Here is a 72,089-nt window from a genome sequence, read left to right as displayed (position 1 = left end):
ATATTGCTCTATCTTCAGTATCGTGTCTTTGTTATATTTCTCATTATGGTACATGGGTTTAGAAGAAGCGTGAGCAAGCCTTTTTAGATGAGTTCATTATGCGTCTTGCGTTTCTGCATTTTGAAAAGCCTATGTGGAAAATAATAAAGATGCACGTCCGTGGGTGTGTCCGTCGCCTACGTCATAGCACTGAGTATGTTCTTCGTGTGGATTGGTGTGGGAGTGTCCGGTGTGTATGTTTGCACGAGTGTGCTGACCGTTGGCTAGGTCGTCATGGCATCTCTAACGATGTGCTGATTTAGTGCTGGATGGTTTAGTCGAGTCCATCCATGCCGCAGGTGTCGGCATGTGCAGGGCAGGCTGGTGGGCAGGCGGGTAGGCACGCGAGTGGGCACATCCGTATGTTCTTGTACATGGGTATTTGGTCGTCTGGGAGATGGGCAAACTCCTCTCATGGTGGGTGTCTGGGCCGTGATCCTCTAGGCCAGGGTTGAGAGGGGATTGGTGGGAGACTTTTGTTCACTTTTCCCACTTCAGGAGGGTGTCCAGAAAGAGGGAGGGAAGGAGGAAGCAAGGGTCCCAATGAAAAGGATGTCAGTATTACTGGCATTAAGACAGAGATTGTTAGTTGTACACCAAGCCAGAATAGCATTCAAACAGTCAGGAATGAGAGAGGAGGTAGATGAGATAGAGGAGGGAAGCTTGAAGGAGAGCTGAGTGTCATCTGCATAACACTGGAAATAAGTAGAAAAGGAGGAAATCAAGTGGGCCAAAGGGGAAAGGTAGATGTTGAAAAGCCATGGCAATAGGATAGAACCCTGGGGACACCACTTGTGGAGATTGAGGTGGAGAAGAGGAAAGGGCACTGTTGCACCTGGGAGGAGCAATTGGAAAGTAAGGAGGTCAACCAGTCGTGAGCCTAGCCTGTGATACCAAGGGTATCATGGAGTCGTTTAATGAGGGAAGCATGATTGACCATGTCAAAGTCAGAGGACTGTCGGAATCGAAATAATATTATACTTCTTATCGCATTGTTTGAATGTGTGTTGGCCTACGCCAAGTTGTCTAAAACATTGTGTAAATAGATTCCGCGGCAAGGTCTTGACCTTAATGTACTGTGTAAATCGCCATCTTGGATTTAGCCGCCATTTTAGGTTCTCTTGCAATGTGGAAGTCACCCTGAACACCAAAATGGAGGCCGAATGACATTTCGAGTAGGATTCTGGCCGTTGTGACCTCCACACACATGAATAAATAATATGCCTGCAGGCCACTTGTTGGGGTCGCGAACTGAGACCTTGTCCTATCCCTGACCTATGTGTAAATGAACAACTGTATCAGCGAAACTGATCAATGCATACATTAGGGGATTGACCTGGCGAGGAACCCTAGGCCTGGTCCTAAGAATGGTTAACCCGCAAGGGGGTTGGCCAGAGCTGGATAAAAAAGTATAAAAGCATGAGTATCCCAATGTACGGTCTCTCACACTAACACAGTGAACTCTTGTTGAAAGTTTGTTCTGTTACTCTAAGAGCCGAATAGCTATCCGTTTTTCAATTGACTTCTTGGTAATTGTTGTAGCTTTTGAATAAAGCACTTTGTATGTTCTTTGTAACCTGTGTTGGTGTGTTTCCTTTGGGCTTCCCGGCCTCATATCAATTTCTTTGTTTTCACAGTTGGCGCCCGAATAGGGACCCTCAAGATTGATGCCGGATCATTGAAGGTTGACGCAGAATATCGAACCGGGATCGAATGGTGTGATTCTGCGGGCCCGACCGATCGAGACGCGATACCTCGGCAGCGCTGCACGATCTGATCCTTGGACGATAGTCGTGTGGTCTGACACGGCATCTTGACGAGGGTCCAAATTTTGAGGCGGGCAGATTTGCCGAAACCACCAAACACAAGGTAAAATTCTTTAGGTAAGTTCTTTGATAAACCGTACGGTCCTCCTTAGGTTTGGTCAGGTGCAGTCGTGACCCGGCTCTTAATTTAACCCTGACAATTTGAATTTGGCGTATTGTATCTGCAGACAAAATTATTGACCAGGTAACACCAATTTTTTGTGAAATGCCTGGGAAATTGTCTAGCTGCTTTAGGGCTCTGTTCCGCAGCGATCGACAATCCTTGGAATTTAGCCGCCCGGCACCACAGGAGGGGTCGCCGGCGTGTACTATGTACTGTAAGTATGGCATTGGAAGTATAGTATTTAATGATATTTGGCACAGACAGACCAGACATGCCTCCGAATTTCAGTGGCCAATCAACGGTAGTTTTGAGATCCCTCGTATTGAATACTTAGAATCGATCTTGTTAAAGAAAAAGGCCAGACCAGCAGCCTTTGATGTGTTACAGAATTGGAAAAAAGAAGTATTACGGCATCTTAAAAGTAGGGATAAACATGCACGTCATCATAAAACAAACACCGAAAAAGCATTATTATATGATAAAAAAAAGCGTTCAGAATCAGTTAAAAATATGGATAGAGCTTTTTCACTCGGGATCCAGAAAATTTACCCCTCTAAAGATTTCCATGTTTCCGAGGAATTTATCGAGAAGTTATTAAACGAACGCCGGCCTGATGCCTCAGCGCCACCTCCGTATGCTCCTATTTTGGGCGCTCTGCCCATTCCTGTTGTCGCTCCTGTTGTTATTCCTGTTCCCCCTGCACAACCTATTGTTCCTAGTCCTTTGGTTGTTGTTCCTCCACCTATCGCACCGCCCCTTCCTTCTGCACTGGTAGTTGCACCTTTATTAAATTTACCTATACCTCCGCTCCCGAGTGGCCCCGTATTGACTGAAGTCGATCCAGGTGCAGGATCGAAGATTGTCACTCGTAGTACTGTTTTTGCAGATAAGAAACAGGAATTGTTTGCATGGGCTAAGCATTGCATGGAAAAAGGTGATCAAGTTAATGTTTTTTCCACATTATCTAATTTGAATAGTTTTCCCGAGAAAAATGTTTTTATCAAAGGTTTGGGGACTCATTTGTGTGTGATGTGGGGTAGATTACAAAATTCAGATCTTCCACAAGGGGTGAGAGATCTGAATGCTTTGGCACTTTCGAGGGACACAGAGCAGAAAGTATATGGGCATGTTGAAAAATTGTTTGAGTTTAGGAAAGACTTTGAAAAGTCACGAGATGAGGACGACGAAGACGATAGAATATATGTACAAACACGGTTCCTTCCGCGCCGTAGATCGGCACCTGAGGAAGTACGAATTTGTACTAAAGATGCGGTTCGATGGATCTCGGATTCATCGATTCCACTAGATGAAGTATATGACACGTATAGTCAGTATACAGTAGAAATGCAAAGAAAGGTATTTCAGGTGATCGTACAGCACCTGCAAGAGGAATGTGTAAGGAAGAGGGTTAGTTGCCCCATAGAATTATTGGGGGTTTGTAAAAGGGCTTTCTCGCCCGATACTCCTACAGCTGCCTTAGCGCTCGACCTGGCCCTGTTGCTTAGTAAGCGGCCGGAGGTACCTATATCTCGGTTGCCTATGAGAGGGGTTCCTCCGACCTTTGTCCCAAAAGTTGAGATCCCCGCCAACGCTGGGACTGGTGCCCCCGCTGTGGATATCCCTGCACATTATGTATCGCAATTTGTTCACGTCCCGTTTTCACGACAGGAAGTGAACACAATTAGACAATCAGTTCCCGATAACAGGAAAAACCCGACAGGGTTTTACAAAGAAATAGAGTCTGTTTTGTTTTGCAGTCCTCTGTGTTCACCTTGAGTGACATTGACTTGTTATTCCCTGTACTCCTACCCGTAGATGTATGGAAACAGGTTCGGACAATAGACGATGTGCCGGGGTTGGGAGATACGTGGGCTAATATGATTAGAATTGATGGGGAAAGACCAGCTGGTGAGAAACCTCCACAGGTAATACTTACTTTGCCTGATAGAATTGTCGATAAACTAAAAACTATAATTCCAGAGAAAAGAATTATTTGGAACAAGCTTACGGCCTGTGTCCAAGGGAAAACTGAAGGCACCACCGAATTTTTTAATAGATTCGAGCAGGTATTTTCTGACTTCAGTGGACAGGATTTAGGTACAGAGTCGGGGAAAAGGTTGTTCGTGGACAAATTTGTACGTGGATTGTTACCTGACATCCAGTCACAGATTATGTCCTCTGAGAGCGCTTGGCAGGCAAAATCTCAATCTGAGGTTTTGCACATGGCTCAGTATTATGAGGACCGCGTTAATAATGAGAAGGAAAAAATTGAAAAGAGAAAGGGAGATTTGAAAACCAAAGTATTATTACAGCAAATTGTTAGAAACACCAGAGGAGGCACGACACAGACTAGAGGTCAGTATGTCCCAAAAGGAAATGCTCCTTTGGGTCTTGTGAATATTAATCAATGTGCTTATTGCCGCCAGGAAGGTCATTGGCGAGAACAGTGCCCTGTCCTTCTCCAGAGGTCAAACAGTGTGTTTGGGGATATGGGTAGACGACCTAGGGCCCGCCCTGGAGCAGGGGGCCCTGATAGAGGTCAGTTTTTACAAGATCCCCAGCAACCTTTTTCACGGGAAAATCAGACCTCGAGTATGGACTCGAGGAACATATTTGATCACCCTTCTGCTGCCTACCTTTCTGAAGAGCTTCCTTTCGACGATTCTCTATTTCATTAGGATTGCCCGAAGCAGGGTTTGGAACCTTCACCTATTCCCGTTAATCAGAAAGGCCCCTACGTTGAATTATTAGTAGGGAATAGGAAACACCAGTTTTTGATTGACACTGGAGCACAGAAGTGCTCAATTGATCATTCTCGGGTTCCAAACATCCCACTGTCAGGGCAAACAAATGTTTCCGTAGGGTTTTCTGGTATACCAACTGTCTGTCCGGTTTCTGCACCGGTATCCATTTCTTTGGGTCCCTATACGGACCATTGTCCTTTTCTTCTCACTTCGAACTGTGGAGAGAATTTGCTGGGGTTGAATTTGTTAAAGAAATTGAACGCAGTAATTCATTGTTCTTCGGATGGAGTACGGCTGACGGTTTCACCACAGCAACTTCCTAATTCTCAGTTCTTGATTCGACCTTTACCTCCCGAGATTAGCATTGTCCAGGAATGTTTGTGGGCGGTGGACGACAATGATGTCGGAGTGTTACAGATTGAGCCCGTTAAAATAGTACTGAAACATGGAGTGAAACTGCCACGCATTCCGCAGTATAAAATATCAGTCGAGGGCGAACGTGCTTTGAAATGCATTGTCTCCGATTTTGTGCATCGTGGGGTGATCGAGGAGATTACAGGTAGTTTGTGTAATAGTCCGATCTTGCCCGTATATAAGAAAGGCGACAATGCAATTCCATAGCGGTTCATAATTGATCTTCGTGCTATTAACAGAGTGGTCGCCCCACAATTTCCTATTGTGCCCGATGTGACGACGATATTGACAATGATCCCTGCTACGGCTACGCACTTCAGCATTGTGGATTTAGAAAACGCTTTCTTTAGTATTCCTATACATAAAGAAAGCAGATATCTGTTTGCGTTCACCTTGGGGGGACGCTCATTCACATTTACAAGGGCACCTCAAGGGTATACTGAAAGTCCCAGCATTTATAGTAGAGCTTTGAAAGAGCAGCTCAACACCCTTGAATTGCCACCTACTTGCACGCTGCTTCAATATGTTAACGATTTGCTTTTGGCTGCAGACTCTGAGAGTGCTTGTAAAGAAGGCACTGTACTGTTGCTTGTTCATCTAGCTAAAAATGGTCACAAAGCTTTGCTTAAAAAAATTCAATATTGTTGTCAGGAGGTTGCCTATTTAGGCTACCTCCTGTCAAAGGAGGGGAGAAGATTGACACCTGAAAGAATAAAACACATTTCTGGCATGTCTGTTCCAAATACACAGAAGGAAGTCAGAGCCCTGATAGGTATGGCTTCTTACTGTAGGTGGTGGATCCCGAACTTCTCACTAGTGATAAAACCGATGTTGGCTCTGGCGAAGAAGGGCATTTCTCTGCCACTGCCATGGGAATCGGAACATCAACAATCATTTGAGCTTCTCAAAACTGCGCTATGTTCTGCACCGGTTCTGGGTACTCCAAATTATGACAAGGCCTTTGTGTTGTTTGTGCATGAATGTGATGGATGTGCTTTGGCTGTGTTAACACAGGAACACGGAGGGAAGAATAGGCCGTGCGGCTACTACTCCTCCGCCCTTGATCCTGTCACATGTGCTTTGCCAAGATGTTTGCGCGCTGTCGCTGCTGCTGCCGCGTCGGTAAAACAGAGTGAGGGAATGGTCCTAGGCCATGATTTGATTTTGATGGTACCTCACTCTGTTGATATTCTATTGAACAAAACCCAAACGCAACACCTCACCTCTGCGTGGTTAACAAGGTATGAACTAATTCTGTTTGCCCCTCATATTCAAATTAAGAGGTGTTGTGTTCTTAATCCGGCTGAACTCTTACCTTTCCCGCAAAACACTGTTTGCGGTGACGAAGAATTACATGATTGCCTGTATACCACTGAACAAGAAACGAAGGGCAGGATAGATCTCATATATACTTCTTAGGATAATGTAGAAGGGGAACTGTTTTTTGATGGCTCCTGCTTCAAACTTTAAGATGGTACATCTACAGCTGCTTATGCAGTTACTACATTGAGCAAAGTTGTCGGAACTAAGAGAATTTCGCATAACTCCGCGCAGGCCGCAGAGATTATAGCGTTGACCCGAGCTTGTGAACTTTCCCAAGGGCGTAGAGTAAATATATATACTGATAGTCAGTACGCATTTGGGGTGGCTCACAACTTTGGAAAGCTCTGGTCGGAAAGATGGTTCCTGACCTCACATGGGACCAAGATCCAGCCTGGCCCCTTGATAGTGCACTTACTCTCCGCACTCTCACTCCCTAAACAGTTAGCGATCATGAAATGTGCAGCACATCGGAAGGTCATAGATGATGTGGGCAAAGGGAACGCTTTTGCGGATTTAATAGCCAGACAAATGGCCACAGACCTTAGCACGGACATGTATGCCTCGAGGGAAATGAGAGATGCATGCATAATGGATGAAGGTATTGGGTCCGTGCGAGATATTCAAACTGATGCCACAATAGAAGAATCTAAAAGGTGGGCTGAAGGAATGGGGAAACTGGATGATGAAGGGTGTTGGGTGGATACATCCGAAGGGAAATGTTTGCTCCCTGATTCATATGTATTGGCAATGGTTACGATGGCGCACGGTCCTACGCATGTGTGTGCCCAGCAGATCACAAAAATGTTAGAACAAGTTTGGGTAAATGACAAGATTCTGGAGACTGCGAAGAGGCAAGTCCAGAACTGTATGATCTGCCTGCAGCACAATGTGGGTAAGGGGACAGTGACTCCAAGGGGAAGTTTTGGGCCCCCTTCTGTTCCCTTCGAGGTCATTCACTTTGATTTTATTGAGATGGAACGATGTAAAAATCTAAAATATGTTCTTGTAATTATTTGTGCCTTCAGCAAATGGGTCGAGGCTTTCCCCGTCAAAGATGCTACCGCCATGACCACTGCAAAGATTATGGTAAAAGAATTCTTTCCTCGATTTGGGCTCCCGAGGATGATCTGGTCGGATAATGGCCCTCACTTTATTGCAGCAGTAATTTTGCAGATATGTACAGCCCTATGTATTGAGAAACGATTTCACTCAGCTAGACATCCTCAAAGCGCTGGGTTGGTGGAAAGACACAACGGTATTTTAAAGAATAAACTTGCAAAAACATGTGCTGATACCAAACTAAAATGGCCAGATGCCTTACCTATTGTGTTATTAGCTATGCGTACCACACCTCAGACTAAAACTGGGCTTTCTCCATTTGAAGTAGTGATGGGTAGACCTGCTAACATTTGGGGTCTCCCAAAACCTAAAGCCCTGAGATAGGTGGAAAATGTATTGCTTGTAGACTACTGTAACCAGTTAACTAAAAACCTGTATTTAATTTATCACCAGGTATACTCAGCTTTACCTGTACGGTTCACGGGCCCAGGACACGATATACAGCCTGGAAGTTAGGTCCTAGTGAAGGCCTACGAGAGGTCTTCCTGTCTCGCGCCTCGCTGGCGGGGACCCCACCAGGTGTTATTGGTCACCAGGACAGCAGTGCGGGTGGCTTGAAAGAAGAACTGGATTCACGCGACGCACGTCAAGAAACTTCCTCACCCGACGCCACACGTTACAGAAGAAGCAGAACCCCTCGCTGATGCTACAGTCTCTGATCTTGGAGTAGCAAACAGCGCTGTGAGTGCGTCAGAGAAGTTCTCTGAGCCTGAGGAGCTTGGGGAACAGTCCATTTCGTCTCCGCACTCTCTTGAAAAATCACTTCCGGAAAACACTGTTTCGAGCTCTGCGACTTCCGTCGCCTCTGACACGTCGCTTCCCTCAGGAAGTGACGACACTTTACTTCCGGACCAGACAATTTTGGGTACCACCAGGTACAACCTTCGATGAAGGAAATAGAACTACGGCACGAGTTTTGCGTGCATTCGGAAAAAGGAAGTGATTGGAAATCCTCTTGTTAGGAGAAAGTTTTGTTGAACAAAAGGGATTCTGCTGGCTAGGGTTGGGAAGGACTAAGAAATCGCGCGACCGTAGCGTCGCCAGCAACGAACATTGGGGTCGTCGATTGAGGAACTACGATGCCTGCCACCTCCGCTACTGCCCCCCGCATTGGACTTGTGAATAAGGGGGTGACCAAATTGGACAATGAACAATGTGCCTGGGCCCCGAAAACGTACTGCTGTGTGTTGATAATGATAATTGTTATTTTTGCAACTACTGCTGTAGGACTTTGGTATTTCGAAGAAATCTATCCTCTGAAACCTTTATTACCGACCGAGATTGTACCAACTGTTTTGACTCCCTCTGTACACCTTCACACTCTGTCCCCTAGAGACTCCCAATATAGACAAAAGTATCATAATAACACTCTGATGATAGTAATGAATGCTACTCATGCCATTTTTAATAAGAGTAATTGTTGGATTTGCGCTCATTTACCGCAACATGGGAACAAGGGACTGGGATGTTATATACATCCTCTACCTTTAACGACTGCTTGCTATGCCTCTCTTAGAGCACTATTTTTTGGCTGATGGAATGATAACATCTCAGGGAACTTTGATGGAACTAATCTGAATGATTTCGAGAAACGTGAATTGATTCCCCTGGGATGCTCGCTTTTCGCAAATAGAAGTAAACCTAACCTCGCTTCTATTAGGCCGTCTGATAAACTATCTCTTCCTTTTCAAACTCTGATTTCCTTTAAAATGGCTCCGATAGGCAATAAGGACGCTGTACCTCCTTCTTATTCTATAAATCATAGTCCTGACTCGGTTCCCTTCTGTGTACAAAGAAATGGCACTAGGCCAATGGGAGATTTTGAAGCTTGTAAAAACATTGTAAATTTGACTGGGGAAAACAGGCCTCTGTATGTAGGGGGTCCTGTTTATTTTGTTTGTGGTAGTTTAGCATTTCCCTGGTTGCCCAAGGATTGTCAGGGAACCTGTTATTTAGGAATATTGTTACCCGGGGTATTTGTAGCAAGTACATTAGAGATTTCGACGGCTCGCCCGCGGCGAGACGAGAACGGAGATACCCCTGGGCAAGTATTGGGAGACATAGCGAAATCAGTTGTGCCCTTTTGGGGACAAATAACAAACTCAGAGAACATTAGGGGATTAGCAAGGGTACTGGAGAGAACGATCAACCGGACCACGGACATACTCTACAATATGACATTAGAGCAAAAAGCAATAAGATTGGTAGCACTCCAAAATCGAATGGCATTAGATGTCATTTTGGCAGAACGAGGTGGAGCATGCAAATTAGTGGGGTCCGCTTGCTGTGTTTTCGTACCAGACTCCTCGCCAACAATTTTTAAAGCAATACAGAACTTGCATACTCTTAGTTCTGAAGTACATATCCCTGTAGGAGACTGGAACCTTATCACTTGGTTCTGGGATTCTTTACGATCTTGGGGTTGGAAGGTGCTTTCCGTTATTCTGGTTATTTTGGGGATCCTGTTATTCCTTTGTTGCTGTTTTCAATGCCTCCCAGGTATATGTGGAATGTTAGGAGGATGTTGTGCCCAAGCAGTGAGCGCAATAGGGCATAAAATATATGCCCCAGATACAGCATCTAAAGAATTCATGTTACAAGAGGTTTTTATGAACGACCTCATGGCTATAGACATTACAGACAATGATGCGGAATCTATGGATGATAGCACATGGAGTTATTTTCAAAAGTATTAGGAATGATGTTTAGCACTTGGCATAGGCCAAAAGGAGGGTCTGTCGAAATCGAAATAATATAATACCTCTTATCTCATTGTTTGAATGTGTGTTGGCCTACGTCAAGTTGTCTAAAACATCGTGTAAATAGATTCCGCAGCAAGGTCTTGACCTTAATGTACTGTGTAAATCGCCATCTTGGATTTAGCCGCCATTTTAGGTTCTCTTGCAACGTGGAAGTCACCCTGAACACCAAAATGGAGGCTGAATGACATTTCGAGTAGGATTCTGGCCATTGTGACCTCCGCACACATGAGTAAATAATATGCCTGCAGGCCACTTGTTGGGGTCGCGAACTGAGACCTTGTCCTATCCCTGACCTATGTGTAAATGAACAACTGTATCAGCGAAACTGATCGAAATGCATACATTAGGGGATTGACCTGGTGAGGAACCCTAGGCCTGGTCCTAAGAATGGTTAACCCGCGAGGGGGTTGGCCAGAGCTGGATAAAAAAATATAAAAGCATGAGTATCCCAATGTACGGTCTCTCACACTAACGCAGTGAACTCTCGTTGAAAGTTTGTTCTGTTACTCTGAGAGCCGAATAGCTATCCGTTTGTCAATTGACTTCTTGGTAATTGTTGTAGCTTTTGAATAAAGCACTTTGTATGTTCTTTGTAACCTGTGTTGGTGTGTTTCCTTTGGGCTTCCCGGCCTCATATCAATTTCTTTGTTTTCACGGGACAAGTCGAGAAGGATGAGAACAGAGGGAGAATTGGAGTCAAGGTTAGAGAGCAGGTCTTCACAGATGTTCAGGAGAGCAGTTTCTGTGCTTCTAGCTGCTCTGAATCCAGTCTAGTGGTTAGTTTCAGGAGGATACCTCAGGGGCACCACACTTGCCTTGGAAGCAAGACGACACAGAGCAACACAGGTTTGATCCCCTGCTCTGTGCTTAGAAACCGCTGGGCATTAAGCATGTTATGAATAACCAATCATGTGTTTATGTATAAACGTGTGAGCAGGAGGAGGAGTAGGGAGGGGGGAGGAGGAGAGAGATGCCAGGATGTCCTCGGTTCTGATTGTGAAGTGGGAGGCAAGTGTGGTGCATAGGGCATGGGATGGAAGAGAAGAGGTGGAAGCTGCAGCAGGATTGCCAAGTTCCTTGCAGATTTTGAAAGTTCAGCCATAGGTGGATCCAGCGATGTTGGTTGGATATGTGCCCACTTCTTGGAGTGGATGGAGAGATGGTATTGTCTTTGCAGCAGGCAACAGGCCAGTTTGTCAGCGGATGTGTTTGATGCCTGCCACTTTTGTTCAGCAACTCTGCACTTGTGTTTCTGAGATGCTAGGTCAGAATCATACCAGCTGTTACGTTTGGAGGAAGGCTTCATACGGATCCTCATGACAGGGGCAAGGATTTCAAGGGTGTTGGGGATGGAGAGGTGAAGGTTAGCGAGGGCTGTGTCGGGGGAGAGTCAGAGGCCGTGGGAGTGAGGTAGTGGCAAAAGCAGCAACTGACACTCACTTTACCAGTAGAATGACGGAGAAGGAGACTGGCAGTGGTGGCAGAGGCCTAGCCAGGGAGTCCAAGAGCTCCAGGTTAGAGGAGAGAGGGCATGGTCAGGCCAGGAGAGAGGAATGGTGAGGGGGTTAGAGATAGGGATGTTTGATGAGATGATTGCATCCAAGGTATGTCCAGCTGAGTGGGTCATGGAAGAATACAGTGGTAGCATCATAAGAGTCAAGATGAATGTTGGAATCTCTGAGGAGGAGAAGCTAGGCGTTAGACGTCAGGAGAGAATAGGTGAGGTTAGCCTATTCAGAAAGGAAGAGGGAGACCAGGCAAGGGCACCTGAAGATAGTGATGTGAGTAAGGGAAAGGGTAGGGAAGACACCAAGCTGCAGACAAGGCATTCAAAGGAGGAATAGGGTTGAGTGGGTATGATGGTAGCAGGGACCCGTTCAGGGATGCTTAAGGACACACCACCTCCTGACTGGTTGGGCCTGGGCTTGGAGAGGATCTTGTAGTCCTCATGGAGGAGGGGGTCAAAAGCAGTGACAGAGCTAGCATTGACCCACGTATCAGTAAGAGCAAGAACACCTAAGTGAAAGTCTTCAAGCAGGAGACAGATGTCATAGGAGTGTGCCATGGTGGAACGAGCATTGAGAGTGGCTAAGTAAAGCTGGTTGACCCCTTTGAAGGATTTCCAAGGAGGGGTACAGAGGGATGGTACTCCCGTCGGTGATGGCATATGGGCTTAGGGGGTGGCAGAAGCAGGAAAGGCTGGATTTGATGAGGGCTGGAAGGCGCCTATCAAGAAGGAGGATGTTGGGAGGAGAGCCCTGGGCCACGACAGTGCCATTATGATATACATTAATGATAAACCTAGAAGATGAGAAGCCTGCCAAGAGTACTTTCCATGTCCTGCCACCATTAATGGGCGAAGGAAAGTAAAGGGAGAGGGTAGTGACCATATGGGGAGTCCTTTGCTCAAGAGATGTGGTGATAAGGAGGATGTCAGTGATAGTCTGCATGGTCGAAGCATTGACGTAGGTGTCAGCGATGGGTAGGCTTGGGTTGGAGACCAGGATTGTTTTCTTAAACTTCTTCCTTCCAGGTTTCGAGAGAGCAATAGGATAGGTGATAGAAAAGCAGTTGGAGTAGATAAGTCAGATGAAGAGAACCATGGTGTTAGGAGGGGGGCGGGGCGGTAACTGCCAGAGGGACTGACTGCACAGTGCATGAAGAAAGCACTAGGTGGCCTACCAACAAAACAACAAAAGAAATAGAGGAACAGTTAAAACGATTATCAGGAGGGGAGCATAGGTTAAAAAACAGTAGAAGGCACGGTACCAGGGTAGCAGGAAGTGAGATAAGACACAGATGGAAATCCTAGAAGGTGACCAGTATTTGCAAGCACATAGCAGATGTCAGTGACCAAGTGAGGGTGGGAGCGAATAAGAAGGCACATCCTTTGGAATTAGAAGAGTCAAAGTAGGCATTCAGAGTAGGGGTACAAGGATTAGCAAATAGCCACAATTTAAGAAGGCAACTGATTTGGTTTCCTAAAATAAGGTAAAGGCACAACATTTAACCAATCAAGGAGCTGCAGGTCAACTAGATTTAAATTTCAGGAATAGGGGTCAAAAGCAAGAATTCAATGCAGATCACCTAGATTAGATTACAGGACCCCGGAATTTACTTTACAAAAAAGGAGAGGAAACAGTCTAACAGTAACATGAACACAGGCACACAAAGTTCGAAATAAATGCTGGCCTTAATATCCATAGCAAGATATCAGCTAGTGAAACAGGTAGGAGCAGTTCATAGACGGCAGTCCAGTCACAGAAACGTCTAGGGTAGAAAGTCAGGGGCCCCACCCATGCCTGAACCGGCCCAGACAGGGCTTAAATATGGCCCTTATAAGTGTCCCTTAGAAAGGGCCTGGGGTTGCCTGCCAGCTCCCAGGCCCAGTAACAACATGAGCTGCTTCCTGGCCAATCAGGCGATCCTTCTGGGCACAGAGGGTGCTGTGCCTTGAATGGGAAACTCGGCGGCCATGCTCCACAGCCATTGCTTTCTAGCTGTTTAGTGCACTAGATCCCCTGGATATAAACCTGTCTGTCATTAGTTGAGAATCTCGGTTTCTTTAAAATGCCTCACTGCAGTTTCTATGGACTTGAATAAGTTCACTGGTAGGGATGTTCTGAATATTGGATTTTCAGTGACAGGGCCTTACATGCAAACTCAAATTAACTATAATTCTACTTCGATAAATCTTAGTAGTTAGCTCATTATTCTTGATATAAATACTTAGGTGCAAAAAAGGAATGTGGGACCTTATGTGGTGTTCACGGAGTTGAATTCCAAATAAGTTGGTATTCAACTGCAGTGTGTATTCCTCTTATTCTTCCTACTTCTTCCCAAAAAAACAGAATAGCATCTATATACCTGAAAGGGGGGGTAAGAGCACCGGGAAAAGGTGCGTATTAGCAGCCTGTTGTAAGAAGCCAATGGGGCAGTGCTTAGTGCTCAAGGCGAGGAGTTACAGGATGGATGTGGGATTCTTACAATATTGGCGCTGCGCACATAGTTCATATGCAGTCTTGAATAGATTTGTGGTTGGTTTGTTAGGTGGCAAGTCAATAAAAATGGGAGCCTGTTGGTTCCATTAGTGCCATTGGGTCTTTAATGTTTCAGTAACAGTAACATTAACGACCCAATGGAACTAGCGCTAATATCGTAAGAATCCTACATCCATCCTCATCTGTATAACTGTTCCACTAAATAGCATGATGGTTAACTTCATCCACCAAAGTGACATGTGTGATGTCATAGTGTCCTATGAACAGATTCGCCAGTCAGGGTGCAAGATATGTACCCAAGGCAACTCCTGAAATTTGTTGATCGCACCCATTGTCGAAAATGAAGATGTTATTCTATTGAGTGAAGCTTAGCATCTCCTTGATCATGGTTGATGAACCCCATGTATGTTGCAGATTGTTTCTAGGGCTTCAAAGCCAAGTAACATCTGATAGACGTCTACAGTGATGTGGCATCAAAGCCAACCAAAATATAGTCCTTGTACCAGGATAGTTGTTTCACTTCATGCCTAATATGCATGGTGCCCCCAATATAGTATAATTCTAATGTATTAACCTCCAATTATAAATAATGGTCAATAAAATGCCACTGACTGGTGTTCTAAATTGGGGCACATTTCCATATTCTTTATGTACCTTCGGTACAAAAACAAATTGTCGATATAATAGAACAGTTGGATATTGTTAAGTAACAGTGCAACGTATTAAATTTGTTCTTGGTCAGTGTAGTGTAATCTGTCTTATTAAGAATCACCCCTTGACCTCTGGGTCTGCTTCCTTGATGATTATACAGTTGCAATGTATCAATTTGGCCAAAGTTCTACATTCATTTGGGTGGAGATGCTGGTTATTCCTATATGCTCCATATTTCATGTGTTTGACTTCTTTGGATGCAACTCTAGCGTGACTGCTTTCTAAAGGCTCTCGGCGATATACACATGATGGTATATATTGGCAAGAATGATATGTGGGTTTAAGATGAGAGGATATCAAACTGTCTGGTAATATCCATACATCTTGTAGTCCATCTAAATCAGAAGGTTGTATGCCTTCTTCCAATTATAGTGATAATCTACTCTCCCCTATATCTTGCAGGGTTAGGGTGTGTATCGGTGCCTCTGGCATACTAATTTTATTGGATGGCTACTCCTAGCATAGCCCAGGTGTCAATAATCCTTGTTAGTGCTGGGGCTTGGTGAACCCTACTGATTGTAGCTTAGGCGCATACTGTAGTGGGCCTTTCCTAATATGCTGACTCCCTCTGGGCCTTCTAACTCACCTTTCTCTAACCCCTCTTAGTGAACTATAAGGAGTTAGGGATTGATACCATGCACCTGCCCTGGTGGAATCACCCACCAGTCACCCCCAATCTAAGGTCACCCTTCTGCTGTCCTCCTATCCCTTCTAACGTGCTGTCCAACCGATCTTTCTATCTACCTTCATACCTTCTGCCTTAGATTTTAACTTCTCTCCCCCTCTCACTCTCTTTTCCTCATTAGGTCTCCACTTACTGCCTTGGCTACCTCTTTCCCCCACTATTACTTCTTCACTTGCTACTACTCTTTTCACTTCTCTACCATGACTTCTCCTGTCTGCTACTGTGGTTCTCATCTCACTACTAGTTCCTCTCCTCTTGGTACTACTGTTTCTCATCTTCACCTCTACCAAGACTACTCTTCTTTACCACTTCTACTTCTCAGCTATTAATACAGCATCATCACTTCTACTACTGTTTTGTTACCTCTATTATTAACACCTAACTACTGTACCACCACTGCTTATTGCTAATGCCTCCTCCCTACTACTACCTCCCTCTTCTCACTACCACTCACTGCAACCTCCTACTACTCAGAGAGAATCAGCTCCACCTCACTGATGAGGCCCAACAAGGCTGAAACACGTGTATGGGGTCGTTGTTGGTGCTCTTGTTCAGAAGGGAATTGCCATAGCATTTCGGTGCTGGACTGCCCATGTGGGCGAGACAAAGACTGATATGCAAATGGATATTTCCCATCTGTGAAAGATACAGTGAGCTAAAGTCTGGCTGCAGACTCTCAAAGTGGGAAAAACCCACAGAACATGTTATCATGCCATGTTTCTTCTGGAGACAGGAGCTTGCTACCTTTTTTGAAAATGTTTGCAATGAACTTGGGGTTAGTCACCCTAAGTTACATGTGGGAACCCAGACGTGGACTCCCTGCCCACTGTGCTCAGTTAGGCACGGCTCCACCTCACTGATGAGGCCCAACAAGGCTGAAACACGTGTATGGGGTCGCTGTTGGTACTCTTGTTCAGAAGGTAATTGCCATAGCATTTCGGTGCTGGACTGCCCATGTGTGCGAGACAAAGACTGATATGCAAATTGATATTTTAAATCTGTGAAAGGTACAGTGAGCATAAAGTGATGGCTGCAGACTATCAAAGTGGGAAAAAAACTCAGAACAGGTTATCATGCCATGTTCCTTCTGGAGAGAGGCGCCTGCTACCTTTTTTGAAAACCTCCTAGTACCGTTACTCCACTCTCTCACTGCCACTCAGACACATTCACTCTACAGTACTCTTCTCTACTCCAGCAGCCTGCACTCTCCTTCCATTCCACCCTCCTAATGGTCTATTGGCTCTTCTGCCTCTTTCTCCCACCCTACTAACCCGCATCCAGCCCTTCCTGTTCCTCCTTGAAAAGCCCTCCCCCATCCATGAACAGCTCTCTGCCTCTAGCTAATCATCTTACCTGATTCCAGGGTGTGGTTTTGTGGGAAAGGCAGCAACAGCTTAAAAATGGGTTGTAAGCCTCCCCTGCAACCATCCCTTTATTCCTGTTTGCTGCATCGAGTTTTTGAATAGGCAGTGGATGGGGGCTACTTTCCCTGCTGTTGTGGCTCTCTGGTAAGCCCTTTCAATAATAATAGTCTCTGGTGGTCTAACTGGGGCTCCCATTCACATGCAAGCTGAAGGCACACCCACAAATGCACATGCCAGAAGAAATACAACCCGCTATGGAAAAAAGGCCAAGAGATTCTTGCAAGGATAACAAGTTTTAATCACACAAGAAATAGGTATACCAGCAAAGAACTCTGCTGCTCAAGAACATTCTGCTGAAACATGGTACAAGCAGAATGTTACAAGGAACCAGATCATCATCAGTGATGAAAACAAATACAATAAAAACCTGCATGGCTGGTTGGTGAGACCCTATACATGCTCCGCCTGCTCCATAGGAAATGCCATCACATAGGGTCTGCTGGGCTCATCATCTCCAGGGAGCTAAGTTAGAGTTTGCAATTAGTTACTGTGTAAAACAGTGCTACTCTATCATTATGGCATTCACCTGGGAGGCTCTGGGACTGGAACAGGAGGAGGCCTAGTATCGAGCTGACCCACATTCGTCACTCCTTTAGTATCCCACTATCCACACCCAAGCTTTCCACCATCGCTGTGGAGTATTTTTTTGTTCCAGCCTGTACCCCGCATTTCAAATCTTGCAATTATGAAATACGGTGGAATGGTTATGTTCGTTTAGATCTTTTATGATCAGTGGGTTTATGGTTGGTGGTCTGGGATCACCTGCTATTGAGGAATTCAGGGGTCTTGGAATGGGACAGTTGTGGGTGTCATAACTCATGGTTGGCTGTGTGGGGGTTAGGGGCCTGCTTTGGCCTGGCTGCGATAAACGTGCATTGTGAGGGGCTTGGTACTGTCTTGCAGCCTTGCAGGGCACATTCCTTCTTGGGATAACACGTATTAGCAACAGTTGTGGAACAAAGGAAAGTTCACATGGTGCTAACAGCGTGGGTCTCTCTATTGTCAGCGCTTGGGCCTATTCAGGTTTCTTAGTTGGGTCTGTGTTTACCGCGCAGCCATGCATGGCCAAATATTTCTAAGATAGCTAAGAAAATGGTGCCTACTTATATGCACGCACTAAGTCTAAGCATCTATATTTCACATAATATTGTGTCCTACATGGTCTCTTAGCATCCCCTCCTCCCTGGCACATCGCAAGTGTATTTATGGGCTTCACCTTACTCTAAAGTGCCTAGAGGGGTCACATAGATTACTTTCATTCGCAACATTCTCCCCTTTCGGTACTTCTACAGTAACAAATTCCTCTGCATACCTACAATCACTTTCTCTCCTTACTGCGGCCTCATACGGTGAGGTTCCCTTTATTGGCATCCAAGCTATACATACTGACTGCAAGTTTTCTCCCGCTTGTGCATATTCTTTGGTTATGCATGTCATATAATTACATCCCCGATCTCCAGCTAAATCCACAAAAACATCCTTATAATTTGCAGGGCCAGGGGATGGGACCATGATAGCATGGTATAAGTGTTCTACTTCATCTCTATAATAGATAGGTAGCATTTGGGGAATGGCGTGATCAGTTTGTATTTTGCTTTCTGTTGTATTGCGAGGTACTTTTGAAACACTGATTAATACCATCATCATTGCGCTATTATGCACTGCTTTGGCACAACACCAGAGTACCATTAGGCATGTACAGAAGATGACCAAGATGAACACGATAACAGGTGATAGCTCTTAACCAACGGGTTCCAATTGAAGGACAGATCGAACCAATCCTCCCTTGTATTCCTCGTTCCTTCTTTACGTGAACACCTACTCCATGCATTGCTGCAATGATATGAAATAGTGACCCGTTCTCTGCATCTTCCGGGGTCAAGAATGTGCAGCAAGAATCACTGATCTTGCGGCAAACACCTCCTTCCATCTCTGTCAGCATGTCCAGCATATACGGTTCTGCATCATCATCTTTCATAGAGCTCTCAGTACGACCTTTATGATGTTGCATCCGTGTTCAGTATCATTTGCTAGCTGGACCAGGTCCCAGCGCACAATTTGAAACCACTTGGCATTGGTTGCTGCTTGTACACCGGGTAGCAGTAGTAAAACAAAGAATGTCTCTGCTGAACTGAAAAGTTGGTATTCATCTGGGATCTCAGTGAGCAATGCAGCTGGGTCTTTGGATAAGTAGTTTGACCTCTTACTTCTTTTCAATTCTTCGTACTGCCCCCTTCTGTTCAGGATGCGGAATTCAGGTGATGGTAGTGTATTTTGTTCTTCAAATGCTGGAAGAATTGTTGGGGCGGTATCTGGGATAGGCCCCCCTTTAAGGTGTTCTTCTGGGACTACTAATAGTGCTGAGTGCAGCATGGCCAGCGAACACCGGTCCCTTCATGATGATGGGAGGTGCAAATACGCGTGTTGGCCACAGACCCAGTAGTAGTCCATCACTGCCGCTGTGCCCCATTTCAAGTCTGGAATCAACAATGTTCTGTTACATCGTTCATTGGTGCTGATAAAGACAGTTCCTTCACTGTGGAAATATAGTTCATAACTCTTCTCTCGGTGCACTTTCACTGGCTTTTCCATTGTCACAATCCACGTCAATTTTGTGAAATGCTCTGTCCATATTTTTGCACAGGTTCTTTCCACTAAAGCCACTACTTCTTCCTCGCATCCCTGAAGGTCTTCTGCAAGGCAGCAGAGCGTTGTTTCTTGGCACTTGCTCTTTATGTACTTGAGTCCGTAAAATTCTAAACATGGTTGTTGTAGGCAATTGAGGGTTCTTGCGTTATTGTTGCATTGCAGGGGGTCTGGATCGACAAGCTCTAGTCGCACGCTGCGTGACTGACAGGTGCCTTTCATTCTACATAGCGCAAGATGAACCAGGCATTGTGCCTCTATAATTGGAACTTCCTGTGGTACTAAAACCTTAGGTGCCCCCGATGCATGCAGTATTAATGCACATACGTAGCAACTGCCATTGGTTGTTTGTCTTCCTACCGCACTCAAGTCAGTATACCAACTGTTGGAGTGCTTGGGATGTCTAATGTCTTCAATAGTAACCAGGCCTAGGCCGTGGTATGTATCATATTAGGGCCTCTGCGCTTGCCTTCTCATTCTATCATGCCTTGATATGTATCTTTTTGCTAGTGTGTGATATGATATGAGAGGTTATTTATAACGTGTTTAATACCCAGCGGTTTCTAAGCACAGACCCTGGGATTGAACCTGTGGTGCTGCGAGACGTATTGCTACCAAGGTGAGCACGTTGCCCCTGAGCTATCCTCCCGAGACTAATACTATCATTGCTACTAGTATTTGTGTTGCAAAACATTTTTCTATAAATGGTAGGAAATAAATTCTCTAATATTTTACTCACACGTATCCGTCCAATTACATTTGTTTGTCTGTTAACACTGTTAATGCTCTCATGGGAAATGTTATACTTATATACAGTGGCATTGCTGGTTTTGTTTGGCACTACAATTCCCTTCATGTTCCCCCTGCCACCCTCTTTTAGATGGCTTGTGCAGATAAAAGGCATACCCCGATGAATTCCTAACATAATCATCAATATAGTAAATAGAAAATGATGAAGGTGTAGTCCACAGGTGTAGGAATATAACCATCTTGAATTAACATTATATTTAGTTACTTTTTATCATACAATGAATCAATTGACGTTGAGGGTTCCATTTTCATCGCCCCTGTAGCAGAAACTAAAATAGGGGTGGGAGAGAGAGAGAGAGAGAGAGGGAGAGAGATTCTTTTTTTTTTACAGAGTGCTTATGCTTTTAGCAGCTATGCATGTTTATTATTCCGCACATGTAGTTAGGTTATTAGTTCTGAGGTAGTTAATTTGAGGTAGATGCGCAGTATGTTAAGGGTAATTGCGAGGCATTTGGGGTGCCTTTCCAATACCAAAGACCCTTCACCTTTACTGCAAGAGGGGTGGAAAACAGAACTTCATAGGGGCCATGACGTATATTAATTCTCCTGGCAGCAGAGGTTGGGTGGGTGCAAGATCTGCGATTAGTTGCTCTGCAGTGTTTGGTGTGTCTTCTAGGCGGGGTGATACAATCTGTCGGGAGACATGTTTAATTGCACATGTTAGGTTTTTCAAATAATCTTTGAATTCTTCATCTAAAACAAAGGCAGCAATTTGGGCATCTGATGCCCCCTTACTGGGGAAATGGGCACATGCATGCATCTGCCAGTTACCATTTTGTGTGGTGAAAAGTGATGGTCTTTACTTGGTTGAGTGCATAAGCTGTACAGAGCCAATGGCAAGCAATTAATCCAGTTTTGCTTTAATGTGGTGCAGAGCTCGAAGAGTTTTGATTTTAACGAAGCTGCTGATTCTTTCAACAGCATTGTTTGCTTGGGGTGGTAAATTGAGCACCTTCTGTGTTTAATGTCAAGTAGCACTGTGCTCTCCTTGAAGAGCTCATTGAACAAATGTGTGCTGTTGTGGGACTTCAATACATCGCACACACCCCATCAAGGGAACACTTTGCACACTAAAACTTTAGCAGCGCTATTGCCATCCCGATGTGCATGAGTTCCAGCTTCAACCCATCATGAAAATGAGCATACAACAACGATCAGGTATTGGGGAACCATTGCAATTTTCCCCCATGTCTGCATAGTCTATGTGCAGCTGCCGGACGGGACATGACCTATAGGGTGGGGCAGAGTGCCCCATAATTTCGGGAGCCACATGCCATTGCTGAAAGTTTGGCAGGTAGTGCAGTGTATAATCATGTTGTGAGATGCTTTTGAAGGTTTGGTATAAACCAATCGTCTTGTATTTCTGCTGCAATGTGCTAGCTATGGGGTCAGGTTCCCCTTTAGTTCTCAAGCTAGGAGAGGTATTTGGCAGCTCAGGGCAGGGGTAAAGCACAGGAAGTATGCTGGAATCTAGCAGTGGTTTATTTATTTAGAAAATCCAAAACCCAATCTTCCTTAACATATATGCTGTAGGAGATAGGAGTGATCCCAGTGCAAGATGGTGACAGCAACTCTTAGACTTGACTGGTGCTTCAGTTCTGTGAGGTAGTTTGAAACCTTGGGGAGGTTCTAACCTGCCTTTCATTCAAATATCAGCCAAGAAGGTCACAGTTTTTACAAGCTCCAGGGTTCAAAATTCTACGAGAATCTAACTAAGGAAAGATCATCACAGACGAGGTCTAGGGAGAGGAGAGAGCAGAGTCTTCTAAAGAAAATACAGTCTACAGCTACAGCTGAAGCTAAGTGAAATTTACTTAGTCTTTTTAATGAAAAGAAAAGCAAATGTGAAAAACTATTTGTACATTTCTATGGTAGTAACCGTTATGCTTAAAGTTTAGTCTTGCTAATTATCTTTCTCTCTGCACGAAGTTGCACGCTCATCAATAGCTAACCTACGCCCTTGTACTCCACTTTGTTTTCCTAGTCACATTGTTTTCGATGCAGCAGCAGTGATCCAATGGACTGTAGAGGAAGGGACCTTGGTTGTCCCATTTTTGCGCGTGCCCCTGGTTAGTCTCTCTGAGTTCAGGAGACAGCGCATCGGGGTGATTCATACCCCAGAGGTTTCCACAAAAGTAATCTCACACTGTTCGTGAGAGTGCAGTTTTGGCAACAGGCGTGAGAGCAGCAGTTCTTCGGCTTGGTAGACTGAAGACAATGTTACTCAAGTAGGCAACAACACTTTCTTCACACAAAAAAAACATTTTATATGAGGCATGTTCTGCCTGTTTTGAATTTTGAATCCAAGTTTGAGTTTTAAAAATAAAAAAACTGTACAAATCTAAGTTGAAGGAAACCAACAACTCATGAAAAGCTGAGACAACTCCAGTCAAGTTTGGGTCCAGCGATTTTGAATTCAGAAAAGGAGTTTCCTATAGCCTTTCAGCAGAAAGCAAAGGCTTGCAGGTATTACAGGGTTTACTTGGGAAGCGTTAAAGGAAAATTAGGAAGAATATCAATGGGTAGTGTTTATAATCTGTATGTTTGTCCGCAGGTCGAAGGAAGTCAGCAAATCCAGAAACAGGCTTCGGAGGGTGGCAAGAAGGACCTGGTTATTTATTATTTTACCCACTTACCCTTCCGCCTCGGGGTTGTCAGCCCTGCAATTTGGAGTAAAAGGATTGCAGAGTAGGCGAACCTAGTGGGTGTGTGGGGCCATTGTCTTCTTGTATGTCTGCTGCAATGTGCTGTTTGGAGCTGTGGCATGGGTGATGTAGATGATCGAATGCTATTGCCAGTAGCTCTACAGGCATAACTGCTTTGCCCGTGCATTCTTGTCTCCATAGTATGTCAGTAGGGGACTGTGAACATTGTACTCTTTGACCATAATTCTTGTTCTTCATTTGGTGCCATGCTCTGTAGATCGATGAGCTGTGTAATGGGCAGTGCTGTGTATGGCGTGTTTTATTGATCATGTGATGGTGTAGTTAAGATGTGCTCTGAAAGTATTGGGAGACGAAGGTAGGCCGTCATTTTGGCTGCAGCATCCGCCGCAGCATTCTCTAATTTTGTCAGTGTTGCTGGTGTGGGTGACGCATTTAATGACCACTACCAGGGATGATTGTGATAGTATTGAAATCAGTGTATCTGGTAGAGTGGTGTGTTGCACTAGGAACTGTCTGCTCTATGGAACCCTCTATTTTTTCCACCTTGGCAACCTGGCATGCACTGTTGTAGTGACAAATGCTGAGTCAGAATAAATGGTCACGTGTCATCGTTGTGATGCGTGTAGCACTTCAATAAGTGCCACAAGCTCTGCTGCTTGTGCTGAACAGTGCATAGGTAATCTCTTCATCAATAGTGTCTCATATTCTCCTCCCTCAAAGCGCACAACTGCCGCGCCTGTAAGTCTTTGTTCTGGGTCCTGGTCAAATGTCACCCAACCTTCAACAAAGAGTACTTCCTGTTCCTCTAATGAGTTGTCTTTTGCTTTGTGGATGTCATCCTCCTCCTCTACATATGTGGCACAGTCGTTTTGTTGCAAGTCGTCGTCTGTACACACGTCTGTTAGGAATGTGGCAGGATTTACTGTTTTGCATCACTCTCTGTGTGGTCAGCATAGACCACAATCTTTCTAAGATGGTGAATCCTGAATGTTTCACGTACAATGCCACTGAGCATCCCATTACAATTGTGGAGCTCTTTTCAATTGCGAAGGCAGCTGCACCAAGTGTTTGTTTGCATGCAAACTGACCTTGCATGACTGAAACAAGAATTCTGCTGTAGCAGGCCATTGGCCTGTGGCCTATTGTACTTTTTTGGGTCAGTACGGTGGTCATAAGCGTGCAAGTTAAATGTGAAAATATTTAGAACTTGCGTGTAATCTGTGGTGGCGAGACAGGGGCTTTGGAAATTACTTCTTTCAAATCATTGACATTTTGTACCATGCCTGCTGTCCATTCTATTTTGTGGTTGCCTTTCTGTGCTTCTTTGATACCCTTTAGAGTGGCCTTTGTATGCTGCATAATCTAGGATCCATGGCCTGCATTAGTTACACAGCCCTAGGAATGTCTTTTACTGTAACAGGTTTGGGCGTGGCACATATGGATGCCACTGTATCTGGAATTATTCTCAGTTGGCAATGTTGGAGTTTGGCCTTGTCAACCTTGTTCCCCTTGTGAGTTGTAGGAGAGTAATGGAGTCCCTTTGGCAGTTTTGTTTGTTGTCTCTGCACACAAGTAAATCGTCGAAATGCTGAATGACCATGCTGGGCACTTGCATGTTATCTAGGTCTGTGTGAATTATTCTGTTGAATATGCTTGGGCTGTTGCATTACCCTTGGGGCAAATGGGTGTGCGCATAGTGCTTCCCACTATGTGTAAAATCTGTGAGGTACTGTGAGTCAAGGTGCAAGGGTATCAAAAAGAAGGCATTCTTTAAATCAACCACTGTGAAGAGGGTCACTTCTTTATGGATACTACATACAATGGTGGAAGGGTTTGGAACTACAGGACCTTCTTTCTGAACTACATCATTTAGGGGGTGTAGATCCTGGATCATTATCCAATTTCCCATGATGGCCTTTTTGACAGGATATATCGTAGCATTGCGCAGTGAGGTGGAGGGTACTATAATTCTTTGGTGAAGCAGGGCCTATATTGTGTCTTTTATTCCCTCTTCTGCCTCTCATTATACTGGGTACTGTTTTACTTGGGGAAATACTGCCCCCATTTTTTGTGTAATGTGTACTGGGGTCACTTCTTTTAGAAGCCCTACATCATGTGTGCTGGTCGTCCACAGTTGTGCAGGCACAAACTCCAAGTCTGACTCAATGAAGGGAGGTGGTGCAACAACGGCCATTAGGGGGCACTGCACCCTTTCATATTGCAACTTAATATCACAGGAGATAGAGATCTCTAATATGATTTCTCCATAATTGTCATTATATTAGAAAAGTTCTGCATTCGACAATTCATTTTTGGGGTATGGTGGGGTCGATGCATAGCACAGTATACCGCTCATTCCCTTGCCTGTTTGTACTGAAGACAACCACTCTCTTTGCAGAGACTACCTCCCCTTGGAAGTCTAGGGACAATATTGCATCAGCCATCAATTCTGGGGACACCACAGGGTGAAAAATGAAATGGGTTGGTACTCTCCAACAGGCTTTGGCAATTTGTGGCACTGTCTCCACTAGTACTGTTATGCCATAGATAAACATGTCTAAAAGTATTCCTCGACCACCACCTCACATGCCATGGCGTGTATTAAGACCATCGCTCTCATTGCGCACATCCCTGGTGTTGCACAGACAATGGTGTGATCAGTGAATGATTTTGTCATGTCCAACTTGCTAAGCAGGTCCCTGCCAAGCAGGTTGACAGACAAACTCTAGGAGTATAGTAGAGGAGCGGGCACCATCGTCCCTCTAAGCTTTACATCCAAATATTTAGTATATGGAACCATAGAAATAGCCCCAGAGAATCCCTGCGTGTTGAGAGTTTTGCCAGATAATGGGAAGTCCGCTTCACTGATGCATGATTTCTCAGTGCTAAAATCCACCATAAAGATGAATTCCTTGTTTCTTATTTCTGGTCCCACCATGGGGTCCTTTCAAGGATTAAGGGACATTGACAGGACCGGACACGCAAGTGCTCTCTGTGGGCTGTCCTAATCAGGGTATGTATTTGTCTCCAGAAATGAGAAGGGGTTTCCTGCCACCACGGTTGCACCTTTGAAAGGGGCAACTGAAATTGTGGGTGCTCCATGCAAGAGGTTCATGTTACCTGTCTGCTGGAAAGTGTTGTGGGGCATATATTGTTGCATGGTCTGCTGTGGTTTGCTGCTGGTGGGGAGGGCCTGGTATCTGTGGTGGCAACTGCGTGTAGGCCTGGTGTATTTCATGGGGTATGGAGGCCATCCTGGGAGTCGGCCCCGCAGGGTCCCTTTGGGTGGTGTACCATAATTTTGTTGACAGTAACTTCTGCTTCTACACTCTCTTGAGAAATGCCCGCATTTTCTATAGTTTTAACATTCTGATGGCCCCATTCCTCCTCCCCTAAGTCCCATTCCTTCAAATCCCCCTTCTCCAAATCCCCCTCCCATTGTGTCTTGGAACCCACCTCTTCCTCGCTCTTGTCCCCCTTGCCACTGCTGGCTGGGGTACTGCATATTCCAGTCCCACTGTCCTTTTATTTATTTATTTTAATTCTTGGTATAGTGCCAAATTGCCCACATGCCTCAAAGCGCACATAGAACAAAACAAGAACAAACAAAAGGAACAAACAACACTGCACTATTCTGGTGTTTGCAAAACTAGGTATGTATCCTGCTACCTCTATCTGTTCTGGCATCCAAACTGACGCCTCCACAGCGACCTTAGCTTATTTATTTTGTACTAGTTTTGCTTGTCACCTCTGAGTCGTTCTGTTGTCACCTTCCTTTTTTGTCTGCAATGGTGTAGTATTCTGTTCTGTATTTCGGGCCACCCCTTTGCCTCAACCCCACAATTTCGATCTAGTGGCTGTTTAACAATTAAGTAAAGAAGGGTATTGATTGATCCCATGCGTTGCCTGTTTCTGCTCTCCACATCTCCTGAACTTTAGGAATTAATTGAGCAACCTCTTCGTCGTCACCCATAGTACACTGCATGATCGACTGAAAGTAAGGTGTGTCAGGAAATGCTTGCCGTCGTGCATCCCATATTTTCGCTTGAATCTTATTAAAGGATGCTCCATCATGTGTGTCATTTCCTACCGTTAGCCTGGGGTACCCCGTTTTTACCCACACATCGGCAGCATGATCTCTGTTTGTAGCTACCATTTTCAACTGCATAGATCCACTTCCCTGTGGCCGATGTAAGGGCCTGGAGTGCTTTTATTGGATTATTTTTCTCCATCTCTGCTATGGCACATAATGAGGCCGGGCCTGTCCCCTTATGTATGAGAAGCATTTGCAGTTGTGCTTTGTTCCCCTCGGTCTTCTTCCCAATTCCCTTTTTCCTTGCAGCTGCAATCTGGCCAAACCTGCTGCTTAACCTCCTATCGCATAACTTTCCACCCTCAGTGTTTGTTCAGGTGCCTGTTCTTCTTCTTCATCCCGTCATCCTCAAACTTGTCGAATGTACTCTACCCGTCAGCATTGTCATATCCTAGGCTGTCTGCACATTCACTTCCCTCTCCCTTCTTTTCCACATGCACGTTTTTTATGGGTGTATCATCTATCCTGAATAGGAAATCTCCTGCCTTCCATCTATTTGGTGCCTGTTCTTCCTGTCTGTCAGTTTTCACTTCGTTTTGCACTGTTCATAGTCTATTCAATGTTGCTCTTGCTGAGGCCCATGCCATCTCTAAATCTCTCTGATTGACATCAGCATGTCCTGGGGCATCTGGAGGAGACACATATGGGGGTGGAGGGGCTGTCACTGCTGTTGAGACATACGTTGGGTTGGTATAAACTACAGTGGGGCGGGCTGTCGCAGGGTATATCGCTCCATGATCTGTTATTGACCCGCCCTCTCTTCCTGGGCAATCGGCCATACTACCATCCTGCCTGTCCTCTTCCTTACACTCTTCAGTGTCTTTAAACATCGTCCAGAGGTCTAATATTTACTTCCATCTTTGTAATTGTTTTCCCTTATATTTGGCTGTTGGGAATATGGACATATGCTCTAGCATACCCTTACTATGGGAACCTTGCTCTGGCCCCGAGCGGGGCATCCCCCTTCCTCTTGTTTCTGTTACCCACTGCTTATGATACTTCTCAAGCCTATCTCGGTACAGTGGTGGGGTTTCTCCTCCCATGGTGGTGTGGTCACACCCTTGTTGCCCTTATGCTTGTACTAATGTGCTGCACACAATGTTACAGTTTGTCAAAAAACACAATCAGTTTTCCCCCTTCCCTTATGTCCAATAATTGAAATAATGTCTTGTCCTCCCACTTCTTTCTCTCCACACTGTCGTTCACACACTCCACATACTCAAATATACCACAGACCACACCATGCCCCTCCTGGGCTTTCATCCTACACCTTAGAAACACCAATAAAACAAGTAAAAAAAATAAGTTAAAATAACAACAACTACTATTCCTGAGCCCTCTAATTATGCAGAGCTCCTATAAATTTCCTATTTCCTGCATTACACAGTATCTGTGGTGCAATTTTCTCCCCTCTCTCTGGGAGGCTCCTTACCATTCCATTTTGCTCTCCTTAATATACACCTCAAAAAATGTATAAAATCAAAAAACAATACAATCCACATATAAATCACACTCACAACTCTGTTTGTTCACACTGTCAATACTCTTCCATACATCTACCCCCAACTTGTTACCACTTGGAAGGCTATACTCACATGCGCATGTTCACCCGAACTCATCCGTCACAGGATTCCAACAACACCGGCCTGCACTTCTTCTCGGAGGCTCGCCGGGTTCCAAAGTGCAGACAGGAATTCTGCAAAGACGGCCCCTGGGAGATACGTGTTTTTTGGGACTGGTCGCTGTTGATGGGTGCAGCCCCTTCACAGAGGCTGTCTGGATACCTCCGCAGGTACAGGGCGGGTGCTGGGATCACATTTGGGTCACCAAATGAAGGCACGCCCACAAACGCTCACACCAGAAAAAGTACAACCCGCTAGAAAGAAAAGGCCAAGAGATTCTTGCAAGTATTACAAGCTTTAATCACACAAAAAATTCGTATTCCAGCGAAGAACTCTGCTGCTCAAGAACGTGCTGCTGAAAAATGGTACAAGCAGAATGCTATATGGAACCAGATCATCATCAGTGATGAATTCATATACAGTAAAAACCTGTGTGGGTGTTTGCTGAGACCCTATACAAGGTCCACCTGCTTCATAGGAGATGCCAGGTCATTGGCCCCAGCCCCGTCCGTCCGTCCGTCTTCCATCACGTGGGGTCTGCTGGGCTCTTCATCTCAAGGAACCAAGGTAGAGTTTGCAATTAGTTACTGTATAAGACATTGCTACTCTATCATTATGACATGCTCCTGGGAGGCTCGGGGACTGGTACAGGGGGAGGCTTAAGATCGAGCTGACCTACACATTCTTCACTCATTCAGAATCACACGATCCACACCCAAGCTTTCCACCCTTGCTTTGGGCTATCATTTAATCCACCCTGTACCTCACATTACAAATCTTGTCATTATGAAATAAGGTGGGATGGTTGTGTTTTTTTAGATCTTTTATGACCACTGGGTTTATGGTTGGTGGTCTGCAGTCACCTACTATTGAGGAATTCAGGGGTCTTGAACTGGGACAGTTATGGGTGTCATAACTCCTGGTGGGCTGGGTGGGGGTTGGAGGTCTGCTTTTGTCCTTGCTGTGATAAATGTACACTGTGAAGCGCCTGGTAGTGTCTTACGGCGTTGCAGGGCGCATTCCATCTTGGGATAACACGTATTAGCAACAGTTATGGAACAAAGGAAAGTTTCTATGGGAGCTAACAGCATGGGTCTCTCTATCATCAGCGCTTGGGCCTATTCAGGTTTCTTCGTTGGGTCTGTGTTTACCGCGCAGACATGATGGCCCAAATGTTTCTACCATAGCTAAGAAAATGGGGCCTACTTATATTTGTGCACTAAGTATAAGCATCTATATTTCGCATAATATTGTGTCCATACAAGGTCTCTTAGCATCCCCTCCTCCCTGGCATATCGCAAGTGTATTTATGGGTTTCACCTTACTGTAAAGCGTCTAGGGGGGTGGGAGAGGTTAATTTCCTTCCCAATAAAGCTCCAGCTGGTGCAATCTGCAGGAGCCACTCTTGTTTCAATAGTACCACGTCCTTCCCAGGTCTCCGGATGTGATCCACTTTCTAGGCTGATTTGCGCTAAGTTTCTACACCATGCTCATCATGCAGTCTGGAAGTTCTGCCATTTCGCTGCTTTCTGTGTCCTCCGCTGAAACCCTTTCTGCAATGCTGTTTCAATGGATGTGGATCCGGTGTCAGCTCTCTCCTGTGCCATCGAGATGCAGGGAATTGTCATGTGCCCTGTAGCCGCTGATTAGTCACTAAAGGTGAGGCCTGGAACAATAGTTTTCATATAAGCAGCAAGAAAAGTGATGAGAATCAGGAACCCTCGTCAATTTGACAAGGCCGGGGAATAGGGCTTGTCACACTATCTAAAAGTTGCACAATTTCCCTCAAGCTTTGGAACTTCACACCCAATCCATGCTGGCTGCCTGTCACATATCAGGACTCATGGAACCCCAAGTCCCAAAGCAGATCTGAGGGGTGGCAGGTCCACATTCTAGCATCACCTTCAGTGAATGCCAAGGTCCCCTTCAGGAGAGCTACACTGTTCTGAAATATCCTGCCCTACAGAAATCCCAGGCACCTACATTCAACCTCTAAATTCCTTCATGAGGTTCGGGGTCCACCACTACACAATCAGTCGATACCCCAGAGAATCCATATCCATTCTTAGCAACATGTTCACCCTGACGTCGCTTGCCACTGAATAACAGGTGTTCATCATTACTGAAGAAAAAGGGTACTTATCTGCTGAAGAGGCGGAGTCCACAGACAGGAAGTGATACATGGACTGGGCTGGCACTGCCAGGGACTACAGAGACAGTGGGAGATGTAGTTTCAAGAAAGGAAAAGAGAAAGGAGTAGTAGAGGACCTTTTCAGTTTTTTCTTCTGTTTTGTTGAAACTGCTGAAGGGTATATATTAAAGAAGTTGAGGCATAATGCTCACCTCCTGTCTTGACATAGAATGGAATTTAGACACATTTAAATACTTAGGAATTAGTATATATAATGACCCTAAGGCCGAAAACAAAGCTAACACTCTGAAGGCTTTGGGAAATATAAAAAACTGGTGAAGTTCTGGTCAAGATTACCTCTCAGTAATTGGTAGAGCATCGTTGCTAAAAATGGCGGCCCTCCCAAGGTTACTGCATTATTTTGCAAACCTCCCATTTAATGTACCAAAATCCTTTTCAAAGCACTGGACAACCTGTGCAGGGGATTCCTGTGGCAGCACAAAAGATGCAGAATAGCACTGACGACCCTCAAGAGACAACACAAAGAAGGTGGAATCAGAGTGCCACAATACGAATTATACTTTCTGGATGTGCAGCTACAATTTGAGGCGAGCTGGCTAACCGATGAATCCACTCTAGACACTGTATTGCTCCAACAAAAGATACTGCATTATTACCTGAGGGAGATATTGTGGATCAAACCACCAGAGCGTAGCTAATACCCTCACTTAGGGATACTCAGACCACCAGAACATAGCCCATACCCTCACTCAGCGATACTCAAACCACCAGAACATAGCCCATACCCTCACTCAGCGATACTCAATCCTCCACAACATAGCTCATACCCTCACTCAGGGATACTCAACCCTCCAGCACATACCTCATACCCTCACTCAGGGATACTCAAACCACCAGAACATAGTCCATACCCTCACTCAGCGATACTCAAACCACCAGAATATAGCCCATACCCTCACTCAGTGATACTCAAACCTCCAGAACATAGCTCATACCCTCACTCAGGGATACTCAAACCTCCAGCACATAGCTCATACCCTCACTCAGGGATACTCAAACCACCAGAACATAGCCCATACCCTCAATTAGGGATACTCAAACCACCAGAACATAGCTCATACCCTCACTCTGGGATACTCAAACCACCAGAACATAGCTCATACCCTCACTTAGGGATACTCAGACCACCAGAACATAGCCCATACCCTCACTCAGCGATACTCAAACCTCCAGAACATAGCTCATACCCTCAATTAGGGATACTCAAACCACCAGAACATAGCCCATACCCTCACTCAGGGATACTCAAACCACCCGAACATAGCCCATACCCTCACTCAGCGATACTCAATCCTCCACAACATAGCTCATACCCTCACTCAGGGATACTCAACCCTCCAGCACATACCTCATACCCTCACTCAGGGATACTCAAACCACCAGAACATAGTCCATACCCTCACTCAGCGATACTCAAACCACCAGAATATAGCTCATACCCTCACTCAGTGATACTCAAACCTCCAGAACATAGCTCATACCCTCACTCAGGGATACTCAAACCTCCAGCACATAGCTCATACCCTCACTCAGGGATACTCAAACCACCAGAACATAGCCCATACCCTCAATTAGGGATACTCAAACCACCAGAACATAGCTCATACCCTCACTCTGGGATACTCAAACCACCAGAACATAGCTCATACCCTCACTTAGGGATACTCAGACCACCAGAACATAGCCCATACCCTCACTCAGCGATACTCAAACCTCCAGAACATAGCTCATACCCTCAATTAGGGATACTCAAACCACCAGAACATAGCCCATACCCTCACTCAGGGATACTCAAACCACCCGAATATAGCCCATACCCTCACATAGGGATACTGGACATACAGCTCTGGAACAGGGTGTGCAAGTTAGTCAAAATAGTAAATACATTCTCCACTCATATTCCCCAGACAAGACTGAATATATAAACACATTGGGAAACATGTGGTGTCACCACAATAGGTGATCTGATGCAGCATAACTCCTTCATACCTTTCAAGGAGCTTAAAGACAACACGGGCTTGCATCAAGGCCAGTATTTACAGCATCACGTGATCACGAGGACTGTAGCATGAAGATGGCCAACCTACAACGACGTATGCAATATAAACCCGATGATAGACCACATGTACGAGGTAGCAGAAGGTGGGCATGTACTCTCTAGAATATACAAATTACTCCTAACTGCGGGGTTCTCTTGAGGACTCGCAATTAGAGTTAGATGGGAGACAGACTGTGGTGCTCCTTTCACAGACTTGGGATGGTCCAAAGTGCTCCGTTATCACAAAAAGGTGTCTAGGAATGCAACTTTTCAACTCATCCAATTGTACATAATACACAAGGAATATATGACACCCCTGAACATTTCAGGTTTCCCCGATGCTTCCAGACAGATGTTCCCCAGATGCAGAGCCACAGAAGCGGGCATGCTGCAGATGTTCTGATCCTGCCCACATATGCGTGGGTATTGGGAGGAGATCTCAACCAAAATGAACAAGGGAGGCTGGTGCTAGACGTCACATCTCCAGCGGCTGGACTGTTGGGTAACTACACTCAGGTTATCCATGGGGGAGCTGAGACTTTGCATGCGAATCCACTGTTTGAGCTTGGCAGTGAGGAAAGTGGGTCAACTTAAATTGGACACTATTTTATTTACTTAGATTTGTTTTTGAAAATGAAATCAGCAAAGAAAGACAAGAGTGGTGACAAGCCGGACCAACCTATCTGTCATTGCTTACAGTATCTCAAATAGACATTTGCTCTACGTAATTCTAAGTAAGTCAAACAACTTCTTACTCGAAAGGGACTTTAATGGGAAATGTGTTGAGATGAAACCATATATTTCTGCTATAGATGCTCTTATGGCCTGCACCTGGATAATAACTAAGTATCTTTAATGTTCCCTTTCAAACTGATGTTTCAAAGCCCTACTTAATTTACCCCTCCCAGATGATGTAGGGTCATGCAACATCACCTTGTTGGGACGCACTGACACGTAAAGTGGTCAGGAGACCATAGCGAATGTGCGCGCACACACCGCGCGTGAATAAATCAGCTCCTGTTTGACTACCAAGGTGTCCAGTCTTCTTTGTATGTATGCTGCTGACGTGCTGGCCCAGTGCGCCCCTCCCTACATCCAGGAACCTTACACAGGCGACTCTTTGTCAAGAACTGACTTGCTCTGGGAAACAGAGCATTTCACCACACGTGCCATACACGTATCACGGGGCATGAAAGAAATCTGCAGGGTTTTCATCTTTCCCCGGTTTGTGCAATATAGTAAAATTGTACTCTTGGAGGCGTAGCCCCCACCTTGCGATTCTTGTTGGCATTTGCCCCGTCGGTTTGCCATAGGTTGTTATGAGGGCTTCATTGTCCGTCATTATTGTGAAAGGCTTTCCGAACAAGAACAGATGAAAATGCTCACATACCACACGACTGCCAATGCTTCCTTTTTAGCCTGTGAATATCTCTGATCTGTTTCTGTGAGACTCCTGCTGGCATACAAAACTATTTTCATTTTTGCGTTCACACTTCCCGAATGCTGTGCAAGGATTGCCCCTAGAACCACAAGACTGGCGTCCATAGTCAGTTCTCTCTGTAGGTTGGGGTCAAAGGACATGCACACTGCCGCAGCCATGTTTTTCCAGATTGCCTTGGAACTTTCTTGTTACACTGGTCCCCACTCAAACTTGGCATTTTGCTTTGTCAGCACGCGTAGGAATGCGCTTGTGGTGGCAAATTCTGGGGGGTATCTTGTGCAATAACTTGCCAGCCCCAGGAATGACCATACTTGGGCTACGTTTTCAAGTTGAACTGGTCAGTGCACCTCCGTCAGTGTCTTTATTTTGTCTGGGTCGGGTTGAATTCCTTTCTGAGAGACAATGTGGGCAAACAATTTTAGGGTGCTTTTGTTGAGGTCGCACTTGTCCCGGTTCAGCAGGAGGTTTGCCTCTCTCACAGCCGCATATACCTTCATCAGCATGGCATCGTGAGTTTCCTGAGAGTGTCCAAGTATGAGAATGTCATCGCTATAATTTATGCAATGTGGTATGTGACGTATGATTTTCCTTATCTCCTCTTGAAAAATGTCAGCCACCGAGATCCCGAAACGTAGGCGTTTATATCTAAACAACCCTAGGTGTGTGGTGAAGATTGTTATGTAGCACGACTCCTCGCTGAGTTCGATCTGTTGATAGCCGTTGTTCAGATCAAGGCGAGAAAACACTGTCGCGCCATTGAGAAGATGCATCATATCCGTGATGAGGGGTAATTGATGATGTTACCACATGATTGATTGATTTGGGGTCCTCATGTCGACACATAGTCTAATTTGGCCGTCCGCACTTTTTTTGGTTCTTTTCTCGACATCCGCTCGCAGGAAAGAAGACCTCGAAAGATCAAGCAGACGGCTAGATAAACTACGTAATACACCAGGCAATCCCACGAGCTATTCCCGTGACGGACATTGCAAAACAAATGGCTGAAGATGCCACACTCGCCCTGGTAGCCTGCGTTAAAAATGGAAGATGGAAATCGTCAGAAGAAGCGATTTGAGGGAATCAAGCAATGGATGAGAGACTATTCAAAACACTCTCAAGGTCAAAGGACGAACTGTCCATCTCACCGTCGTCCCGGATACTAAAATGGGACTGAATAATCATGTCAGCGGCACTCCGTCAAAGAATCATAGAAATAGCACATGAGTGACCATTATTTAGTCAATTTGAATATTGAAATCTGGGAACCCCTGACCAAATACAATCCTCATATCAAGGTCACCAGCAGAAATTTTAAAAATCTGACATTAGATCATATCCAGCCATGTTTAGATACAATACTCGCCTCCTTTCAGGAGCATCATAGTTGTGAGGTAATGCTTAAGAAATATACCACACACATACAAGAATTGGTAGAGGAAATCGTGCCACTTAAAACTAAGCTAGCTAGGAAAATTAGCAATCATAAGAAATAGTATAATTCGGATATAGACATTATTAAAATTGAAAAAAGAGCCCTTGAGAGGAAGTGCCACTCAGACAAGACCACTGAAAATATAGAGAGATGGAAAACAGCAAACAAGAAGTATAAAGATAAAATAAGACTAGCCAAGGCTAACTTTTTTAATGCGGAAATTGAAGCAGCAGACAATAAAACTATCAAACTCTTTGAAATACTCAAGAGCGTAGAGAAACCGCAAATTCCTACTCCGCCATTACTACCATCGAAAGAAGATTGTGACACTGTGCAAAATGCGTTCTCCGCCAAAATAGCTAAAGCTAGGCAAAAGATCATCGACGCCAGAAATAAACTAAAACAGGACATCTGCACCAAGGAGACCGACAAAAATTGTGTAACTCACCGGAAGAGGGAGTACAAGGACAGGAAACCGGGAGTTCGGATTTGGAGAGAGTTGCTTGAAGAGCTCGGGTTGGAGCCTCCACCCGAGCCTCCTCTCTGTGAGGGAAACAAACTCTTTTTGACGATATGACCCCTTGCTGGATGTAGCACCAGGCAAGAGGACCGATCGCCCAAAAGAGCAGGGAGAACACACCGCCACGGACCCAGCTGCAAGAAAAGGACAAAGATGAGATTACTAGTGAAAACAAGTCAACCCCATTTTTAGTACTTCTATCTCTTTAGAATACCTGAACAGACTCCCTTTAGTTTGAGGAACAGAGTGGAAAAACCTAAGAAAACAAAATAGAATTAACTATAATCTAGACTACCAAAATATGTGAATAGTGATAGATACGGTACCAGAATTACCAGTGGATCTGGATGTGAGTTGACTGATAACAGCAGTGGACACAACGTCAGGTATAAAATAAGAAAAAGGGAAGGTTAGTAGGGAAGCTATACCCGTACGGCACGAGGGTCGCACTGGTTTTGGGATGGTGCACCAGCAGCAGAGCGTCCTCGTGTGCACTAGTCGATTCCACTTCAGAGAAGATGGCAAGGAAGACAAGCTAAACCAAATCCAATATGTCAATCCACAGTCACTGGGAGTTTCAGGTTCATTCAATTGCCACACAGCAATAGGTGTCAAAGAAGCAGGATTTGCCACAGGAGGTATGAAGGCAGTATTTGAGCGCAGAGAGAAATGGGCGCGCAGGCGGGTGGTAACAAGTTCAAAATGTTACTCAAAGAGTTTGTAAGTAGCCAGGATTATTCATATGCGCAGGCAGGTAGCAGCAATAAACAAATCGCTTACCAGAGAAGCCTGTGAACAGAGGTAAAGATCCAATGCACTGACGGGCAGCAGAAGTGTTCAAAAAAGCCTTCCAGAGAAATCCGTGAAAACGTGCCGAGTTTCAATGCACAGGCGGGCGGTAGAAATGTCCAAAATGTTGTCCAAAGATATCCGTGAAAACATGCAGGGTTTCAATGCACAGGCGGGCGGCAATAATTGTCCAAAACGTTATCCAAAGAGATCTGTGAAAACATGCAGGGTTTCAATACACACGTGGGCGGCAGAAGTTGTCCAAACGTTTTTCCAAAGCAGTCCGTGAGAGCAGAGGCAGGTCGGTACACAGGGGTTCAAAAGAATTGAAAAATGCAGCAAGAAATCAAGACGTAACTTCAAAATGCCGGCTGCAACGCTAGACAGAAGCAGAGTCTCAGAAGCACGACACTGCTTTAACAAGAAAGGGGCAGGACCGGAGGAAATCGAGGCTCTGGCTGGGAAACTTAAACTACAGCCTTGCCTCCAGATTTCTGGGAAATGTAGTTCGAAGCGGCTATTTTACGCGGGAGCTTCCATTGAGTAAGGAATGGAGCGTGGGGGTGTCGCAACCCTTTTTGTAATGCCACTACTTTTCTTTTCTTTATTTTATACGGCAAATACGGCTTCTCAGCCGCCCTACTTGCATAGGGGGCCAAGGCGTTCTGGTGTGGGCGCCGACGCGGGCGATACTGCAGACACCGAAGTGTAACAAATCGGGGACAGGAGACCTTCACATTCACTTCCATAACTGAAACAGAGCTATTGGAGGTGCTTGGCCATATGAAGCCCACGTCCTGTGCGGAAAATGTTTTACCACCCAACATTATTCTTCAAAATAAAGAGCAATTTGCTCCCATTTTGTGAAGAATCATCAATGCCTCCTTTAAAGAGGGTATAGTTCCTGAGGAAATTAAGAAGGTTACCATTACACCTTTAGTGAAGAAAGTTGGGCTGGATCCCAAGGACCCAGGGAACTTACGGCCAATCACCAATTCCAACTTTATACTCAAAATTTTAGATAAAATAGCCATCCAGCAGTTGCAGGATCATGTAGAAACCTATGCATCCCTACACCACCAACTGTCCGGTTTCAGAGCGTCACACAGCATCGAAACGGCCATGTTGGACCTTCAGAACCACATGCTAGGCCTTATGTACAAGGGTAAAATTGAGATTCTGATGCTGCTGGATCTCAGTGCGCCATCTGATCTGGTCGATCACGAATTGCTGGTCAAAGCCTTGTGAGACAATGTGAGCTGCTCTGATATGGCACTGAAGTGGCTGGTTTCTTTCCTCACAAATCGCCGAGCCAGAGTTCACTGGGGAGACAATTTTTCAGATCCCATTCTAATACTATTTGGTGTGCCCCAGGGCGCCAGTCTTTCGCCCATGCTCTTTAATCTGTATATGCGTGCACTGTGTGATATCTTGATGGAAACCGAAGTTTTTTTCACCAACTATGCAGATGACACGCAGCTCATAATAGAGCTAGAGGGATCACATAGGGCAGACAGCGTTAAGATTGGACTAATATATAGTCAAATCGATGACTGGATGCAATCCAACTGGATGTGCCTCAATGATTCTAAGACAGAACTCATGTTGTTTGGATCCAGCCACCTTCTAGATAAACTGGGGGTGGAGGGAGTACAAATCATTCCAGATCAAGTAGGCCATCATAACAGTATCCAACCAGGTCAAAACCCTGGGTATGATGATGAAATATTGTGTTAACTCAGAAGCTCAGGCCAACCTCTTGCGAATGAATACAGTCTCCTATTTGCGGCTTATGAGGGCCATTAGACCCTTTCTGAGTGAGAACAATGTGGCTACCATAGCTAGGGTAGTTGTGTTATCCATGCTTGACTATGGCAACGCCCCTCTCATAGGTGCTTGTGCCAAAGACCTGCACACCTGTCAAGTCATTCAGAATGACGCTCTAAGGCTAGTAAAACACCTCACAAGAAGAGACCATACTAATATGGCCAGAAAATCGCTCCATTAGCTCAGAGTCGAAGAGAGGATCAAGTTTAAATCCCTTACTCTTGTGCACAAATGCCTCTTCAGAAAAGCACCCAATTACCTGAAGAAGAGTCTTGTACCCTACACCCCGAAGAGACAGCTGCGCTCAGCAGGGAAAAACCTGCTTGTAGTACACAAACATAAACTCAAATCAGCCATGGGCAGATCCTTTGTACTGCAGGCAGCTCAGCTGTGGAATTCCCTTCCCTTGGTTTTGAGAATACAGGAGAACTATCTACAACTTCAAAAAATTCTGAAGACTCATCTCTTCAAGTAACTTTTTTGTTTAACTTTTATTTTTGTCGGCAGAGACAAATAACACACACATACATCAGAGCAGCCAAAGATGACAACTTGCATAGGTGGCAGAGTACAGTGGTACATATGAACAGTGAAAGAATGCCAAGTAGGGAATGCAGCAGCGCCATGCGTCTGGAGCCGTGTTGCATACGAGGGGCAATTATGGTGAATTGTCCGCAGCGGAGGGGGTGTCTAGGTTGTTAAGATAGCTGTTAAAATCGGTCCAGATGTTTTTGGGCCGGAAACGGGCCGGGAGGATACTGAGGTACTCCTCCTCGCAGTTCCGAGACCATGTTAATAAATTCAACCATTTCTGAAAAGTTGGAGGGGAGGAGCACCTCCAGTTCTGCAGAACACACTTCTTGGCAATTATCCAGCCCACATTTAAGAATTTAGTCTCACCCCAGGCTCCCTCAGCCCCCCACACCCCAAACAGCACTCCCAGTGGGTCAGGCTCAATAGTGTTCAGGATCTCATCCCAGAATGTGGCTAGTCTTGGGCAATCCCAGAACATGTGCAGATGGCCCGCATCCCCTTCACCGCAGCGAGGGCAGAGCCGTTGGTCAGAGCGGGCAAACCTGGAGATCCTGCGCGGGGTGTAATATAGCCTGTTCAACAATTTATACTGGATGGTGCAGTATCGAAATTTCAGGGAGACTCTGTTGGTGTGGGAGCACATCCTCTCCCACAGTCGGTCCGTGAGATCTAACTCCAGTTCGGATGCCCAGTCGTCCCGGGCCCTAGAGGGCTGCGGCGGGGTAGCGGTGAGGAGGAGTTTGTACAATGAAGACACCACCCCGCGGGCCCCACACGAGTTGGCGATGTAGGCAATCCCCGGGGAGTCAGGGGGTTCATCGGGAAATTCAGGCCAAGCACTACGGAAGGGAGCGCGGAGTCTGTAATATTCTAAAAGTTCCAGCGGCGACCCCTTGTGGCCCGGTTTCCAAGTCTGCGGTGTTATGAATTGCCCGTCTGGGTAGAAGTCAGTTAGGGCTAGATATCACAGGGCCTGCCAGTGTCGTGCCAGGGCTATGTCATTTGTGGGTTCCAGGCCAGGGAAACGCCAGGCGGGGAGCCATTTGTAGTATGGGTGTTCCTCAGCACCGGCAGCGAATATCCGCACCCAGGCCAGCAGAGTGGTTCGGACCGGGTCTATGGTGGAGTCTGGCTCATATCGTCGGTGTAATATTAAAGACATTATATTGGTGCCTGATGCAGCAAGGGTTTCCAGCCTGACATGAGGGCGAGGGGGGGGCAGGGTACCAGTAGGCGGCGAATTGTGCCTGCGCTGCGATCCAGTACCGCAACAAATCAGGGGCAGTGAACCCACCTTTTTCGTAGGGAAGTGTCATAGCAAGCCATTTTTTACATACGGCACCTGAGTGCCAGAGAAACTGAGCACCCAGCTTGTGTAAATCTGCAAAGTATTTCTTGCCGGGCCATATGGGCACATTGGTGAATATGTGCAGCAGCTTAGGGAGCAGTATCATTTTCACCAGTGACAGTCTCCCCGCCAGTGATAGTGGGAGGGAGCGTCGGGGGACCATCAGAGTAGGTACTCAGTGGCAGGTTGTACTGTGGAGCTTGTGAGAGGGAAGAGTTCGGATTTGGTATAATTGATTGTGAAACCAGAGTATGTACCAATGCGGGTGGTGTCGCGCAGGATTGGGTCAAGGTGGACATTTGGGTCTCTGACGAACACCAGCATATCGTCTGCCTAGGGTGAGATAATAACAGGGGTGTCCCGAAGTCGTAAACCTTTGCGTGAGTGGTGCTCCCTGACATAGTCCGCCATAGGCTCGATAGCCAGGGCAAATAGAATCAGGGAGAACGGGCAACCCTGGCGGGTGCCTCTGAAGAGAGGGAACAGGATGAATGTTTGGGAGTTGACACGGACCCTGGCAACTGGGGAGGTGTATAAGAGCTTGATATATGCAATAGTCCTGGGCCCAATGCCCATGGTCTCAAGGACGAGCCACATGTACCTCCAGGACACCATGTCGAAGTCCTTCTTGGCATCCAAGATGACCGCCACCGCGCTCACACCCTGATTGATTTGTGACATGACAATAAGGAGCCTTCTTATATTGTGGGACGTGGATCTCCCGGGCACAAAGCCTGACTGGTCACCGTGCACCATGTATGACATGACCGGCAGGAAATGGTTGGCGATTACCTTAGCGAAGATTTTAGTATCCATGTTCATTAGTGAGAGGGGCCAATATGATCCACAGTCATCGCTGGGTTTACCAGGCTTGTGCAAGACTGTGATAACGGTCTCGCGTAGTGTCGGGGTAGGGGATCCCAGCTGGAGTGACTCATTCCATACCCCAAGCAGCTCGGGGGCCAATATGGCTACATGCTCTTGATAAAATTCAGCCGTTAGCCCGTCGGGGCCCAGTGCCTTTCCTTTAGGGAGACCAGATATGGCCTCCACTATCTCATCCAATGTAATAGGGGAATCTAACTGGTCTCTCGTTGCGGGGGAGACCACGGTGGTGGGTATCTGCTCCAGGAGCTCCCGCATCCGCGATTAACTTTGCTCAGAGGGTTGAGAGTACAGTTCAGAGTAGGAGCCTGTGAAGACTTCAAGGATTGGCTGGTCAGACCACTGTATTGTTCCCTGATTGTCCTTTCCTGCCAGGTCTGTCACCCTCGCCGTATTTCCACGCTACCTGTGGGCGGCTGAAATACTGGACTTCCCTAGTAGCTTGTTCATTAAAGAGTTCGAGCTCCTCACTAATCTGGGAGAGGACATTCGGGTCGACCGAGGCCGGGTGGGCTCGTTCCAGGTCCCGCAGTTTGGTTTTGGAGCGGGACAGGGCGGTTCTTATAGTTTTGAGGACTCCCGACTCTCTGGAGATGGACGCTCCCCTGATGAAGGCTTTGAAGGCATCCCAGCAGACCCCCAGGGAGGTGGACTTTGGCGCATTGTACTCAAAATAGGATTGAATGTCGGCAAGGATGTCTGCCCTGAACACAATGTCCCGCAGCGCGGCCGATTTAAATCACCACGTATTAATGGTAGGGGCAGGTATTCCCAGTTCCAGGTTTATCAGAATCGGGGAGTGATCAGTCAGTGTGCGCGTGACAAGTATCCGTGTTTCCAAGACCCTGCCCAGCATAGGGCCGGATAGTAGGAACATGTCGATCCTGGAGGAACTGTCATGCACTGAGGAGTAGTAAGTAAACTCCCGCGCTTGCGGATGTAGCGCCCTCCATGCATCGTGAATATCAAGTGTCGCACTATGGGTCAGCAGTCTACGCGCTGCGCCAGACAGGGACCTAGGGGCTGTACCAGTCCCATCCATCGTGGTGTAAAGTATGAAATTCATATCCCCACCCCAGATGATCTGCACCCCTACGTATCCCAACAGTATGGAAACCACCTGGTTGACAAAGTCGGGGGAGTCAATATTAGGGCCGTAGCTGTTCACCAACAAATAATCCCTGTTGGCTATAGCCCAGTACAACACAGTGTATCTCTCCTCGGGGTCTATATAGCTCCTGTGTGGGACAAACTTAAGCGATTTATGGATCAGTGTCAGCACCCCTCTGGCGCGTGTGGAATATGAGGTGAAGTATCTATGGAACCCCATGTTGGTGCTATACTTTTGGTCAGAGGGTCTGTTGAATGTGTCTCCTGCAGGAGCAGTATTTTGCACCCGTGCCTATTGGCTTAAGCCATAATTTTGCAAGCCTTGGTGTAATTGCTCAGGCCCCGCACATTCCAGGACAACACTGTTACCGGCATCTTAATGCTCTAGTTAACATCCCACCACCGTTGTCGTACAGTGAATCCAGGGCGGGAGCCACCCCAGTTGGGGCCGCTCGATGCACTGTGGTCTGCTGATCTGCCTCTGCCATTTTTCATAACACACATCAACCCCGTTTCACCCCCCACCCTTACCACCCCTTCCAAGCAGGCAGTGTAACCCTCCTCCCCCCAACATATAATACTAACAGGTCCCGCAAAAAAGGGGACAACAGGCGGTTCCCAACGTGGGTCCGCTGCCCCATTGGCCCAACCGGGGCCAATACCCAGCTTCAAATTAACAAAATTAAACATTGCAATCGCAGTGGGGTGCGCCGTTGCTGTGTGGTGGACTCTTGAAAGACTAAGAATGGCAATAGGTTACCAGTAGTACCTCCCACAACACATATGTAAACTGATCCCACCATGCACATGTAGGCCTAGTCTAGGCGAGTTATAGGAAAGGACGAAGCCCACCGGGGGGAGGCCCACCACGCCCAACACTCCGCATCCGGGGCCCAGATCCAAGCGGGTCGGCAATCCACATGCAGGGCGTTAGCAATAGCGGGACGGCGTGCACGGCTAAGAGCTGCCCCCCGTCCCCAGTGGTAAACTATGCATGGGTGATCAGCACAAGTATTCAATGTTCGCATACTGGTGAGCCAATAAGGCTGTATTACTATCAGCACATATAGGAATAAGCAGTAGTAAACATATAGCTGAAATACAAAGTGGTCTAGGTTCAGTCATCGGCCATAGGGTAGCCGCTGGGATTAGGCTGTGGTATCTGCCACTCTATAAATTTAACAGCCTCCTCAGGCACCGTGAAAAAGAACAGCTTTTCTTTGAAGGTAATTTTGAGCCTAGCTGAAAAGAGGATGGCATATGGGACATTCCGTTCCCGCAGAAGTTTTTTGACTCCCAGGAATTGACGTCTCTCCTGCTGCACCCCGATGGAGAAGTCGGGGAATATTCGAATGTTGTTGGAGTCGAGGCGAAAGTCGCCCTTCTCACGCGACAGGCTTAGAATGAGGTCACGGCCCCTGTAGTTGAGAATCCTGGCTATAATGGGCCTTGGGAGATCTCCCGGCTTGGGATGCGGGGATAGGGCCCGATGAGCCCACTCGACTGTAAAGAAGGGGGAAAGAGTGGGGTCTCCCAATAGGTCTTTAAGTAGATTTTCAACTGCCAACTCCATGTGCCCCTTCAAGGCATTTTCGGGGACCGCAATAATGCGCAGGTTGTTTCTGCGCGAGCCGGATTCAAGGTCATCGCACTTTGACTTCACCACTTTCATGTCGCGGTTCAGGGTGGACACCGCATCCTGCAGGGTATGAAGTTGGTCTTCGTTCGCCCCAATTCTGTTCTCCGCCTCAGTTATTCTCGTTCCCGCCTGGTCGACTCGGGACTTAAGGGAGGCGACGTTGGCGTTAATGTCATCCAGTTTTTCATGGAATGAGGCAAAGTTCTTAGCCATCGACTCCATCATGGCCGTGAGGTCTGGGGCGATAGCTCCAGCGAGGAGCGCAGATACAGGATCTTCCTGGGCAGATGTCATAGCGCCCTGGTCAGCACGTGGGGCTGCCTTTGCAAATTTGTCCATGGTGCCCATCATGCTTGTCCCCCTGGATTTATTAGGCATCACACGTGTAATGGGGCCGCCCCAGCAGGTCCGGGCTGCTTTGGTGTGGAGCGCAGGGAAATAGAGGTTAAGATCACTCCCCAGTTGTTGCAGGTCGCCAAGGTTGAGCACGGGTGGAGATGGGCTTTGACAGCACTCAAGTGTTCATGGTCCAGGTAGCAACTGGGCTGGTGCACAAGGAAGACAACAGCAGGCAACAGTCCAGCCACCCAGTGTGGAAGATGCAATGGCTGGGGGGAGCCGCCTTAGGACGATGGTAGCAAGAAGTGAGCCCAGGTGGGGTACCCAAGATGGCTGCTGTGCAGAGTAGCGCTGTCAGAGTGTGTGGACCAAGCCAGCGATGGCTAGATCAAATAGTCTGCGGCCACCCGTGCGCACCAGGTATGTGCAGGGCCTGGATCGAGGTGTGCAGGCTCTGGCGTAGTGCAGTGCCCTCCAGGGCAGCCTGCACCACGTACGAGGGTGCGTGGCCGAAGGGGCTCACAGCGCAATGTTGATTAGTTTGGCGGAGCTTGCGGCTCAGTGCGCCCACCAGCGTGCAGTCTGAGTGGCCCCAGAGACCCCGAGAGCGGGCCGCGGGGCAGGCGGTGAAGGCAGGCCAGGCGGGGATGCGCCCATGTCCGTAGAAGGTGTGCTGGGGCCAAGGTACGGAAAACATCCAGGAGGGCGAGCCCCGGCCCAACCCGACTCCTTATCTGGGCCAGGGTGTAGGCCACCGCCCCCGGGAAGCCGTCCAGTGACTGCCGGGTGTTTCGCAGGCAGTCCACCGGCTCCGGGGCCAGGATGCAGTGCACAGCCAGCCAGTTCCGCTCCCCCGCCGAGAGCTCCGACCCGCCAGGCCGGTGGAGCGAGGCCGCGGTGGCGAGGCGGGTAGGCGGGGGAGGAGGCACAGCACGAGCATCACCCCGGCCTCAGGGGCAGCACGGCCAAACACCGGGGAGGCCCCGGTATATTGAGGGGTCCAAGGGGGAGCCAATTCACCCCCACAAAAGTTGGCAGCCTCTGGCGCAGTCCTCTCACGCCGCAGCCAGATGACGGGGAGCTCCCAGGAGGCGGGGACCCCTGATCCACAAGCAACGCTGGCGTCCGCACAGGGAAGAGGGCCAAGGATTCCAACACGGCGCAGATGGTCTCCCAGTGCCCGATTCTGTCCGAAAACCCAGCAGAATGTGTAGAACGGTGTCGATGAAAAGCAGCTAAGGTGAAGGTGGCCACTGATGATGCCGGATTCGGAGTCACATCCAGACGGAGCTCCACGGCTAGGCGGACATTTTCGGGCTGCCCAACAGCGCCCCCCCCACAGCTCCCCTAGTTGATCTAGTGAGGTCCCCTAGATAGTTTGTGTCTGTCTCTGTTAACGTGCCCTGATGCCTGTGGGCTACCGGCACTATAGAAGTCTACATTACATTACATTACATTACATGAAAGCCACTGGAGAATTGTGTTAACAAAACGCATGCTGCAAAGCAAAATATGGTTCCCCGGCATGGACAAACTAATAGAAGAAACACTGAAATCCTGCCACATCTGCCTGAGCCTACAAAGCAAAGTGTTCCCGGAACCCCTACATATGTCAGGACTCTCAAAAGGGATATGGGAGGAAGTGGCAATAGACTTCTTTGGACCTCCCAGGTCAGGGCAATATGTGCTGGTCGCCATAGATGAACACTCCCACTTCCCAGAGGTAGAAATAGTGCCCTCAGCGGCTGCCACCACACTCATACCATCACTAGACTGCATATTCTCAGCGTTCTGAGTACCGAAGGTGGTCAAATCGGACAATGGCCCACCATTCACCAGCAAAGATTTTCGAGACTTTGCCAACTATCTTGGGCTCTATCACCGAAAAGTCTTACCGCTCCGGCCCCAAGCTAACGGAGTAGTGAAACGTTTCATGGCCAACATTAATAGGGCCGTTTGTATTGCTATTACTCCATAGGGATTACCGCAATACCCTGCATTACTCCACGCGGACATGCCTGGCGGAACTCATGTTTGGACGTCCAGTACGGACGAGGATTCCCTTGGAGGGCCAGGACATGGAAGAGAACAAAACAATGGCAGAGGCAAGGGAAAAGGATCATTGAGTAAAAGAGATGATGAAAGAATATGCAGACAGAAAAAGAAGAGCACGAGCTGTAGAGCGAACTCTAGGAGAACAAGTACTAGTACGTGAAATGCAGGTACACAAGAACATGCCACCATTTAACCCACGGCCCATGAAGGTCATCCACGTCAAGGGGTCCATGGTCACGGTAGAAAGGGATGGATAGATTATACCAAGAAACAGCTCCTTCTTCAGAAAAGTAGAAGGGGACGCTATCCAAATTACTGGACATTGGAGTGAAGACGAAGAGATACAAGAAGGATCAAGCTACTCGGCGGACAAAGAGGAACCCAACAGGGTTGAGCATAGCTGTGAAAAGGAATGTCCGGACGGAAATGGGGAATCGCCTCGACAAGGATGACCACACTGCACGGTCAGGAGACCTCGATGGTGGATTGAGGAGATGGGGTAGGATTACATTTATTTTGGAGGGAGATGTAGGGTCGCGCGACGTCACCATGTTGGGACGGGCCAACACGTAAAGTGGTCAGGTAACCGTAGCGAATGTGCGCACACACCACGCACGAATAAATGAGAACTTGTATGACTACAAAGGTGTCTGGTCTTCTTTGTATGTGAGCTGGTGATGAGCAGTCCCAGTGCGCCCCTCCCAGCACCCAGGAACCTCACAGGTACCTCCAAGCATGCAATGTATCAAGGCACTAACAATCTAAAGACATTGATCGGTTTTCCTAAATCATGTGTGTTGCCTACGCCTTTACTAATAAGCGTAAGGTTCACATGGGAAATGGGGGTAAACGTGGCAGCACAGAACAGATGAAAATACCCATGTTGTGGTATGCTTCCTATGTTTAATAATGCATGTTTCTGCGCTGCATTATTCTATGTATGCTATAATGACTCCTACAGAGTAATGCAAACATTATCCTGACCTGCATGAGGCAGGAGCGTGGAGGGTGGCTATGAGGAGGTCAGGGCTGTCGGGGCGCGAGATGACAGGGGCACCGATTAATGCACTTATGGTGCTGCGTGTTGTTAATAATTGCACGTAATCAGTGAATATGTTATCCCGGGTGACCACTAAATGTCATTTCAGGGGACACGAGTATTCAAGTAAACAAGCATAGGCTTTTGGGGGATGCGGGGAGGGAAGCGGGGGAGGGGAGAGGCAAAAAGCAAGCTTCCTCTTGAACTTTTCTAAGGAACCCTAAACTGCAAACTCGTTCTTTTTAAAGTTGCGCCTGGCTGCTGTGATGCAGAGTTCAGCGCCGCCGGGTGGGCTGCAGAGCGACGCGTCGCTGCCGTGACAGCAGTCGAGTTAAGCCACTGCTTTGGGACGGTTTTTCTGCAAAAGAGAAATCATTTCACAGAGTGGGCTGAGAAGAAACGAGGTCCCGGGTGGTTGGGTAATGAGGCCCCCTCCCGCCTCATCGCAGGCGACTCATCAGCTGTCAGTCACCTTGCAGTAACCACCTCTCTGGGTATTAAAATGGAAATTGCACCACAGACAGAAAACAATCCATGAAACGATGGCTCTTGTCAGCCCCTAATCTGATTTCTAAACATATACATGTTTCATGTCTTGTCACATTAAATCAGCCTGACGAGCTACTGAACTCGGATAAAAGTGTGCCTGTCAGCAAAGGAGCACTTTTTCTATTGTGAACTTGAATAGTTGCAGTTTCCTGTCTGAGCTCTGTGGGCGGGACATTGGTAGAACTCCTCGTCTCGGGCGTCAGGCTTAATGATGGCCTTTCACACGAACACCTACATCAATTCATTGGCTTCTGGTGAGTGTTGCATGTCAGACGTGAGCACTTTACAGAAAGGTTGCATCTTAATTGCATTCGGTTATTGTTGCATTTTGCTTCTCCCATTTGCACCGGTGCAAAGCAGAAGTCTTCAGTGCTGTCCTGTGTAGATTGGGACGGATGTGGCCCCTTCACTACTTAAGGGGATCTTCACTTTCACCAGAATTCGAAAGCAAACACAGTGGGTGGTATTCCAGTTAATGTGCACAGCTGCAAGGGCAATTAGCACTCGGTCAGACATGTTCCTGGTATAACATATTCTGCCAAGGTCTGTTTGCACCAAGACAGTGCTAGCCTTGTGCTAGCACTAATGTGACGTTTGCCCTGATGCAAATAGCAAAACTAGTGGGAAATTTGACACAATGCAAATATGCATTGATTGGATATGATTTGTTTGCACCATGGCAGCGTTTGCCATAGTGACAAAGTATCTTTAATATGGCATACACCGCACCGGGGTCAGGTTGACATGCCTCATCCTGGTGAAAGTGGTTGGTGAATATACCAAGTCAGTGAATCCTGGAGGGATTTCTGTTGGCTGCAATTTGCTGCAGGGTTTATATCAATTCTTGCAAAACGTTTACTAACCAGTGTGGTGTCATTCTTTGACCCGGGTCACTGCCTCAGTTTAACCAGAAACTAGTGTGCCACAGTGCTGCGGGACTCATGGCTGCAAAGGCTGATAGTGTTGGGTGTCTGTGTCACCCCGGAACACATTCCCAGGTGACCCCACTGCCTATGGGGGAGTTCAGTGATCAGCATATCCAGCATTTTACACTCACTTTGATATGCAAGGATGAAAATGTAGACTCTTATGTGGGGCTCATCCATTCAAGGGGGGGTCCAGTCCCCTCTGTGAGTGTCTTTAGGATCTTGATAAATGGAAGGCGGCGGCCATCTTGCAGTAGTGCCATCAATCAAGGCCGGCCCTAGGATTTGCGGGGCCCTGGGCGGCATAACATGTGTGGCACCCGTATTTGCATAAGTGGTGACCCGTGATATTACAGAACATTATTTCACAGAATGAGATTTTAATATACAAAATAACATGGGCAGTTACATTAAAAACACGTTGCCATCAGTAAGGCTGGACACACATGTAATGTGACGTCCAGTGTATGATTTGTCACTGGTAACATTTAACTACGTGGCAATATCAGGAGTCGGGCTTATTTTGTAGAAGCAGACAACAGGAGAAGGGGGCCTCATCATTGTACCCCCTGAGCTTTCATTGGATGGGGTGAGCAGGCCACAACAGTTGTTTATGTTTATATCTTCTTGTAAATCGTATGTCTATTTCCCCATTACTGCTGCAACATGTGCTGTAAAATGTGGCATTTCGACTATGGGATGGATACGGCTCCCTCGCATCACTCGGTGCGGACACTTCTCGCCCCACAGCAAAAATCAGAAGCTGGCACCTATGAATATACGCACAGTAAGTGTACATATCTTAAAGTGAAATACACAAGTTTGATTCAATTGCCCTTTCCCCTTAGAAGAAAGTGCACCAGACAAAAGTGCATTGGCATTAATCAACACCAGAAAATGACCCGAGAGGGGAGATTTTCCAATAATTAAACTGGCAAAATGTAGAAGGTGCCCACCTTTTAATCTCAACAATCTATAGTGAAAAATTCCCAGGAAAACAAAATCCCAGTAAGAAACATGTGTTTTCATGACACTTTTATGTGGTTTTGTGCGTAAGCGTCTGCACTTGGACCATCTGGGTGAAATCCTTCTAGCCAAACACTTGAGCAAGTTTGTGGACTCAAGAATACCCACGTGGGGTAGCGGCCAACCTCTGAAAAATGTGTGCCCACCCACATGTATCCTCTGCTTATGCCCTAAAAAACAAAACATGGCCACAATGCATGAACATAACATCTCTAGGATGGCAAGCTCTGGGCATATATATAAATGTCTTGTTTGCCTGCTCGTCGTTTGCCCTTACCCCCAAGTTTGGCTTTTAACAGTACTCTGTTTTTATACATAATACTTAAAAAGTACACAAACCATAGCAAGGTAGTCACACAAATATATAAATCCTTATAGAAACATGTTAGGCAAAAACTGTTCCATTGCAGCATTAGTTGCCTCTTTTTGAATGGGAGACTACAAATACCAGAATGCAACTCAGCAGAAGACAAAACATGGCCTTTGAGTTTTGAAAATGTACTTTGAAGACTTAGACTAATCTGAGAAAAGGTTAATTACCTGTCTGTGTTCCAATGTTTGACAAATACAGGCTTTATATATGGTGTGAGGAACATATTACATAGTACCGAAAAAACACTATTGTTGGTGTGTTAAATATGAACATCTGAAAATCTAGTTAGTTTAAAACTGATTTGTGAGATACATTTACAAGTGGCCTGGAGTAGGGTGTAAATGTAGGCAGCTAACTGGTGCTTTGTGTTTGCTTTTAGAATAAAAAATACTCTTTGCATTTCTTAACATGGAAACGCCTTGCCCAAATCAATGGTCTTTTAAATGAGCCATAATGTGTAACTCGCTGCTGATTTAAAAGCTAGGCTAGAGCAAAAAATGTGATTAGCAGTAATTATGGGGCCTGCAGCGTCTCATGGGCCGCTGGGAGGGGGTATTTGTCTTAAGAGCATCATAATGGCTTGAGAGGTGCCACTGTGGTCTTGCTCCGAAAAAGCGCAAACCGTCCAAGGAAGCAGCACAGCCCCTTTTTAAAATAATGTGACCTGTCGAGGCAGGCACTGGTGCCTTCAGGGCCCCCCTGAGAGCGGGGCCCTGTGCCACCGCACACGCTGCATATGCCTCAGGCCGGCTCTGCCATGAACAAAGACTATATTTATTGGCAATGGAGGATCGCAAGCCTGCATCAGCATCGAGCCACTGCCATGAAATGACAACAATGGACAGGTTATGATGGACCTCCACCTGCTCTTGACACTATGTCCCCAACTGGGGACTGGCACTACATTTTATTCCAAAGACAGACTCCCTACCAAGCCACCATTAAGCAGGCATTCCGCAATTCACATCAGGGTGCGTATTACGGAACCTTTCACTGGTGCAAGTTTAATTTTGCATTGTATTTCCAATTGTCAAACGTTATACTTGTGTCAAAAAATAAAACTGTGCTTTGAATGTATTTTAAAGTCCCCTATTTAAACTATGGCTAACATATCCCTGGCATAGCAGCGATACAAATAGTTTTTGTTTTTGCAGTAGGTCAATTTTTACTTTAGTGTTAATACCATGCAAATGTGCCTTTGCACCAGTGCAAAGTTTGTGTAATATAGCCTCGGACACCCATTCCTTGTCAAATGTAGCCCTCATCACCCTGCCTAGGTTATTGCTGGGTCGAATCAAACCCCTCCCATCTATACATAGGGCCTCATTATAAGTTTGGCAGCTTGGGACAAGTGGCAGTAATTCCGTTATGTGGGGTGAAAAGAAAGCCCCAGAGCGACAGAAATGGAGAGTCCATGCTAGGCCCTGTTGTGAGAGTGAATCTGGCTAAAGTGTAGTTCCCTTGAAATATAAAAGCTAGTGCAAAACAGTGATTTCCGACAAAAGGCCTTGTGAAATTGAAAGAAATTATATAAAATCGCAGCAGTGTACGTGGAAAGAAAAGACTCATTGGAAACACTGCGCATTTGGAAGATAAAAAGGAGGACAGATGCCTGACATTTAAGAAATAAAGTAAAGTGACAGATTGCGTTCATCAGGAATAAGGAGACGTAATTTCCGTCATACAAAATGACAGCATGTAAAGAGAAAGGCCTATTTTGTTTTTGTAAAACTGAACACTAGTTTCCTATGTAACTGTGGCCTATCTGTGTGCATATGATTAATAATGTATTTATCTCTATTCTAATATAGTAGAAAAGAAAGATTGTATTTATGAACAGCAGGCCTAGATATAATGCTAAAATGTTAAATGTAAGCACATCTTGAGGATTTAAAGCTGCATTTTCTGAAGTGTGGGTGCAGCTGGTGTTTTCCCCACTGAACTAAAAGGTCTGTGCCTTTGAAAAAGTTGACCTTAAGACCTTTGGCTGAAGATCTCTAGGGGAAGGAAGTCTAGTTTTCAGTTTAAATACCAAGAATATAAAGAAGTAGATCAAAATTATGGGATTTCCAGATAACAGAGCCAGCAGAAATCTTTAAGGTCGGGTATCCCAATTAACTGTGCATGAGCTTTGAACAAAAACCTTTGAAGCCCAGGAGGAGAGGGAATGATCACACAGGCCAGCCAGATGTCCTGATCAGGTCATAGAAGAGAAATGCCACCTAAGGATTGGTGGGGTCTATGTGAAACTGAGGGACTTGTGGTGCATTGCCATTGACTAACATTGAATACTTGGGGCCTCATTACGAGTTTGGAGGCAGCCATGCCCTTAATAAGGGCATGGCTGCCTCCAAACTCGGGTCCGGGTCCGTGGTCCCTGAATGGGGAAAAACCGGGCCATTCTGACTTTGGAGGGCCTGGTATTTCCTCATTCAGGGAACCCGGACAATCCCCATTCCCATTTGAGCCCCCGTAGGGCACAATGGGAATGGGGAGCATGCTAACAATGGGCCCATTAATGACGGGCCTGTTGTTAGCATGCTGGTCCCCTCACACGACCCGCAAAGGACGTCTGGTCTGACCAGACGTCCAGAGCGGGTCCTGCAAGGGAAACTCGTAATGAGGCGGTACAGGATTAACGGTGCCGGCACCTTTACCGGCGCTGTTAACCCCTTAGAGCCTCAGTTGTAATGAGGCCCTTTGTCTTAAATAAAAAGTGCATTGTACACCCCAGTGAGATCATCCCAGGTTCATATTAAAGGGGATCAGAGGCACATCAGGATCATGTAAAAACACACTTTGTGTGATGATACAACTTGAGTTATGAGAAAAATTATGATTCTGGCCTTCTCATAATTCAGAGGAAATAGAAAATTGTTGCGATGATAGGTTATAAAGTAAGTTTTGAATCAGGAAGGGGCAGATTTATGACTATATCACTCAGGGCCAAATCTAAAAAAACTGTAGTTCCCCACCAGGAAGGGCATGCCATCATAAAATCAGTATTTTCTGACTCACCATAAAATATAGAACTCAAAAAAATATGTGTGCCGACAATTATCTGAAAAATGGGGTTAGCTGCCATGTTTTTAGATTTTAAGGACACTGAAGAAGTTAAACCCACCTGTCATTTTGGGACGATGAATCTTTCTCCTCCTCAGCCTCCATCATCCCCCCCCCCTAACTCCTTGTCCTATCAGCAGGCAGTGGGGATATTGGAGGAGGGAGACAGAGAGAGCTGGCCAATCCATAGCATGGGAAATATGATAATAATGGAGTGTCACCAGCCCTATAAGAGATCAGCCTTCTATCTGGGACTAATTTGATGATCTCTATTTGACTTTTCGACTCTTAGGACCATTCTTTGGACTTTTTATTTTTCTCTTGTCTTACCCAATCTGTTGCTTAGCCTTAAACATTGCATGGGAGACAGCAACTGGCACATCTAGAAGCTAGCTGTGCCTACCATTTGAGGAGCCAGAGGTAGTCTGGGTGCTGGGGACTACCCTTGACCGAAGCCTTTTGACCAGACCTGTGCTGTCCTCATGTAGCCCTGCTGTTTCCCTGGATGCCCCATAAATAAGGCCTCCCATGTAAGGAGATATATCCCAAAGCTATCAAAAGTGTGTGGGGGAATCTGCCAGCCTTAACATCCATCTTGCATAGCGGGTAGGGCGGTGGTACTGGCGAGACCCTATCACATTTTATTAAATCCTATTTAAATTAATTCCAATATAGAAAATCACCCTATCCATTTAAATGTAATTGTGTTGGGACCTGCCTGCCTTTATCCTTTCCATTAAATTGTGGAGCGGGGGTTCCTGCGTAGATCCTTAGCGCATTTAATTGACATTAAATCAATCAATTCCCATATAGAAAATCACGGGATGAGTGTTGTTAGAGTTTGAAACTAACAAAGTACATGCCCAGTGTGTTAGAGCCGGTATAGACAATAAAGTACTTGGGTGACTCTACCTTTCTGAAACCACTGTCTTCTTTACCTAAGGGGGGTGTCCATAATACCAAAATAAGTAATTCTAAAATGCTGCTATTCAAGTGAATGTAGTAGGTGCAATACGACATTTCCCATTTATTTACTTGCATCCCAAAATGATTTTTCCAATGCCCTGCATTTTATGTAAATAAAAAGCCCAGCACAATTTTCCCATTGCGTTCCTTTCTTGACTTTGCCTTTCAAATAAAACAAAAAAAGATGTTGCTACTGTATTCGCACTCCATGTACCTTGCCTTCGGATCAGAGGAGTCATATTTAATTGAAGCCTAGAAGGTGGGGGTTGCTGGGACAAAGGAATATTGTGCCAAACTAAGCAATCACTGTAGCTTTTGTATGTTTCCTATTGGTTAATATGCAAGAAATCAGATGTAAAGTGATAACTGTCCATCTCTAAATTTTACTGGCGTGTTGTACTATTTGTAAGTTCATTAGAAATATAAGTTAGTCAATTGGTGCAAGCAATTTGAATGTGTGATATTGTGTAGTGCCACAGCATTGGTGCTTGGTATTTTGGTTGCTTGTCTTCTTTAGCAAACCTTAAATAAATATATATTCTTACTATGCACTGGCCTGGTTCCTAGCTCATTGATGGAAGAATGGGTATTTGTTGGGGTGGTGCAAGAAGGGTTGGAGGCCTCACTAAAGTTGAAACTGTATAAGCTATGTGGGTGCACGCCACCTTGCTTCAGGGAAAGGAACTCCATGAGTTGAGAGTGACCACCTAATATATCGTCACAAAGCTGGAGGCTTGTGGCCAGGGATTGGTTGAGAGTCTTCTCTTGTGTCAGCGCAGTAGCAGCAGACTATTCATTTGGGTGTAATTGCATTGCAGTGGATGCCAATGTGTGTTGCATTGTGAAGGTGCCATTCAGACCTGTACCCTGGGTTCCGGGGTGGTGTATAGATAAAACCGTGTTGGTTTTGAGATGTCATTGTGAGTGGGAAACTAAGCAGGAACAGGGAGATTTTGTTTTCCTCTTACATAGAGCGTATATAAGGTTTAGAACACATTTCAAAATGAGAAATTAGTATGGCAAGGAAGCACCTCCTATCCAAATTGATGATTAAACATGAATGGGTAGAACAGAAACATGAAATGTGGCCAGCCAGAATGATACAGGAGGTTACCTCTGCAAATGGTGATGTGTGCCAGGATAATGGGCTGTTACATCAGGCCCTGACAAACCTTTACATTACACAAACCAGAAAAGGTGAGCACATTAAAATGGCTCAGAGCTCACAGCATACATGTATTTCCATATGCTGATCATGGAAGAAAGACACCAGAATAGTGTGGCTACTGTGCAAAACCAATCTACGCTTTTGAATCAAGCCCAGAAAGAGCTGAAACAATTTAAAGCAAAAGCGCAGCAGAGCCAGAATTTGGGAATCAAATTAGGAAATATTATTGTACAGCTAACAAATGAGTTGAAAACACAGCAGGGAGACAGTGTAGAGTGAGAGTCTCCATTTTCTACACTGCAAGGGGAGTATAAAGAATGTGTTGAAAATCTGAGCGCAAGTCAACACAAATTAAATGAGCAGGTTGTTCACAAGAGAGCCTGCTTAGAGGACATGTTCACATTTTAATCACAGGTAAAACAACTGAAAGCTGACAACAGCCAGATAATTTATAAAGGTGATTGATTCTCAGGGTGAATTCGATCAGATGTATTAAGATCTGAACACCTTGAAAAAGCAGAGTGAGAAGTTGAGGGATGAAAATAACAAATGAAGTCAACAGAATGGTGCCCTGTTTCAGAAAGTGTGTCAAGTAAGGATGGACATGGAGAAAAGTGAATCCTGTTCTCAGGAACTGACTGACGGTAGGTTACAAAATGCGCAATTGATGGAACATGTGAGGCAAGCAGAGATTGACCTAGAGCGGGCAACACATGCCAAAATTGCACACATGGAGCAGATTAGTCTCCTAAAACAGAAACATTCTGAATATGTGCAGACGATGCAAGCCTCAAAGAAGGAAAATGAACCCTGTTGTGAGATAACAAGGGACTAAGAGACCGATTAATGGCACAAAGTAAAGAGCTGGAAGCCACTCAATCACTGGGGTCAGAATTGAAAACTAAGGCCTCTGCATATCACCAGGCGATAGAGACTGAGAAAAACAAATGTGAGAGGTTGGAAAGTGAAATAACCAAATACAAACAGGCTTTGAGGCACCCTGACCAGTCACGGTATGGCAAAGCACCCAGAGATTATGAAGTGATGACCTTGTTACAAGGGTCCTCAAGCCAACTCACCACCTCATATGTACAGAGTTCATACATGTCCGTTTTCAAGAACAGGGAAACATGAGGCAGCTGGACTCAACCAGGCCTTGTCCAACTGATTCAGAAGGCCAGTCCTTATCCAACATCGATGAGGGTTCAGGGTTACCAGCTAGAAGGGAAGGTGGCCGGACCAGCGGTCTCTGGGAATTTAAAAATACCCTGGCATGTAATTTTGACCAGGAGGGCTCCTATGATGAAAAGATCAGGGAGTTGGACTGGCAGAAAATTACGTTACAAAGGGACCACCTGGTTGTCTTTACAGAAAGAGAATACCAGAGTGTAGGCATCAAAAGAACATCTTAAAAATCTCTACACATTCAGGGAGGTGGGGGGAATTCGCCACCGTCCCTCGAAGGAGGGATGAGGAGGATGAGTACTCTCCTGTGCGAAAAGGGGAGAACAAGGGAATTGACCTCGAGAGCCCATAGCACAACATGAGAGAAGAGTCCAGACCCCGTAATTATGAGAGGGATTTTCAGTCTCATAGAGGTTTGGAGCACCTAGAGGACAGTGAATGGACCACCAACAGCAGCAGCTCGGTGTCAGAGGGTGAGTGGACTCAGGTACAGCGGAAACGAGAGTCTGCCAAACAGAAGAGAGATCTCGTGAAAGAACCAATTCGGCAAATAACGGCCGTAAAGAGCTTTATGACGGCCTATCATAAGAACGCCAAATATTTTGTATGGGAGCATCTGGAGCTTTTTGACCATATGATGACATCATTTAGTCTTAAGAATATTAGAAATTCCATTGTGTTCGTCAAATGGACATTCTCCCCTGAATACTCCACCTTCTTTGCAGGGCTGGAGGACCAAGATCACCAAAAATGGTCCACCTACAAGGATGCCATTCTAAAAAACTTCTCCATTCATAGAAATCCTCAGCAGGCCCACAAGACAGCATACAACCTGCAGTATTGGGAAGTACAAGCGCCTAGAGCTTTCATGCAGGGGCTGAAACGACCATTTGCACAGACTTCTAGGTGGATAAACACCATTAGTCGGAAGTTCATCAACACCTATTTTCATGTGCTCCCAAAAAACATAATGACCCAATTAGTAGGGGATTTCAAATGAGCATAGGACCCTGGATTTGGTGATAGAACCGGCCACCCAGATTAATGAGGTCCAAAAGCCCTCCGAAAATAACCTTAAAAACCACAAACCATCAAACACACCTGCCAGTGCAAAGGTATTGGAGGTGAAAAATATTCCCCAATTCGACTTGGAGATCGGGGGGCCTAAAAATACTCCACCTACCAATCAGCAGAACGATAAACAGAGGAGTCCCTCAGTTCCAATCCAATCGGGTGGTAGCCTAATAGGATACCAGACCAGCTCTCCATCTGACCCTGCCACCTACATCAGTGTGAGATATAAGGGTAACAGACCCATCCCGGGGTATGTCTACACTCCCCCGGCACAGAAAGGGGGGCCCAACCAGGTAGGTACCGCCCCAGGAAACTTTCATCAAAATTTCCCTCAAAACATCCCTAAGGGGGGAAGAAATACTCCACCCCCAACCTAAGCTTCTTTCCCAGATACCCTTCAAACCCTCATTTCCAGAACAATCCTCCTCCTTCTCCTCTCTTTCAGGACAATAGATTACCAAATCTGGGAGAAGGGAGACCTAGGGTGGAATTTTATCAGGGAAACTTCCAGTACCCAAGCTACTCCAGGAGAAGTGGCAGCTACCCCTTCCAGGAGAAGCAAAAGTATGAATCAAGACCTCCCTACGAACTAGAAAAAATGTCACAACTGGAGCGACAACAACTAACTCAAGTCCTGGGTAGCATGTTGAGGGCTCAGCAGAACCCTCAGCTGGAAACTGCTGCCCATAATAATTCGACACCATGGTCTGATGCTCTGGGGCAATGAGGGCAAGATAACTCTGACAACCAACAGGTTCCAGAGTAGGGGGGCCTGGTAGAAAGGAGTTGCAAAGCCCTAGAGCAAGCTTCCTTTTCCACCAGACAAAACCCCTGCACACCTTTGAGCCTGAACATAAATCTTCTAACCCCGAAATGATATAACATAAAGAAAGGAGGGTAAGTAATCGAACATCAAAGACAACCCACTTTGTGGAGGAAGTCTGCATCATCCCTTTCAAAGGGAACTAATCCCTTAAGGATTCAGGGAAGAAGTTCTTCTCTTTCAGAAATGGACGTATCCCTCCCAAGGAATAATTGGCCTCATTATCAGTATGGCGGTAAGGCAACAGCGGTGCCGGTAGCGCTACCGGCACCGTTGCTACTGTACCGCCATACTCCGAGCTGTGCTCGCAGGTGTCTGTCAGCCCGCCAGGTCTGACTTGGCAGGCAGAGCGGCATCCGCGAGCACAGCAAGTCGATTGAACCGGCACCATTGTTAACGGTGCCGGTGAATCCGACGTCTCCATTCCCATTGAGCCCTATGGGGTTCAAAAGGAAAATGGGGATGAACCGGGCCTGGCACCTGCGAAAGGGCAATTACCGGGTCCGGCTAGGCTGGAATAGCCCAGTAATTGCCCATTTGAGGGTGCCGGACGCGGATGCGAGTTTGGAGGTAGCCTTGCCGGTTTTACCGGCAAGGCTATCTCCAACATCGTAATGAGGCCCAATGGGTACCAAAAGACAAACAAACACCTTGTGTGTTGTAATGGCGTTGATGGTGAAGTTAGGGTGAAATGGAGACAACACAGCTTAAGTGCAGCACTCATGCATTATTGGTAAATGCACACAATTACTGGCGAAAAATGTCGTGGCTACCGCGCCTAAAGCCCTAAGAATAGCCAAATTCTATTCACTCAATTTAAATGGTGGAATTTGATGATGAAACAGACCATCAGTAGGGTGGTGGTTCACATGTTGAGGCTGGGGCATGTGAGTAATTCGATCATCCACACGGTGGGTGTGCGCTTGCCTGAGCTTTTATTGAAATTTTAAATCAAATGGAACGATGGTAGATCAACCTCAGGAAAATGTGTGGATCTAATCTGCATACATTTTCCTATGCTTACCGCACAAAACACGCATAAACCTGTGTACTTTGGGTAGACTGAGCCTAAATCACAGTTCCCCCTGTCATGTTTTGTTGGGATATGACAGGAGGAGAACACAATGCAGCTCCAGAAGGGGGATAAACCTTCCCCCTGCGTTTGCCAGCTCGATTGACTAACTATAGATATGCCCTGCTCTTTTGTTCAGCCCTGCAGCTGGTGGCAGCAATGAGCATACACATAGAGTGTACTTCAAATAGGCCCACATGGGGCATGGCTACGGAGGCTAACAAAGCAGACAGGAAAACTCAACAACCTTTCATATGTAACTGCGACAACCTGAAGCCAGCTCCCACCCTCAGTGTCCTTGACAGTGAATGGAGTGATCTATTAACCAGAGAGACGGATGGGTGGTTTTACTCCTTTACCTTTCCTGCAGCAAAGGACACTGGTTATGACCTCATTGATTGTAGGACTTTTACTCCTTTATCTTTCCTACTGCAAAACACTTTGGTTATGACCTCATTGATTGTAGGTGGGGACCCCAGGATTGGTTCGTTAAGGTAGGCTTAGCAAAAACCAATCACTGTGGCCCCTTTGTATTTAAAAGAGGTCTGAACCCCTCTTTTGGCAGATCATCTGTTGACTTTGCAAGGTGTAGCAAGAAGAACTCATCATTGGACCCTTGCTGAAGGCACAGTCTGCCTTACATCTTCTGCCAGTGAAGGAAGGCGAGGATCTCCAAAGAGGGAAGCAAGATCCCTTCCCTAAACATCTCCCAGGAAACAGAGGGAGATACCGAATCCAGAAGACCCTCCAGCGGCTTCAGAATCAGTACCCAGCCAGCTCACAAAGTGCCCTGCTAGGATCTGCAGCAGCTTTCTAGGTGGGAAGCACCAGAGAGTCTCTTAACCAGAAACCAAAGACAAGGCAGCTGCCTGCAACACACTCTTCAGCTTTGAGCCGTCCGTCTTAAAGGACAACACAAGGCCAGTGAAGAAGCTGGGAGGAGTGCATTGACAAGCATCTAACAATGGCTGCCTTAAAGGACATTTTTGAACCAGTCTAATATTTTGAGCTGCAATTGGATGCAACGCTGACTGTTGGTACGCCGCAGTTGCTCAAACCCATCCGAGACACCTTGACCAGTGGTTCAGAAACAACGAACAGCACTGAGACCATGATTCCTGAACCTGAGTCTCTGTGTAGGCCAGCCTGCGGCCGTACCATCCAGCAAAGCTCGCTGAAATGTTTGCTGCCTGATACCTGCAGCTGTCTCCCTTCTTGAATTCTGTGAGAGAAGCTGAAAAATACCCTGAAACCGACTCGACTCTGTTGGGCACCAAGAGCACCTACAGGCACAAGGTAGATAGTGGTTCTGTCTCCCTGGTCCATCTCCGAAGGCCCCACAGAGACATTTTTAAGACCCATTGTGCCCTTTGTGCTGAAGTAAAGTATCCCTGAACTGTTGTGATTATTTAAAATAGCGACTACACTCCTGTCAGTTTGGAGTGCATTCTTTTGCCTTCTTTGAAAATGTCTGTGCTCAGCATTCCTTTGCAGGGTGGGTTCTATTTCGTAGTGTTGCTAGAACTGTTTGCTGTGATAATAATAAAGTAGATATTTTTATACACTTTGACTAGACAGTCCCTTTTATCATTGGGTAATAAATGTGTTTTTGCTGCATTGCAACTAACCGACGATCCACAACCTTGCGGAGATAAGCCTGCCGTTCTGACCACGTTACCAAAAATTGGACAAGGAGGATTATAATTTACTTGTATTCCAATCTGTTTGTATCCCTTCTGGTGTACTAGAGGTGTGGGGCTGATTGATGGTTTAGAAACCAATATTCATCCCTGGACCACTGGTGCCCCGGAAGTTGATTTGTCACAGTGAGCTCCTTTTAAGCCACTGAGAAGGTTCGCAAAGTTCTGAGAAGAATTTTTGCCTGCATCGATAAGAGCGGTTGCGAGTGGCCCTCTGCTAGCTTGTGAGCAGCGAATGAGCTTCATCGAGTGAGAACCCAAAGTGATGAAGTGCTCTCAGCAAAGCACGTCATGAGAGACCACTCGATTGGAAATCAGTTCTCTAGAGCCTGTGTCCTTGGTAGTGCTGGTCATCAGGCAGCATTCTAGGAATATTGGTAAGGCATCAGTGGTTGAGGTGGGCGGGAGCGGTCGGGAGCGGTGCTCCTCTACTTCTTTTAATTAAGTTTTACAGCTCCTTTACTTTTATTTTATAAAGAAACCGTTCCGGAATGGTTTTGATTGAAAATAAAAGTGTAGGAAGAAGTTCAAACTTGCACTTTCAGTGCACTGCACAGGGCGTTCCCGTAAACAGTAGGCACATATGTTTTGGGGTTTTTATTGTGCATGGGAAGGGGCTTGGCGATGGAGTCTGGGGAGCAGGACGTTCCCTTAAACAGCAGGCACATGTGTTTTGGGTTTTTTATTGTGCATGGGAAGGGGCTTGGCGATGGGAAATGGGGAGCAGGACGTTCCCTTAAACAGCAGGCACATGTGTTTTGGGTTTTCTATTGTGCATGGGAAGGGGCTTGACGATGGGGTCTGGGGAGCAGGGCGTTCCCTTAAACAGCAGGCGCATGTGTTTTGGGGTTTTTATTGTGCATGGGAAGAGGCTTGGCGATGGGGCCTGGGGAGCAGGACGTTCCCTTAAACAGCAGGTGCATGTGTTTTGGGGTTTTTATTGTGCATGGGAAGGGTCTTGGCGATGGGGTCTGGGAGCAGGACGTTCCCTTAAACAGCAGGCGCATGTGTTTTGGGGTTTTTATTGTGCGTGGGAAGGGGCTTGGCGATGGGGTCTGGGGAGCAGGGCGTTCCCTTAAACAGCAGGCGCATGTGTTTTGGGGTTTTTATTGTGCATGGGAAGGGGCTTGGCGACGGAGTCTGGGGAGCAGGGCGTTCCCTTAAACAGCAGGCGCGTGTGTTTTGGGGTGGTTTTTATTGTGCATGGGAAGGGGCTTGGCGATGGGGTCTGGGGAGCAGGATGTTCCCTTAAACAGCAGGCGCGTGTGTTTTGGGGTTTTTATTGTGCATGGGAAGGGGCTTGGCGACGGAGTCTGGGGAGCAGGACGTTCCCTTAAACAGCAGGCGCGTGTGTTTTGGGGTGGTTTTTATTGTGCATGGGAAGGGGGTTGGCGATGGGGTCTGGGGAGCAGGACGTTCCCTTAAACAGCAGGCGCATGTGTTTTGGGGTTTTTATTGTGCATGGGAAGGGGCGTGGTGATGGGGTTTGGGGAGCTGGGCGCTCCCTTAAACAGCAGGCGCATGTGTTTTGGGGTTTTTATTGTGCAGGGGAAGGGGCTTGGTGATGGGGTTTGGGGAGCAGGGCGTTCCCTTAAACAGCAGGCGCATGTGTTTTGGGGTGGTTTTTATTGTGCAGGGGAAGGGGCGTGGCGATGGGGTTTGGGGAGCAGGGCGTTCCTTTAAACAGCAGGCGCATGTGTTTTGGGGTGGTTTTTATTGTGCATGGGAAGGGGCGTGGCGATGGGGTCTGGGGAGCAGGGCGTTCCCTTAAACAGCAGGCGCATGTGTTTTGGGGTGGTTTTTATTGTGCATGGGAAGGGGCTTGGCGACGGGGTCTGTGGAGCTGGGCGTTCCCTTAAACAGCAGGGGCATGTGTTTTGGGGTGGTTTTTATTGTGCGTGGGAAGGGGGTTGGCGACGGGGTCTGGGGAGCAGGGCGTTCCCTTAAACAGCAGGCGCATGTGTTTTGGGGTTTTTATTGTGCGTGGGAAGAGGCTTGGCGATGGGGTCTGGGGAGCAGGACGTTCCCTTAAACAGCAGGCGCATGTGTTTTGGGGTTTTTATTGTGCGTGGGAAGGGGCTTGGCGATGGGGTCTGGGGAGCAGGGCGTTCCCTTAAACAGCAGGCGCATGTGTTTTGGGGTTTTTATTGTGCGTGGGAAGGGGCTTGGCGATGGGGTCTGGGGAGCAGGGCGTTCCCTTAAACAGCAGGCGCATGTGTTTTGGGGTTTTTATTGTGTGTGGGAAGGGGCTTGGCGATGGGGTCTGGGGAGCAGGGCGTTCCCTTAAACAGCAGGTGCATGTGTTTTGGGTTTTTATTGTGCGTGGGAAGGGGCTTGGCGATGGGTCTGGGGAGCAGGGCGTTCCCTTAAACAGCAGGTGCATGTGTTTTGGGGTTTTTATTGTGCGTGGGAAGGGTCTTGGCGATGGGGTCTGGGGAGCAGGACGTTCCCTTAAACAGCAGGCGCATGTGTTTTGGGGTTTTTATTGTGCGTGGGAAGGGTCTTGGCGATGGGGTCTGGGGAGCAGGACGTTCCCTTAAACAGCAGGCGCATGTGTTTTGGGGTTTTTATTGTGCGTGGGAAGGGGCTTGGCGATGGGGTCTGGGGAGCAGGGCGTTCCCTTAAACAGCAGGCGCATGTGTTTTGGGGTTTTTATTGTGCGTGGGAAGGGTCTTGGCGATGGGGTCTGGGGAGCTGGGCGTTCCCTTAAACAGCAGGCGCATGTGTTTTGGGGTTTTTATTGTGCGTGGGAAGGGTCTTGGCGATGGAGTCTGGGGAGCAGGACGTTCCCTTAAACAGCAGGCGCATGTGTTTTGGGGTTATTATTGTGCGTGGGAAGGGGCTTGGCGATGGGGTCTGGGGAGCAGGGCGTTCCCTTAAACAGCAGGCGCATGTGTTTTGGGGTTTTTATTGTGCATGGGAAGGGGCTTGGCGATGGGGTCTGAGGAGCAGGGCGTTCCCTTAAACAGCAGGCGCATGTGTTTTGGGGTTTTTATTGTGCATGGGAAGGGTCTTGGCGATGGGGTCTGGGGAGCAGGACGTTCCCTTAAACAGCAGGCGCATGTGTTTTGGGGTTTTTATTGTGCATGGGAAGGGGCTTGGCGATGGGGTCTGGGGAGCAGGACGTTCCCTTAAAAAGCAGGCGCATGTGTTTTGGGGTTTTTATTGTGCATGGGAAGGGGCTTGGCGATGGAGTCTGGGGAGCAGGACGTTCCCTTAAACAGCAGGCGCATGTGTTTTGGGTTTTTTATTGTGCATGGGAAGGGTCTTGGCGATGTGGTCTGGGGAGCAGGACGTTCCCTTAAACAGCAGGCGCATGTGTTTTGTGGTTTTTATTGTGCATGGGAAGGGGCTTGGCGATGTGGTCTGGGGAGCAGGACGTTCCCTTAAACAGCAGGCGCATGTGTTTTGGGGTTTTTATTGTGCGTGGGAAGGGGCTTGGCGATGGGGTCTGGGGAGCAGGGCGTTCCCTTAAACAGCAGGCGCATGTGTTTTGGGGTTTTTATTGTGCGTTGGAAGGGGCTTGGCGATGGGGTCTGGGGAGCAGGGCGTTCCCTTAAACAGCAGGCGCATGTGTTTTGGGGTTTTTATTGTGCATGGGAAGGGTTTTGGCGATGGGGTCTGGGGAGCAGGGCGTTCCCTTAAACAGCAGGCGCATGTGTTTTGGGGTTTTTATTGTGCATGGGAAGGGTCTTGGCGATGGGGTTTGGGGAGCTGGGCGTTCCCTTAAACAGCAGGCGCATGTGTTTTGGGGTTTTTATTGTGCATGGGAAGGGTCTTGGCGATGGGGCCTGGGGAGCAGGACGTTCCCTTAAACAGCAGGCGCATGTGTTTTGGGGTGGTTTTTATTGTGCGTGGGAAGGGGCTTGGTGATGGGGTCTGGGGAGCAGGACGTTCCCTTAAACAGCAGGTGCATGTGTTTTGGGGTTTTTATTGTGCATGGGAAGGGGCTTGGCGATGGGGTCTGGGGAGCAGGGTCAGGCCAGTAGGGAATATAGTTCCACTGCTTCTTTTCTTACACTTCGGCCACTGTAAGGCATGTTATGTTAAGTCACCTTACATCCCATTACATAGAAGAGCTTCAACAGTAAACGTGCTGTAGATGCTGCTGCCCCTTCCTCTCTTGCAAAACCTCTGAGCAAATAAAAAAAAAAATGGCCGATAAATAATTCAGAGCCATGCCTAAAATGCCGGACACGGCCCAAGACGCAGCCGCCCCTTGCTGACCCTTTATCTCATTTGGCGACCTGCATTCATCTCTGTCTCTCATCCTGCTGCTCTTCCGTCCCTCCCCCCTGCCCCCTCCTGCTGGAGCGCGGGGGCCGCATTTATTTATTCCCCCGATCGATATCTGTTGATTTTCTCCGGCGCGTGAGGCGCTTTCTCAGGCCCAGCACGTGGCCCTCGGACGCGAGGAGGGCCGCTCTGAGTGTGGCGATGTTATTAAGGTGCCGGGAATGAATCTTTCATTTTCTGCAGCACTGGCAGCTCATCTGGTGTCTGGGCAGAGGCTCGGGTTGAGCCGTGCCCAGGTGTTCTGAGGGCCCTTCCACACAGGCAGTGCAGACAGTGGTCCCTTAAATCACTGGGCTCCGAGCACAGCTAGAGGGTCAAAGGGTCAAAGGTGTGAGGGCAGAACCTGCGGGCATCTTATAAAGGCAAGTGCCAGCCCTGTGCAAGCGGTATTAGCCAAAGCCCAAGGGTGGGCAGCTGCCCGAGTACAAGTATTGACCTCTGAGCGGCAGGCAGCCTGCATTTTGCAAGTCTGGTTTAGGGGCCAACTCAGAGGGCTGTGTTAAAATTAGAAAAGTGTTTTTCCAGGAAGGATCAACACTTTCCCTAAAAACACCATATTCTGTGTAGGAATGGGGCTGCTTATATCAAGGCGTGGACTTTTGAGCGTCCCTGATTGACAGCCTGGCGATGGCCCTAGTGGTCGCCAGTGCGGGACGATACTGTGAGGGCATCTTCTTGCAAAACACTACTTTTACATTTAAAAGAAGAAAACGAGTTACAAGATGACGCCTGTGAGTTGTTGTTAACATCTACTTCACAATTCTTTCCTGTATGAGCTAAGCATTCACTGGGTGGAAACAGCACTTTTGAGATTTGATGAAGGCTCAATGCCACGTGAATCAGAAAAGTTGCAGACTACAAAGGCTCGCAGTGCTACTGGTCCACACGCTGCTCTCACAAAAATAGATTTCATCAGCTTGTCCAGAAGGAAAGCACAACAGTCCAAATAAACTGTTCCCAACTTCATGCAGTCCTAACCATCAGGACGTACACCACAGTCCTTCTCGCTGAAGTTCAGCTACCGTAACAGTTACAATGATTGACACCTGCCTCACAGAGTAGACATGTAAAGCTGGTCTTCGTGCCTAGTCTTCCCTGCCTCTACCTTACCTTAAGTTTTCGGGAAGCTTTCATCTTCGCACATCCAACTATTGGCGCTGACACATCCATCAGCGTCTGGCATAAACCAGATCCATTCCTGCACATAAGGAGGTGTTCTTGAAAACTAATCTAGTGACAGCCCTCCACACTACATGGATCCGCTTCAGCACATCTCAAGTCCATCACACAACCACACGCCAATTGCATCTACTGCCATCAGGTCTAGATATTGCCATCAAAGTAAAACTCATCCAGAGAGTGAGCTGGGAGTGCTGGTACGCTGGTCTCCCCCTGCTTGAAGCTAAGGCCTTACGTAACAGCGTGACAATATACCTTGGATATATTTTGGACACACTTGGACTTAAAGGAACGTATTTTCAGGGATATCTTATTCTACGTGCTAAGCCACGCCCACCTTCCCAACACCCTCTACAAAGCCACAGGCGCACGCATCTGCGCGTGCGCGCATCTAGAGAGTGCTCTGGGAGTGCTGTTATGCTGCTACGCTGTTTAGGGTTCAAGGTGGTCGGGTTGCATCTCTGTTTTTCTTTCTTAAATATTGTGTTTGTAGTTTCTTTTCTCTTATTGTCCCCCCTTTCTTGACTACCTTAGCTCGAATGTCCCATTCACATGTGTTGACATCGGCCATGCCAAAGGACAACCAGCTTGGCCAATTGTCCTACTAGTGCGTCTACTACTCCTAAACAGGGGGGGGAACGTTGTGTTTCAGGGGCAGCTTTCGTAATGGGGATTCAGCCCCTAAATATCTTATTAAACAAATGGTGCCAGAAATAAGAGGATTGATTGTAAAACCCAACATTGCTCCTCCTAAGGATATTACCCATCCTAAAGTTCCACCATTGGTGTCCCATCGTTTAGGAGAAGGCTCCTTGGCAGATCAAAGCCTATTCATTCACTTTGACGAAATAATGGATGCTGCAAGCTCAGCGCAAGTACCGCCGAGGGCTCAGGGAGCCGGGACGAGTCTAACGAGCAGTGTCCCCTCTAGGCTCTTACAGCCTAGTATATTGGTGGCACCCCAAACTCCAATCCTGAAAACACATTCTGGTGATTCCCGACCCCACCAACTGCAAAGGTAACAATAGCCCAAATCTGCCCTCAACGACCTTGCCGCTCTCTGCTATGACCCAAGAGTCAGCTATGGACGCCGAATTTGCAGACTCTACTTGGAACCTCTCCATCTGATAACCTGTCTTTTGAACCACTTGCGGGATTAGGAAACACTCTCCTTTCTTCTACTACTGATGGTCATTTACTGGGCTCATGGGTTATGGCTAATGAGGTTGGGTATAGGACACGCAGACTACATAATTTTTGCCTCAGAAACCAATGAATGTATCACACTCTCCTATGTTTTGCCCTGATTCATTGAATTGCACTTCATCCTTTGCTAATCCCACTCCTAGGAGACCTCCTGCTCCAACCTCACTTCCTGCATCCATGACTGAGGTTACGCTTTCGGCTATGAACTCAGCCCTTATGGCGTTAGCAATTTTTTTTTTTTATTGTTTATGATTTTAAAAAAACCTTTACAAAACGTCTTTCTTTGTATACATAGACATTATACAAAACAATGATTTGATTAAAAGACCACACATTTGCAAATTCAAAAGCAGAGGTTTTGAAACATAAAATTTCAAAATAGTTACAGATTATGTAATATAATATTACATGGATCAATAATGCACATATGCATTAGACTACATCATTCTAAAAGCCAAGCTTAAAATACAAATCTTTTCCTCACCATCATGGTGCAAGAGAGAATTTCTAGTGCAAATCACGCTAATGTGCAAATCAAGCTTAACGATAAGAAAAGTGCATGAAAGCAAGCAAGATACATAAACAGCAATAACATCAGTTATTCTTTGAAAACTCAAACGGGCATTACCCTTTGTGCAAATCAGCACTTTCAACAAGTATATGCACGCAAAGACAGCTATAGTTTAGGTACTTGGAATTAATTCAACTCACAAATAACCAGAGTGCAGCAGGAATAATGAAACATGCGTGATAGTTAATTTATATTTCTGCAATTCCAAATCAATTATTTTTAGAAATCGAGTCGGGGCAAAAATAAGAGATCTGTATTCTCGTTCTTTGCCAAAGACATTCTTGTGAACTTTCGGCCTCCAAGTATGCATATTTAATTAGCAAGTTGGTTCTTGGCTCCCTAAAATAAGGGCATTCTAAAACTAGATGCTTCAATGTCTCCTTCGGTTCTTCACAATTTGGGAAGCTGCATTGCTCCAACACCTCGCCTGCCCTTAGTTACCGCCAGGTAGCATAGTGGTATGGAATTGACGAGATATTGACAATCACCACACTACCTAAGAGGTCGACATTGGCAGATGCACTTCCCACAGGAGTATTAAAGGAAAATAAGGGGAGCACTGAGACAGCATTTTGGAGGTGGGGGCCTGAAGAGTAAGGAACCTTATATGCCAGTCAGACCCAGATCTGGACAGACCTGCATCAGGGGAGGCCACGCAAACCGAGCGCCTCAACTCAGGTTAGAGACAACTAACCAACCCTACTAACAATTTCCCTTTCTGCATACACCTCTCAAACGCCAAACCAAACACAACCAAACCTACAGCACAACAAACCGCACAAACTTCACTACACTGCAACAATGAAACAAAAACACACATAGTCGTGCACAACAGTACACGACGTCTATCAGCCGCAAACACCCCAGGCCCAGCCAACGGACCCACCGGGCTGAGGCTGCCAACAGCACATCACTGCTCTCTTGCACTTTTCCTGCCTCGTCCCACTAACTCATCCTCCCCTCCTTTTTCAGAACCGCCAGAGCGTCAGGGGACCTCTCCGGTGGTGATAGTGCGCGGTACAAATGTCCTTTAACATTAACATTAACATTAACATAAGTGGGGCGCATTTTTCACCTGACCAGTGCGCCACCCTCTCGCGCGTGTGTAATTAATTAAGTCTGAACAGCATGAATAAATTGTGAGCATAACTACACTATTCAGTATATGAGCTATATTTGTTCAAGTTCTGTACAGTATGGATCCAGTCCATCTCATAGTGTTTTTTTAAACAAAGGCAAGACGAATACTCAGATCATCAGGAGTGATACCTAGTTTTTCAATTAGCATTTGCATCCTCATGCAATACATGCCAAAGGGCCTCGGTCCGTTGGCAGTCATCATTTTGTGGAAGCCCTGATACAGCAAGTTCCTCGAGGGGTTCACTGTTTTAGCAAAATTACAGACTGACCTCCACGCAAATCTGGATGCCAACGAGGTTAAGCTAAATTCATCTTGATCTATTGAATTCGGAATTGATAATGCTAATCGAAGTGCAGACTTTAATAATAGGCCCTGTAACGTGTTAAGTGGTGAGTTGAGATCAAGCAGGCACATCTAATCCGTATAGGAGTACTGGATCCTCAGAGTGAAAAAGTCAATCAATGGAACAAATGAAAATTTACAGTATTTAGCACAGATCACCTTCATCTGAGACAAATGAAATCTGGATTTTCCATTTAAATTGTCGATCCACAATTTAATGGAGCAAGCATTACACAGCATGTATCCTAGGTAAGTGATTGCCAAAGGTTGTTCAATAAATGCTCCTTCAATCACCCATCTATAGGGTTTCAATTTTCTGCCCCCAGTAAATACCATGATCATAGATTGAGATGAGTTAGGTTTAAGGCTGTGTTTGCGAGCAAAGCTTTCAGAAATCTGTAATTTCTTTTGGAGTCCAAAGGGGGTTAGATTGAACAATATGATATTGTCTGCAAAGGCAATCCAATGCAGACAAATCCGCCCAAGTTTAGCCAAAAAGATGTTTGTGTCTTTCCATAAGTCATCTTGGTCGCACAGATAAAGGTTGAACAGTGTGGCCGCTAAATCGCAACCTTGTTTCAAACCTACATCTGTCAAAATAGAATCGGTCATCGCCCCTCCTTAATTTATTCTGACTTTGTAGGAGGTGTTAACATGTAGTAGTGAAATATTGCAGTATCCCCAGGCTAGTCATCTTGTTCCTTAGAAGATTCCTCATTATGCTATCAGAAGCGGCCGATATATTCAGTGAGGTCATGTATACTGGAGTGGAGCCTTTGTTCTTAGTTTGAGCTGACCAGCGAGACATTACAGTGGCCTTTAATGACGGGCGCTTATCACTTTTCGGAATCCAATCTGGTATTTTGAATCTATATCATGAACTGAAATATAATTCTTAAGTTCATGTAAGATGAGGATTGAGAAAATCTTCGCAACAGCATTGGTAGGTGCTATTGGACGGTAGTTATCAGGGAAGGCATGTTCACACTTTCTGTAAATTGGTACAATTATCGAGGAGTTATTTGAGACCTTGGATGGAAAGGCTATGAAGCAAGATCTAATTTTGGAGGCCTTGCTTACAAGGTCTCATTTATTGAAGAACAGATTATAGATGACCAGCCCGTTCAAACTCAGCTAAATGGGAATGGTGATGGCTTTTCTGTTAGTAGTTCCATCTCCCCGGCATTCTGTGGTGGATTCAATGCATTCCTTGGAAGATAACCCTTAAACGGC

This window comes from Ambystoma mexicanum, chromosome 10, assembly GCF_040938575.1.
Source record: "Ambystoma mexicanum isolate Mex_15411 chromosome 10, UKY_AmexF1_1, whole genome shotgun sequence".
Lineage (NCBI taxonomy): Eukaryota > Metazoa > Chordata > Amphibia > Caudata > Ambystomatidae > Ambystoma > Ambystoma mexicanum.
The sequence above is the reverse complement of the archived record's forward strand: the minus strand, read 5'-3'. Positions refer to the sequence as shown.